At 33.1% G+C, this 52,890-nt stretch overlaps 3 protein-coding genes and 4 long non-coding RNA genes across 9 annotated transcripts; 3 read left to right on the plus strand and 4 right to left on the minus strand.

The window, feature by feature from the left end:
- Positions 1 to 738: 738 nt before the first annotated feature.
- nocte (no circadian temperature entrainment) lies at positions 739 to 31,377 on the minus strand. 3 transcript variants are annotated; one of them, XM_075299289.1, is made up of 7 exons: positions 30,790 to 31,377; positions 25,600 to 26,500; positions 23,552 to 23,726; positions 16,439 to 23,205; positions 16,263 to 16,367; positions 13,334 to 13,883; positions 739 to 2,329 (listed from the first exon to the last, which is right to left on the minus strand). In XM_075299289.1, the coding sequence occupies exons 2-7, from the start codon at positions 25,687 to 25,689 to the stop codon at positions 2,316 to 2,318; spliced, it is 7,701 nt and encodes a 2,566-aa protein (XP_075155404.1). In that variant the 5' UTR covers positions 25,690 to 26,500; positions 30,790 to 31,377; the 3' UTR covers positions 739 to 2,315. The 3 variants fall into 3 exon arrangements, with proteins under 3 accessions (XP_075155404.1, XP_075155405.1, XP_075155407.1); XM_075299290.1 differs by lacking the exon at positions 30,790 to 31,377 and adding an exon at positions 29,783 to 30,102; XM_075299292.1 differs by lacking the exon at positions 30,790 to 31,377 and adding an exon at positions 29,474 to 29,731.
- A 1,761-nt stretch (positions 31,378 to 33,138) lies between these two features.
- On the minus strand, positions 33,139 to 34,082 carry LOC142230157 (uncharacterized). The gene is made up of 3 exons (XR_012720591.1): positions 33,912 to 34,082; positions 33,483 to 33,846; positions 33,139 to 33,418 (listed from the first exon to the last, which is right to left on the minus strand). It is a non-coding gene; the product is annotated as an uncharacterized LOC142230157 (long non-coding RNA).
- Positions 34,083 to 34,328: 246 nt separating this feature from the next.
- LOC142231988 (uncharacterized) lies at positions 34,329 to 34,715 on the plus strand. The gene is made up of 2 exons (XR_012720985.1): positions 34,329 to 34,444; positions 34,502 to 34,715. It is a non-coding gene; the product is annotated as an uncharacterized LOC142231988 (long non-coding RNA).
- Positions 34,716 to 35,630: 915 nt separating this feature from the next.
- On the minus strand, positions 35,631 to 36,495 carry LOC142231821 (uncharacterized). The gene is made up of 2 exons (XR_012720930.1): positions 35,803 to 36,495; positions 35,631 to 35,736 (listed from the first exon to the last, which is right to left on the minus strand). It is a non-coding gene; the product is annotated as an uncharacterized LOC142231821 (long non-coding RNA).
- Positions 36,496 to 37,053: 558 nt separating this feature from the next.
- On the minus strand, positions 37,054 to 37,561 carry LOC142230461 (uncharacterized). The gene is made up of 2 exons (XR_012720697.1): positions 37,527 to 37,561; positions 37,054 to 37,461 (listed from the first exon to the last, which is right to left on the minus strand). It is a non-coding gene; the product is annotated as an uncharacterized LOC142230461 (long non-coding RNA).
- A 6,237-nt stretch (positions 37,562 to 43,798) lies between these two features.
- LOC142230237 (uncharacterized protein CG3556-like) lies at positions 43,799 to 46,208 on the plus strand. The gene is made up of 4 exons (XM_075300876.1): positions 43,799 to 44,157; positions 44,222 to 44,299; positions 45,789 to 45,871; positions 46,044 to 46,208. Exons 1-4 carry the CDS (start codon positions 43,919 to 43,921, stop codon positions 46,109 to 46,111), a joined length of 468 nt encoding a protein of 155 aa, XP_075156991.1. The 5' UTR covers positions 43,799 to 43,918; the 3' UTR covers positions 46,112 to 46,208.
- Positions 46,209 to 49,186: 2,978 nt separating this feature from the next.
- Positions 49,187 to 50,240, plus strand: LOC142229818 (transmembrane protein 177). The gene has a single exon (XM_075300399.1). The coding sequence runs from the start codon at positions 49,256 to 49,258 to the stop codon at positions 50,168 to 50,170; it is 915 nt and encodes a 304-aa protein (XP_075156514.1). The 5' UTR covers positions 49,187 to 49,255; the 3' UTR covers positions 50,171 to 50,240.
- The last annotated feature ends 2,650 nt before the right edge of the window (positions 50,241 to 52,890 follow it).

Raw genomic sequence — 52,890 nt, forward strand, 5'->3', positions numbered from 1 at the left:
GACTGAATTACATTTTATTGTTGGTTTTTATATTTGTTCAATAAAAATGCTTATATTAAAGTAAAACACTCGAAAATTATTTAATTAAAAATTTTCGGAAATGTTGGGCTTCAGCCGATTATGGCTTTTTTAGCCGAACATCGGCTACGGGCAAAAAACCCCGCTGTTTCAGTGTGTATTATGGGAGTCTTTTGCTGCTTATGATGTCCTAACTTTAATATCTCTTGCTGTTAATTAATGGAAAGGTATGAATATTATTCACTAGAGGCGTATGCTGGACACTGTCGTATATTTTAATGCTACCAAAGTCTAACAAAATACGAATTTTTGTTCGCTTGACCAAGACTTGCAGATATATAATAGCAGAAACCAATTGATGGTATATGCAGAAATTTTTATTTATTATACTGAAATTTCATTGGAATCCAAACACTTAAATAGACATTAAACAGACATTAAAAATGCAAGAGTATCCTAACGGAATACGAACCAACCTCTCCGCAGTGGACTACCACGGTTGTCTATATTGTGTCCACTTTTCGCAGGTGGTCAGTTATGGGAGGTTAATTTTAATTATTTGAGAGATGTTCGGTTTTCAGAGTGTCCATGTTTGGGGGGTTTCCTACCTTATCTTCCAATCCTATTGGTCTCCAACCAAGCAATATCAGTATTTTTTAAGAACCTTTAGAATTGAAATGTTCTTATGCATCCTAACAAGAATACACAAAGTTTCCTTCGTTTTGGTTTGTTTTTATACTTTTATTTGGAAAATGTTTGCAATAATTTCATCATATGGTTTTTTTTAACATCATGTTACAGAAAGAGTTGGTTGTATGCAATTTCATAATGTAATTTCGAATAGATATTTTATCTTGTGGTTGCTGCTGGTTGTTGTTGTTTGTTAATAATAATATGATTCTCTCACTTCCAGTTAGGTTTTCGACCTTCTACTTGTAATGGTTGTGTTCTTTCATATTGTTTATTTGTTGTTTTTTTTTTGTTTTTATTTTAATAAAAAATATTTTTGTTTTAAATGTGTTTTTGCATTTTATAATAATATAAACTATTTAAAAAATAATGATAATAATGACAAAAAATGTACGCTAAAATTAAAAATATATATATTTTTAAGATTATTCATTTATAATTTCTATAATGTTCCTTTTATTTATATGATGTGGTTTGTTAATAATTTTATAATTTTTAATTAATAGTAATGATAATAGAATAAGGTTTGCATTACTTCTCTGTTTATGTTTTGAAATTCATATAATATTCATAAAAAAAATAATTAATGCAATTGTTAAAACAAAAATATATATATATATAATAAAAGAAAGTTACTAATAAAAAATAAAATTATAAATATGTATGTATGCTGTATGTATATTTTCTTGGATTTTTGTTATGCAATGTGATTTCATTTAATATTCTCAACACCCTTAGGGGTGATTTTTGTATTTTTTTTTTTATAATTTTGTTTTTTGTTTATTCTTTTTAATAACTCTTCTCAGCTTTTTTTTATCGCAAAAAGTGTGAGCGGGGCGAGCGATCATTGTGTCGCTTAGTCATTTCATCTTATTTGATTTTTTGTTTGAATTTCTTTAAAGAGTTGTAATTTCTTGCAAAAGAATTAACACATAATCTTAGCTATGCTTTTGTTTTCATTGTTGTATAAACTCTTCTGGTTTTTTTCATTAGATTTATAATAAAGTAATGTGATTTAATAAATAATTTTAAATCATTTTTTATTATTTATTTTTTTTATTAAGTGTTTCTATCCTGTTCGCCGGTTACATACGTGTGTGTGTGTTTTTTTTCCTTGGTTTTTACTGGGGGGTTTTATAGGACTGGGAGAAAAGTCCTCGCTTATTTTAGATAATCCGTAGATTGGGCATAGTTGGTTATTTGTTGGGTTGTTTGCTTTTTTCTGCTTGCTTTCTTGCTTGATTGGTTGGTAGCATTTCCCATCTATCCATCCATCATCATAAGCCATCCATTAATCATGGTATGTGAAAGAATTTATTTTTCTCGTAGTTATTTAATTGCATCTCATGTTATAATAAATTAATTAATTTATATTTTTAAATATTTTGTTTAAATTGTGTTGTTTGCTTTATATTTTTTGTGTATTAACAGAAAATATTTTTGTTTTTCATTTGGTTAGGTGTGTATGTTCGTTCCATTTGTTTAGGGAGATTATTTTCTATTAGTTTGCAAATCGGGGATTTTCGCTAAAAACAAAGAAAAGCAGGAAACTTACTTTTGTTCTTCTTGTTTAATAATATATGTATTTGCTTTTGCTGTTATGGAATTTAATTGTGATTAGCTGCAAATAGAAAGATAATTTTAAAGGGTGATCAATCATATTTTTGTAAATAACGGTGAATATTTCAAGAGATGTGATGATTTTGTGCATTTGTTGTTGGGCAATGGTATTTCGAATTTGTGAATCTTCATCTAGTCTATGTCAAAATTATAAATGTATTATCCAAAATGTCTTGTGCCAAATAATAAATGAGGATAATTGTTGCCACATTTGAGAAATTAAGGTCTCACATGCATATTTGAAGTAATGTCCAAAGGAGGTGTTAAGTTTTTTCCACTAAAACTCTACTTTAAAAGTTCAAAAATATACACAAACTTGACTCTATATTTAACGAATCTTGTCATAAATTGGATGTTTTTAAAACATTGATTGAATATAATTTAATCATTTAAAATTGATTTAAAAAAAGTAACAGTGGAAAATAGCTGATTTTTCAGTTTGAAACCCGAACTTTAATCTGAACTGGTATTTTTGAATAATTTGGTGATACCATTGAAGAATACCTTGAGCCAAATTTGTAAAAAATTCTTGTTTTGAAAAGTAATCCGGTTTTAAAAACCGAGAAAATCTGACTTTCAAAATCCCTCTTTTTATACCCTGCGCCACACTGTGGAACAGGGTATTATAAGTTAGTGCATATGTTTGTAACACCCAGAAGGAGACGAGATAGACACATGGTGTCTTTGGCAATAATGCTCAGGGTGGGTCCCTGAGTCGATATAACCATGTCCGTCTGTCCTTCTGTCCGTCCGTCCGTTCGTCTGTCTGTGAACACATTTTTGTGATCAAAGTCTAGGTCGCAATTTGAGTCCAATCGCCTTCAAATTTGGCACATGTTCCTAATTTGGGTCAGAATAGAACCCTATTGATTTTGGAAGAAATCAGTTCAGATTTAGATATACCTCCCATATATATACTTCGCCCGATATGCACTAATATGGACCCAGCAGCCAGAGTTTTATACCGATTTGCTTGAAATTTTGTACAAACATAACACTTAGTCGTATAGTCAAGTGTGCAAAATTTGATTGAAATCGGTTCAGATTTAGATATAGCTCCCATATATATCTTTCGCCCGATATGGACTTATATGGCCCCAGAAGCCAGATTTTTGGCCGAATTTGGTTGAAATTTTGCATTAGGAGTACAATTAGTAGTATAGTCAAGTGTGCAAAATTTGATTGAAATCGGTTCAGATTTAGATATAGCTCCCATATATATCTTTCACCCGATATGGACTAATATGGTCCTAAAAGCCAGAATTTTTGGTCCAATTTGGTTGAAATTTTGTACAGGGAGTAGATTTAGCATTGTAGCTATGCGTGCCAAATTTGGTTGAAATCGATTCAGATTTAGATATAGCTCTCATATATATATCTTTCGCCCGATATGAACTTATATGGACCCAGAAGCCAAAGTTTTATCCCGATTAGCTTGAAATTTTGCACAAGGCGTACAATTGGTAGTATAGTCATGTGTGCCGAACCGAAATCGGTTCAGATATAGATATAGCTTTTATATATATTTTTCGCCCTATATGGACTTATATGGCCCCAGAAGCCAGAGTTTTGGCCCAATTTGGTTGAAATTATGCACTAGGAGTACAATTAGTCATGTGTGCCAAATTTGATTGAAATCGGTTCAGATTTAGATATAGCTCCCATATATATGTTTTTCTGATTTCGACAAAAATGGTCAAAATACCAACATTTTCCTTGTAAAATCGCCACTGCTTAGTCGAAAAGTTGTAAAAATGACTATGTATTAGAAGTTTAGGATGACTAAACTTCTAATACATATATATCGAGCGATAAATCATAAATAAACTTTTGCAAAGTTTCCTTAAAATTGCTTCAGATTTAAATGTTTCCCATATTTATACCCTTCACCACTACTGTGGTACAGGGTATAATAAGTTTGTGCATTTGTATGTAACGCCAAGAAGGAGTAATCATAGACCAACCTTTTAGTATACGGATCGGCTTAGAATTAAATTCTGAGTCGATTTAGCGATGTCCGTCTGTCTGTCCGTCTGTCTGTCTGTCCGTCCGTCTGTCTGTCTGTCAGTCTGTCTGTCAGTCTGTCTGTTAATGTATTTTTGTGTGCAAAGTACAGCTCGCAGTTTTAGTCCGATTGTCCTAAAATTTGGTATAGGGTCCTGTTTCGGCTCAAAGACGATCCCTATTGATTTTGGAAAAAATCGGTTCAGATTTAGATATAGCTGCCATATATATTTTTCACCGATCTGGTCAAAATTGGCGTGTGTATCAACCGATCTTCCACAAATTCCGTACATCCGAATATTTTATGAGTCTCGAAAAACTTGCAAAATATCAGCAAAATCGGTTCAGATTTAGATATAGCTCCCATATATAGCTTTCGCCCGATTTACACTTAATTGTCCACAGAGCCCAATTTTTTTGCTCCGATTTAGTTGAAATTTTGCATAGGGAGTAGAATTAGCGTTGTAACTATGCGTGCCAAATTTGCTTGAAATCGGTTCAGATTTGAATATATCTCCCATATAAAGCTTTCGCCCGATTTACACTCATATGACCACAGAGGCCAATTTTTAACTCCGATTTAGTTGAAATTTTGCACAGGGAGTAGAATTAGCATTGTAGCTATGCGTGCCAAATTTGGGTGAAATCGGTTCAGATTTAGATATAGCTCCCATATATATGTTTTTCTGATTTCGACAAAAATGGTCGAAATACCAACATTTTCCTTGTAAAATCGCCACTGCTTAGTCGAAAAGTTGTAGAAATGACTCTAATTTTCCTAAACTTCTAATACATATATATCGAGCGATAAATCATAAATAAACTTTTTCGAAGTTTCCTTAAATTTGCTTCAGATTTAAACGTTTCCCATATTTTTTTTTACTAACATTGTGTTCCTCCCTAGTGCATTAGCCGACTTAAATTTTGAGTCTATAGATTTTGTAGAAGTCTATCAAATTCTTCCAGATCGAGTGATATTTAAATGTATGTATTTGGGACAAATATAACGAAAATTTAGATCTACAAAGTGGTGCAGGGTATAATATAGTCGGCCCCGCCCGACTTTAGACTTTCCTTACTTGTTTAAAACTGTAGCTAGTAACAACAGAAGAAAAATTTGCTAAAACAGCAAAAAGTCTGTTGGAAAGCAACCAATGTTTAAGCAAATATTTTCTTTCGTATTAGGCATCACACTTATGCAAACTTATGATAACATAATACTGTGGTGCTAATACGAAAGTACTTCTTATTTGGACCCGACAAAATTGAGGAAAAACTCTACAGAGCAAATAGGCTACAGTCTTGTGCTAAGGCCGTCAAGCATGGAATGAACCACGCCATGGTCCGGGATGATTTTTGGTTAATGGGCTAGGTCCAATGGATCGAATTAATGTCCCATCAAAAAAATTTGGAATTTCTTCCAAAGGCACAACTTTAAAAGCATTTCCAGAAGTTGCACTCCCCATGATGTTCTTTATTTTAACTACCCAGGAAGATCTTTTGATTCATTTTTTATAAATTGGTTTTTTCATACTTTTAATGCGTAAGTTGAACTTTTTTGCTTCAAATAGGTTAAAAACATAGTAAGAATTCATAAAATGGTACAAATCATTTAAATTTTGCCGAAAAAAATGCTAAATCCAATCTGAAAAAATTGTGAATTTTTGAAAATTTTTGAGGTCAAGCGTTTCCGACAAGCGTTAGAATCCATTAAAAATTCTAAAAATTGTCTATTTGACAAAATATCACAGAATTTTTTATTTTGCATCCAAAACATTGAATTCGGATCACACCTAAAGAAGTGATGCTAATTCAGTGCAACGGCTGTTGAAATGGAGGACTTCCGTCCTATGACAAGCTCATGTTAAATTCATCGCTTCTGCGTCAATTTTGCACCACTTCCGGATCTAAAAAGAACACTTTCATTACTTTTTTGGCGACGCTTTTTTGCTGTGGTATAATGGAGTGTTGGGTGTACAAAACATTCTCGAAGATGTTACGTAACCACATGCCGAATGTGAAATGTCGTCACGTTGGATGTTTAGGATAACGACCAAAAACCAACGAAACACACACACTACAAAGCTTGTAAAACATGGTTTGCGCATAACAATATTAATGTTATGTACTGGCCTTCTCAAACACTGCATCTTATCGAAATTCTTTGGCCAATTGTGAATAAAAATATTTATGTAAATAATGTAAGAAATAGTGACTATTTGTTTATGCCTTTGCAGAGCGCATACTCGTACAATATTACATGGATGCAATTGAACATTTGATAAAGTGCATATCCCGACTATGCATAGCTGTTATTGAAAATTAAGGATTCGGAAAAAAAACTTAAAAAATATTAAGCCTTAGAATATAAGATGTTATGAGTTGCAATTGGTTTGTGTTCTTTGTTTGCTTTTTTAGCAAGTAGTGCCTGCTTTCCCTTTTCCAGCAGACCTTTTGCTGCAGGTTTTTCTGCAATGCCTACTAACAAATTTCTTTAAGGGTATAATTCAATAAGGTTATGGAAATTCGAAAAATTGAAACCACTATTCGAATTCGAGTGACTGCCTTTCTTTCGAATGGGTTTTCGTTCGATATACAGAAACAGGATATAAGAGAAAACCTGGAACGCCATTTTTTCCTCTCGTAGGATTATGCCTATTAGAAATACAAAATCGACTAACCTACTTTTTCTCAAAAAAGTTGAGGTCGACCTTTTACAGTCTTCAAAATCTTATAGAACCAAATTCGACAAAACAAACTTTATCAAATGTGGACAGAATATAGGCGACTGTGGGTGTCCACTTCTTTCGTGTTTTTTTTTTTCAGCCAAAAATTGTATTTTTATAGAAAATTTTGTCAGCATGTCATTTCTTAGAAAATTTTGTCAAAATTTTATTTCTATAGAAAATTTTGTCCATATTTTATTTCTATAGAAAATTTTATCTATAGCAAATTTTGTCAAAATTTTATTACATTTTCATTTTTTTTTATACCCTCCATCATAGGATGGGGGTATGTATATTAACTTTGTCATTCCGTTTGTAACACATCGAAATATTGCTCTAAGACCCCATAAAGTATATATATATATATATATATATATATATATATATATATATATATATATATATATATATATATATATATATATATATATATATATATATATATATATATATATATATATATATATATATATATATATATATATATATATATATATATATATATATATATATATATATATATATATATATATATATATATATATATATATATATATATATATATATATATATATATATATATATATATATTCTGGGTCGTGGTGAAATTCTGAGTCGATCTAAGCATGTCCGTCCGTCCGTCTGTTGAAACCACGCTAACTTCCGAACGAAACAAGCTATCGACTTGAAACTTGGCACAAGTAGTTGTTATCGATGTAGGATGGATGGTAGGATGGTATTGCAAATGGGCCATATCGGTCCAATCCGGTTGTAATTTGGAACATGGTGTTAGTATATGATCTTTAACAACCGTGCCAGAATTGGTCCATATTGGTCCATAATTATATATAGCCCCCATATAAAACGTTCTCCAGATTTGACCTCCGGAGCCTCTTGGAGGAGCAAAATTCATCCGATCCGGTTCAAATTAGGAACGTGGTGTTAGTATATGGTCGCTAACAACCATACCAAAATTGGTCCAATCACACAAAAATTGGTCCATATCGGTTCATAATCATGGTTGACACTAGAGCCAAAAATAATCTACCAAAATTTTATTTCTATAGAAAATTTTGTCAAAATTTTATTTCTATAGAAAATTTTGTCAAAATTTTATTTCTATAGAAAATTTTGTCAAAATAAAATAATCTACCAAAATTTAATTTCTATAGAAAATTTTGTCCAAATTTTATTTCTAGAGAAAATTTTGTTAAAATTTTATTCGGTTCATAATAAAATTTTCATCATTGTCAAAATTTTATTTCTATAGAAAATTTTGTCAAAATTTTATGTCTCCTTTGTCAAACTGAATTATATACGTATTGGATCGATCTTTTTTGATTTAATATATACCATATATACTATTGAAAATTTTGTCAAAATTTTATTTCTATAGAAAATTTTGTCAAAATTTTATTTCTATAGAAAATTTTGTCAACATTTTATTTCTATAGAAAATTTTTTCAAAATTTTATTTCTATAGAAAATTTTTTCAAATCTTTATTTTTATAGAAAATTTTGTCAAAATTTTATTTCTATAGAAAATGTTGTCAACATTTTATTTCTATAGAAAACTTAGTCAAATCGTTATTTCTATAGAAAATTTAGTCAAATCTTTATTTCTTTAGAAAATTTTGTCAAAATTTTATTTCTATAGAAAATTTTATCAAAATTTTATTTCTATAGAAAATTTTGTCAAAATTGTATTTCTATAGAAAATTTTGTCAAAATGTTATTTCGATAGACAATTTTGTCAACATTTTATTTCTTTAGAAAACTTTGTCAAAATTTTATTTCTTTAGAAAATTTTGTCAAAATTTTATTTCTTTAGAAAATTTTGTCAAAATTTTATTTCTATAGAAAATTTTTTGGATTATCCCACCTCAGTAATGCTGGTGTCATTTCTCAGTGTTTCAAAGATTCTCTAAGAGGTTTCACTGCAATGTGGGACGCCGTTCGGACTCGGCTATAAAAAGGAGGTCCCTTGTCATTGGGCTTAACATGGAATCGGGCAGCACTCAGTGATGAGAAGTACACCACTGTGGTATCACAATGGACTGAATAGTCTAAGTGAGCCTGATACATCGGGCTGCCACCTAACCTAACATTTTCAAAATTTTATTTCTATAGAAAATTTTGTAAAATTGTTATTTCTAAAGAAAATTTTACCAAAATTCTATTTCTTTAGAAAAATTTCGTCAAAATTTCGTTTCTTTAGAAAACTTTGTTAAAATTTTATTTCGTTATAAAATTTTGTCAAAATGTTATGCGTTTAGAAAATTTTGTCAAAATTGTATTTCTTTAGAAAATTTTGGGCAAACATTTATTTCGTTAGAAAATTTGTCAAAATGTTATTTCCAACTTCACACAATTTAAATCGGGCAAGGTTACAATTGCTTTGGGGCCATTGTGGTACAATACAATAGTTAGCATGCCCTCCTTGCATATAAAGGATCGTGGGCTCAACGCTAGTTTTGACCGAACACCAAAAATTGTTTCGGCGATGGTAGTCGCCGTCGCGATTACTCAGGACGTTAAAAAGCGATGACGAGAGTGACAACAGGAATAAGGTTGATTAAAACCTGAAACTTGAGATGACTACAATAAAAAATAATACAAATATAAAAAAAAACATATTTTCGCATTGATAGGAGCTACTTACCTTGTAAGTTCAAAATGTAGAAATTAATACTGATTGAATATTTTAACCAAGGTAATAATAATAATAATTAAGTATTCGGATTCTGTTATGCTCAATACTCGTCCGTTGCAGGCTCACAAAATAAGTAACATGGTCGTGCACTTTAATCAATTCAATCTGAACGAAAAAAAACTTTTTTCTACTTTTTAAAATTTGTAAAAATTGAACGTCTACTTTTTGACTGGGAAATTTGAATTTTCAAATTCTGAAAAAAATTTTCGTCTTTTAACGAACGCGGCTATTTGATGTGCTATGAGAATTAGTTTTATAGAAATGTCGTGAAAGAAACAAAATTCGGCGGTGCTATGTGTCTCTAATTCAACGTCTAGCGAACAATTCGTACATTTTTAGATCTTCAAATGTTACCCAACACATTTTCAAGTATAGTCATAGAAAAAAATACGACTAAAACAGTAGTTTGTTGTTAATTTTGTGTAATTATATATCAAGCGAACCATAATTCGTTAAAGTTTTAGCATATATGTATATAATATCACTTAAGGGGTTATAAAAAATCAAAAGTACACAGAAAAAAAAAAATATCACCAAAATATTGCCAATTACAAAGTTGATTGAAGTTGAAAAAAATTTTCAATTAATAAATTGATACAATTAAAAGCATTAAGTTAACTGAACTTTTTTAAGTTTTTAATTAAAAAATAATTGATACAATTAACTTTTTTGTTAAACTCGGAAAACTAATGTTTTTTTTTAAATTTTTAAATAAAAATTTATTTCAAACAATCGATTTTTTAATCAAACTAAAAACAAAAGTCAGATTAGAAAGTAATTGAAAATAGTTACGCTTTTAATTCAAAGAATTAATCAAGTTTTGCAATTAAATTTTTATTTGAATCAATTCAAAAATTAATTAACTTTTTCATCAAATATTTTGTTATGTCCAATTAAAACTGTGATACTATTATTATCGTGATTGAAGACCTTTCAATTAAAAAATCGACACACCTACTTTTTCTCAAAAAAAAAAATTGGAGTCGACTTTCCGTAATCGTTGAAATCGTGTAATCGACCTTTGATAATGGTAAAAATCTTATAGGCTTCTTATAGTGACCAAATTCGAGTCGTCGAATTTGAATTGAAGGCTAGTGCTATCACATTATGTTTTGTTTACGCCACGGGAGCCACCGTCATTAGCATATCCGCAAAATTTTAAGACGAAAATCATTTTTTCAAAAATTTTAAAAAGTTAAAAAACCAATTTTGAAAAACAAAAACGCATAGTCGATTTTTACAAATTTGTAAAAACAAAAATCGAAAAGTTAACTTTTGCAAAGTCTCCCACCTCAGTAATGCTGGCGACATTTCTGAGGGTTTCAAAGCTTCTCTAAGTGTTTTCACTGCAATGTGGAACACCGTTCGGACTCGGCTATAAAAAGGAGGTCCCTTGTCAATGAGCTTAACATGGAATCGGGCAGCACTCAGTGATAAGAGAGAAGTTCACCAATGTGGTATCACAATGGACTGAATAGTCTAAGTGAGCCTGATACATCGGGCTGCCACCTAACCTAACCTAACAGTTGACATTACAATAACCGCAAAAAGCAGACATCAATTTTCCAACAGTTTTAAAAAGTCGAAATATCGAATTTTTCAATTTTGAAAATAAACGATATTTTTTTAATTTTGAAATAGATCGAAAAGTCCACTTTTCATTATAATTAATCAATATTGGATGTTGCTAATACTCTGTGACGAACAATGTACACCAAATAAAATTTTTGATATATATTCTATATAGCATATAGTTAACAACTGATTTTCAAAAATAGGGTGATTGTAATTGTTATCCCACGAAGTCTCAAGACATAACTGTAAATTTCATAAATTACACTTTAACCAATTTTTTGTAATCCGTATAAAAAATAAGTTTCACCCAAAGAAATTTGTTAGTAGAAATAGCAGAAAAGTCTGCTAAAACAACAAAAAGTCTGTGAAGAAGAGAAAGCTGTTATCGTTTGCTAAAATAGCAAACATTGTCTAAACATTGTTTGCTAAAATAGCAAACATATGTGTTAGTTTGGCTGAAACAAATAAAAATGTAAAAATCGTAACACAATTAAAACAATATTTTATGAAGATCTATAGTATTTGCCCAAAAATATTCAGGCAAACATCAAACTAAATGTTTGCTGAAAGCATTTAGGAGCTTGTAAGTAGATCACAGTGCAAAAAATATACAAAAAACTACTTTCGGTTCTTAAATAGACTTTAGGGAAAAATTATAAACTAAAAATTTTATAATTTGTTGTTCTTTAGACCATGAAGTACAAAAATATAACAGCAGACTTTCGATCGAAATCCTTTCGATTTTCTCTTTTCGACTGTAATCGTTGTCAGTGTCAAAAATTGTCAGCAAATTCCATAAATTACAAATTGACCAATTTCGTGTTATAAAAAGATCCTTTGGTGTCGCATATCTAATTTTAAATAAAAATTAAATACCTTTCGATTGCAAAATTACCATGATCAGTTCCCGAGAGAAAAACGACGAGGACATAAAGGATTTCTCGCATTTGCAAATTAGAGGAATTTATTTATTTTTTTTTTATAAAGAAAAAAAAAATAAAGACTTCAATCCACCTTCAATTCGAACTTCTCTCATTAAAAGAGGCCTATAATTCCAAATAAAAGGTTTATAGGTCTTGGGGTGACAACATATCACAAAAAATATTTTTCTATTTGCGAATCAGAGGAGGATCGTAATGATTTTTTATGTGAACCCGCTTCTACAAATGCCGCATTCATACGTCGAAAGCAAAAAAAAAAAGGCAAAACCATCAAATAAAATAAAAATGGATATACAAACAATTACTACCAATATTAATTCGATAAAATTAGAACTACATGAATGCAAATGTAACAAAAATCGATTGTCAATGGATGGAATGTAAGCAACAAAAAAGTTTATATATATAAAAAAAAAAAACAATAAATGTAAAATAAATAAAAAGAAAATATTGTTTGTTTTGTGCTTTTCGCATATAAATATAAATTTATTCAAATTTTATCTTGTAGCATTTTTTGTATTGTTTTGTTTTAGTTAATAATTATATATAGCATATTTTATATTTCTTTAGCAAATAAGATTAACTTGTTTTCTTTTTATTCTTCCTAATTTTATAGAGTAGATTCTTTTTCAAAATATTTTAAATATAAATTAAAAAAGAGTAAATATGTGCAATTATTGCATTATGATTAAGTAAATTAAAGTTTTAGTTTAGTTATTTTTGTTGTGGTTGTTTTCTTTTTTTTAGTTCTTTTGTTTGTAAAACATTGAATAAATGAACAATTCAAATTAAACGTAAGCATGTAGGTGTGTTTATAGTGGGAGTGGGTGGATTGGATTGGGTTTGGTGGTGGAGTGTGTGTATGTGCGTGTTGGTGTGTGTCGTGTGTCCGAATGCTCTAGTTGTCAACGATGATAAAGATGAAAAAATGAATTTCAGTGTGCATTTTATGAGTATATTTATGTGTGTGTGTGCGCGCGTGTATAATAAGGATATTTTCTGTGGGGATGGGGTTTGTGGGAACAATCTAAGTAATTTTTAATTACCTCGATTTGGACCAGCATTGGGCGCATTGTTCGCATAATAGGGTTTATTCATTTGTTGAGGTTGGCCAGCCGTTTGTGGATTATTACTGCCACCACCTCCTTGATTATTGCCACCGGGACCACCAGGGCCACCTCCGTTGCCAGGACCGCCACCTACATTACCACCGCCTTGGGGACCACCAGGGCCACCTTGCGGACCACCACCACCATTGTTACCGCCTCCGCCTTGTCGTAGATTTTGAGGTTGTTGTCCTCTTTGGGTTTGTTGTTGTTGTTGCTGCTGTTGTACCTGTTGTTGCTGTACTTGCTGCTGTTGACTTTGTGGTCCTTGTGGATGTTGCGGATAATTTGTAGGTCTCTGTATTGGTGTGGGATAACGGCCTTGTTGAGAACCTTGCGCGCCTGGCGGAGGTCCACCTCCCGCACCACCGCCACGATTATTAGGGTTCATATTTTGATTGTTAGCTCCTGGTCCACCGCTTGCTAATCTCTGCTGAACAGCTTGAGATTGCTGTTGAACGGCGGCCTGTTGTTGCATTACTTGATCCCACTATAAATGAACAAATGAGAAAATAAAATAAAATCGTCAAAAATGTAACAGTGTTTAATATTTACAGTTAGCCTTAGGATTGGGATCAAAAAAGGTGATCTTTCAACCTTTCGGAAAGTCGAAAAATCCGCTTTTCGACTTCCGATGTTTCTTTTTTAAAATTTGGAAAAGTCAACTTCTTGAGTTTTCGACATTTTCAAAGCTGGGAAGTCCACTTTTTATTAATTTTTTGACTTCTTCAAAATTTGGAAAAGTCGAATATTCGATTTATGAGCTTTTCACTTTTGACTTTTCCAAATTTCGAAAATTCGAAATTTCAATATTTGAGGTTTTCACTTTCGATTTTTCTTCCTTTACAAAATTTGGGAAAGTCGACTTTTTGAGTTTTAGACATTTTCAAAGTATGGAAGTCGACTTTTTAATCTTTCGACTTCTTCAAAATTTGGAAAAATAGAACTTTCAATTTTCGACTTTTTCAAAAATTGGAAAAATGTACTTTCCGTCTTTTAAAAATTTTTTATTTTGGATTCGGAAAAATCGATATTTTTAAAAATTTGGAAAAGTCGACATATCGATTTTTCGACTTTTTCAAAATTTAGAAGAGTAAATTATTCTAATTTGGAAAGTTCGACTTTTTAAAATTTGGAAGTCACTATCATTAAAGTTGATTTTATACATTTTTTTAATTTTTGAAAATCCGCTTTTCGACTTTTTCGGCCCTTCCGACTTTTCTTCATTTTTTAAATATTGAAAAAGTCGACTTTTTTTAAATATTTTGAAATTTCGATTCGAGGTTTGACATCCAATTTTTCGAATCTTTCAAAATTTGGAAAAGTAGACTTTTTTTAAAATCAAAATTTGGAAAAATTGACTCTCCTCCGATAAGTCGAACTTTATATTTTCCGACTTTTTTAAAATTTTGGAAATGTCGACTTTTCAATTTTTTCAAAATTGACTATCCGGTGACTTTTTCAAAAATTGGAAAAATTTACTTTTCCTTTTTTTTAATTTTTTATTTTGGATTCGGAAAAATCGATATTTTTAAACATTTGGAAAAGTCGACATATCGATTTTCCGACTTTTTCAAAATTTAGAAGAGTGAACTATTCTAATTTGGAAAGTGCGACTTTTTAAAATTTCGAAAATTTGGAAGTCTGTATCATTAAAGTTGATTTTTTACATTTTTTTTAATTTTGGAAAATCCGCTTTTCGACTTTTTCGGCTCTTCCGATTTTTCTTCATTTTTTAAATATTGAAAAAGTCAATTTTTTTTAAGAATTTTGAAATTTCGATTCGAGGTTTTGACTTCGAATTTTTCGAATCTTTAGACTTTTTTAAAATCAAATCTTAGACGTTTTTAAAATCAAAATTTGCAAAAATTGACTCTCCGATGAGTCATACTTTAGATTTTCCGAATTTTTTAAAAATTTTGGAAATGTCGACCTTTCATTTTTTTCAAAATTGACTATCCGGTGAATAGAATTTTTGATTTTTCAACTAGGAAAGTTGAGTTTTCGATTTTCGACTATTTCAAAAATTGACTTTCTGACTTTTTAAAATTGTTGATTTTACATTTTTTTATCTTTCAATATTCAAAAAATTGACTTTTTTTTTAAAAATTTTGAAAAGTTGCCTTTTTTTTCAAAACAGAAAAATCGACTTAAAAATTGTTGAATATCCGATTTAGAAAGATTGACCTTCCAGTGAGTCGAATTTTCATTTTTTTTTTAATTCTTTAAATAAAATCGAATATTCGATTTTACAATTTTTCCAAAAGTTCGAAAAAATGACTTTCCGACGTTATAAAATTTATGCATTTTTCGGTCGACTTTTCATTTTTTTTTTTAATTTGGAAAAGTCGAGTTTGTCAAAATATGGAAAGATCGACTTTTAAAATTTTTGAGCTGAGATTTTTTTATTTTTCAAAATTTTCAAAATACGATTTTCAATTTTATGACCTTTTTTTTAGTTTTGGAAAAGTCTTTAAGTTTTGGAAAAGTTCAAAAATTGGAAATGAAAATTTGTCGATTTTTCGAAAGAGCCGACTTAAAAAACAAAGGAAAATTCTACCATCAGACTTTTTGAAATGCTGTTAAAATGGCCGATTTTGGATTTTTCAATATTTAGAAAAGTCGATTTTCGATTTTACGACCTTTTCTTTCCGAATTTTTTAAAATTTTATTAATTGTGAAAAAGTCCAAAATTTGGAAGTAAATTTGTAAATTTTTCGGAAGGGTCGACTTTTCAAAATATGCATAAACCTACTTTCTGACTTTGTAAAATGTGATTAAATATCAGATTTTGGATTTTTCGACTTTCTAAAAATTTGTCGGTTTTTCAAAAAGTTCGACTTTTTCAAAATTAAAAACCAATACTTACGCTTCCATAGGTTTTCATATGTGGCGGACTGGGTTGCGATTGAGCGTGCTTCACCAAATTTAGACTACCATCCGCTCCCAAAGGGCTCTTCAGTTGACGACCCATCTAAAATAAATACAACCACATATAAGATATAAAGTTTTTGTGTTGGCTTTAAATTTTAACAAAACTCTTACCGAGTCCTGCATATGTGCTTGCTGCTGGCTGGATTTTATATAAGCCGCCGCCTGCTGTGGAGTGGGTCCACCACGAAATTGATTTATGGCGGCCGCCGTTAATAATTGCGAATTCATGAACTGTGTGTTGAAATTGCTCATTGTGTGTTGGGATTGTGGTCCAGGGGGCCCTTGTGGAGGACCTGGTGGACCATTGGACCCGGGTGGACCACCTTGATGACCGGCATGTCCATATAGACTAGCTGCTGCCGCTGCAGCAGCCAAACCATAATTTTGCGCTCCAGCCCCAGCTCCTTGGGGTGGTGGGCCTCCATAGAATGCTGCCGGTCCGCTGGGTCCTCCGGCAGAATTGGAATAGTAACTATTCGATTGAAGCTGATGACCAGGTGGAGGTCCTGGGGGACCACCTTGATGTTGTGGTGGACCGGCCGCATACAAATTCATGTATTGTTGAGCCGCCGCAAAAGGTCCACCGCCACCGGCTGCCTTCGAGCCTATTGTGCCCAATTGTTGAGAAGTAGGTGGGGGTTTGACCGATCCCACCGTCGACATCAATGAATTGGAATTCGAAGAGATGATAGCCACGGCAGCTGCATTGGGATTGTTTAATTGCTGTGAATTCGGATTACCGAATGGCGATGGTCCACCGCCCATTCTAAATTGGGAAGTGATGTTGGAATACATTTCCGGTGTGGGAGCGGTGCCCATATTCGGAGGAGTTTGCATGGGGTATGCATTAAAGGGTCCGCCGGCAGCTGCAGCCGCACCATAGTGTCCTGGGAAACTATGAGCTGCAGCAGCAGAGAATTGTGACCGGTTTGAATGATCGATCGAATGGAATGGTGCATAAAGACCACCTTGGGAAGGTGGTGGTGGCATTTGCGATGAGTTAAAGACAACAGCTGCCGCTGGTGGGCTTGGTATTGTGGAAATACCAGTGAATTGCGGTGAGGCTTGATAGAACGGTTGTGGCGCATGCATCTGCTGTTGGGCTGCCGATTGTTGCTGCTGTTGTTGCTGCTGTTGCTGATGCTGTTGTTGCTGCTGTTGTTGCATATTTGGAGGAGGAGACATGCTACCCATTGAAGATGAATGATGCTGTTGCATTTGCTTCGCCGCTGCAGATGCTTGTTGCTGTTGTTGCTTCGCAACTTCTGAGCTATGCTTGAGGGCCTGTTGTTGCTGTTGTTGTTGTACCGCTGCCTGTTGCTGTTGTGGGCTTGGGTAGCCTACCACAGAATTGTCATCCGAAGATCCAACCACAATTCCAGCTCCTGTTTGGCCAAATTGTTCCAATTGTGCTGCATCGAAGGGCGACGCGTGTGCCCCAAATGCAGAGGGTACACCAGCTCCAGGTGATGACAATGCATGGTGTTGTTGCATATGCACAGCTGTTACAGCGTAGTGGGGCAAATGTTGTTGCTGCTGTTGTTGTTGTGAAGCGGCAACTGCAGCCACAAATGATGCCGCCGTCATGTGACCACTTGTATCGACTGGTTCCATTTGCTGTTGCTGTTGTTGTTGCTGATGATGCAATTGCTGTTGTTGAAGTTGTTGTACAGCTGTGGCAGCATCTGTTGTCATGGCCGGAACACTTTCCCAGACTTTCTTTACACTGGCAATTTTCATATTTAGATCGGCTGCCGAGATAATGTTTTGAGCCTGTTGAGATTGTTGTTGCTGCTGCTGTTGTTGTTGCTGTTGATGTTGAGGCGTTTGTTGCTGTTGTGGTGTAGATTGTTGTTGCTGCTGCTGTTGTTGCTGCTGTTGCTGTTGTAGCTGATTGGTGGTGGTATTATTCTGCTTTGCCGTCGCAACCACATCGTTATCTCCAGAGACCGGAGCCATACCCTTTGTCGCTGTTGTATACGATTCAGTCGCATCTCCAAATGAGAATCCAAGTTTCATTTCCTTGTCATATTCCGTTGACGCATGTCCACTTTGATTGGTTGTTGCATCTGACGATTGTTTCGAGTTACTTCCACCAAAGGTCATTTGCGATAGCGCATTGGTAAGAGTATCCACACCAGATACAGCGACATTAACACCCGACACCACCGAAGATGGGACCACAAGTGATTCCGAGGAACGTTTCATTTGAGCAGCCTGCACTTGTTGTTTATAGTGGGTATTCTCAAAGATGATGGTATTCACCGGAGCTCCATCGATCAATAGAGCCGAAGTATTGGATTTGTTGTCGGCGCCACTCAATGAACCCAATTTGTTTTTATCGCCTTCTAGTTTCTGTCCACCAGACACATTGGCGGCACTGGAGGAGCTAACAGTTTGTGTTTCTGGCTTTCCCGCTTTTTGAGCTGTGTCCTGTGCGGATTTTGCTTGCGAAGAATTGTTCGAACCGATTGATGATGCAATGCTAGCTGAAGATCCTGTTGGCTTAAGACCTGCCAATCCGGATGGAGTTTTGGTAATAGTTTGTTGTTGATGCTGTTGTTGTATTCCCGCCGGCTGGACTGATGGTTTGTTAACCGAAGGACCGGTGGAGCCTTGTTGTGCAACAGCTGTTGGCAGTGTTGTCATTGGTAGGTCTTGTTTTTTGGGTTGCGTTCCAGCGCTTACTGTTGCAGGACCTGCAGTTGCAGTATTTGTGCTTCTTGTTGATGCTGGGTTCGTATTGGCCGCACTTGCCACAGAGCTGGGAATGTCTTTCTCCTTGGAAGCTGATTTCTTTTCGCGTTCCATACTCGTATTGCTGGTTCTGACGTTATCGTCGTCGGTTTTCGTACTGGATACGCTCTCCTTGCGTGTATGTGGCTGTAGTTGCTTTGAGGGTGTGGTCGACGAAGAAGTTTTCTTCTCGGCTTCATTGGGCTTCTTCGGTTGTTGCTGTTGGGGTGGCGTCGTTTGTTTGCTTGCTTGATTGGAGGCAACCGAACTGGATGATTGTGTGGGACGTTCGCTCTCTTTATCTTTAATTTTCGAAAGCCCAGCACTCAGTGCCATTTGGTTCTGTTTGGTTTTGTCCAAATCGGAAACGTTGGCGTTGTCTGAGGATTCGGAAGTACGTTTCATATCTTTCATGTCGTCTTGGTAACTCTGACGACCATATTGCCTTTGTCCACCGGCGGACGATCGACCATCATTGCTGCGTCTATAGGAAGATGATGTTATGCTTCGATCTCCTAGGTTGCCGCCACCACCACGTCCTCTTCGAGAAGGTTCTCCTCGTGGTGCAAAACCACGATCGTCACGGTCCGATGTGCTACCACGACCACCTTGACCACGGTCACGATCACGGTCACCACGATCATTTCCCATTCGTCCACCTCCATCTTTACGTGGAACTTTGGGGCTGCGTTCGGATCGTCTACCACTGCTGTAACCACCATCGTCCATCATATCATCGTCCTCATGATCCATGTAGTGATCATCGGAACTTTGATAGCGACCTCCCCTGGAATTACTGCCTCTTTGATTCCATCCTCCATCACGGTTGCCACGATAGGAACTTCCACTAGCGCCAAAACTGCGACTATGGGAAACGCGCATGTCACGGTCACGATCCCGACCACCTCCTCCTCCGCCACCAGAACTGCTACCACCACTTCTGGGACTTGGACGTTTTTCCCTTTGGGGTTGTGGTGCTGCAGGAGTTGTTCCACGTTGTTCTTGATCTTGTTGTTTATGGGAATCGGATTCGTTGCCTGTAGCTGTCGTGGAAGGTGAGAGTGAATTTAGGCTCTCGTTTTGTTTTTGTGAGTCGGAGGCTGAAGGATCTGTACCAGTGAAATCCTCACCAGCCTCATCTTCTTGATTGCCCTCAGTCAATTTGTTTGCTTGCATGTCCGCCGACGTGCCCAATGAAGACGACGAAGTCATTTTATTGTGCTCGACAGATTCGGAACGTCTCAGAATTTGAGTGGGAGCAAACGAACTGGACGACTGCTGATCACTGCTCTCGCTAATCCTTTGTTGCTTTTGCGAATGTGCCGATTGTGGGGAATGGCCTTCTTCTTCCGAAACACTCTTTTGTGTGTGGGGTCTCTGTAATATTTTAATTGGAATAGACTCGTGGCTATGAGATGAAGAAAAACTTTCATCTCTCTGTCTCTTGAGTTCAATTTCAGTTTCTTCAGCCCATGACGATACTACACCGCTGCCGAAGTTCGCAGAATCTCCGCCGTAGCTAAGTTTGATCGATTCATCGTTTGAAGAAACACTCGTCTTGCGTTGAGAGGTATCGGATATACTGCGAGAAAGTTGATTTGGCCCGGCGGCGGTCAATCCACGGCCATAATCGTCCCGGTTCCCACCTCCTCCACCTCCACCACCACCACGTCCATGATATCTATCATCATCTCTGTCACTATCATTACGCGAACGGTAACCACCACTTCCCCTCATATAACTGTCACGATATTCACCGCGCGAACCACCACTGCGTTGAGGGCCCGATCCTTTTTGAATATATCGAGAATTTTCATAGTTCGAGGAAGATGATGAAGACTTTTCGATTCCTGTACCAGCTGTGCCCGATAATGAACGACTAATTGATACGGAGCCACTGCTGCTGTTACTGGTGCTAACATTTACCCCACCACCTGGTCCACTGGAACCTCCACCCATTTGTTGTTGACGTAAGAAACGGGGAGGCAAGTTCGACTGGAAATGGGCAGAGAAGACTGTCTTCGATCCAACGGGAGCATTTTGGCCAGTGGCCGATGTATTGGCATTTGCAGAAGACGTATTGGAACCAGCAGTATTGCCACTGGCACCTACGCTACTATTTCCACCATGAGAGTAATCTCTCGATGATCTCACATCACGGCTATCGTAGCCGGAACGACCACTTCGATCTCGTTCATTTGGATTTGATCGCTCATAAGTGCCACCGCCGGAACCACCACGACGTGTTTGTGTATTGTCATCCACGGATCCTGTTGTTGACGATGTGGATACACTTTGCGCACTAGTTTGTTGTTGTTGCTGTTGTTCGAAACCACCAATTTCACCCGCTGATTTTTTGCTATTGATTTTCATTTCGAGTTCCTGTTTTTTTCTTGCAGCTGCCAATTTTCGTTCCATATCTCGACGTTCTTCTTCTTCCTTGCGTAACTTAACTCTTTCGTATACACTGGCATCCAGTGTAATACCTCCGGCACCCCCAACAGAACGATGACCATTTTGATGACGGGTGTCCTCAATATGATCTCCACTCGATGATTTTTCTCTTTCAGAGCTATCGCGATCTTTTCTTTGCCAATTAGTAACGCCTGTTGTTGACGATGTTCCACTGGCGTTTGAATTCTTACGTTGATCATTTTTATTGAATACTGGTCTTTCGCGCTCTTGCGTCGGTGTTTCCTCGGGAGATTCATCGTCTGAGAACGTTAGTTTCTTCGTATAATCAATTTCGTCTTGTTTTGTCCAACTGTCATCGTTGGCAATAGCGTTTAACCGTTCCAAGTCCTCTTCTCTAATAATGGGTCTTTGCATTTGAGCTACTTCGGGTTCAACAATGTATTCCTTGTCTTTGCGATGGCCATTATTGCTGCCATTCGCAGGTGGTGGAGTATTTAGTAAAGGTGGCCGTTTGGGTAAAGAAGTAGCCTGGCGGAAGTTGCTGACTCCCGATGAATTCGAACGGTGATAATCTTGTGCATTTCCGCGAGGTTGAGGCCTTACATTTAAAGATGACGAAGAAGAGTCTTTAGCAAGACCATTCTGGTAATTTGGTGGAGTTTGTGAACGTCCACTGGAGTTTGACGTAACACCAACGCTGCCGCCACCACTACCAACTGATCCTCCACCGGGAGGTAGAGGCGCGCCGCGCTGCATAAATGACGGCATTAATGACAATATTGGTAGTGGGACTGCAGCGCTCGAATTACTACCTGGTCCAGTTGGGGGGCCCTGGCCCTGATGGTTCGATTGGCTTTCTGCTGCCGCTTCCTTGGCATTCTTCTCTTGCAGTTCCAACCAAGCTGCGGCATTCGTTTGGGGCCTTAAGCTTACTTCGTTCATTTCGCGTGAAAGATCCCCATTGCCACCATCCACTCCACGACGGCCGCCGTCTCCTTCGTTGCCACCTCTGTAATTGTGTGCATCGTTGCGTTGCTGATGATGATGGCGACCGCCTCCACCATCTCCCCGTTCGCCATGATGATAATCCCCACCACCACCACGTTGATGATGTTGACGATAGTTCTGATGATTCGAATTCGAGTGATGATGGTGCTGCTGCTGTTGGTGATGATGATGCTGTTGCTGCTGCTGATGGTGGTGCTGTGAATGATGATGGTGATCTTTCTCTCCCCGATGATCTCGTTCTCCGGCATTGCCACTTCTGCGATTCGCATTCACATTGCCACCGCTTCCGGCGCCGCCAACTGTGCCATCTAAAGTCGGAAATTCGTGTTGAAACTGTGGGCTCTGATAGAGTGGTGGTACTGTTGCTGTCGGTTTGCCACCTCGTTGGTTGTCGTTGCCTGTTGTTACAGCAGACCATGTTATAGGTTTTTGTTGATTGTGGTGGTGATGAGATTGATTTCCGCTTCCGCTTCCTCCGCCTCCGCCACTCTTACCAAGGGATGCCGAGTTGTTTACTAATTTGATGCCACCACCGCTGCTGCTATTAATATTATTGTTATTGCTAAGTGAACTGGTGTTGCTGCTATTGCTGTTATGGCTATTACTGCTGTTATTTGATGTTATATTATTGTTGTTGGTACTGTTACCGCCGCTGCTTTTTGTGGTTGTGGTATTCTTTAATGGATTGGTTGGACCAGACGTTGGTGTTTGTACGCCTCCTAGTTTTAAATGGGTATTGAAGAAGGTATAAATAACGTTGGATCGAATAAGGTTAGAATCTCTATAAATAAATATAAGTTCCTATCGATTCCTACCATACACTGATATAAAAGACAACCCTCGTATATTAATGTAATTTTTATTATTATTATTTTTTATTTAAATTATAATCCTGTCAATTTGCCAAATTTCAAAAATGGAAAATACTATGGGTTTAGATAGCCTTCCTTTTGCTGGAAATTAAGTTTATTGTGACCACACCAGTAGTATTACAATTTCAAATAAAATGTTGGTATTTTGTAATTGAATTATTTTTAAATTAATTTTATTTTTTGTTTTACTTACCTTCTTGGCCAGATATTGAGTTATTATTAGCAATAGTTGGCGAACTTGTTGTTTCAGCTTTTAGGGATGGTAGATTAGCTGGTGGTCGCCGAGCGGACGGCACTTTGCCCAAACTTTGCATTCCATGTTTACGTGGCACTTGATTTTTTTGTGCTGAAGGTTCTGCTGTTTCACCCTGTATATTTTATTAGATATATTGAAATGTGTCAATAGAGAAATAATATTACAGAAATATTAAAATAAATAATTACATACTACAAATAAAAAAGTAAGGTCTCCATAATCAAATTTAAGTTGCATTAAATTGATTTATTTTTTTTTTGTTAATTTTAAAAAAGCCAGTATTATTTCAAATAAAAATAACATCATTAAAGGTAAACATTTTTAAGTCATTCACGCAATTTATCAAATATATTTTTTAGAATTTTTTTAGAATAGAACTACAAAATTTATTAACCGTGAATTGAAAAAGATCCACTGCAATTTAATAAAATATTTTAATTAAAAGAAAATTTAATCGAAATGACTAACTTGAAAGTGTATGAAGAAAATTGAAATTTTTATTGGCAGTAGAAAAATGTATTTTTTAAAAATTTTTAATTGCTTTTAGCATTGAATTGCTCTGCGGGTTATTTAATATCTTCTACAGAAATAAACTTGTGGGAATATTTTGTATGGAAATTCAATTTTGAGAAAATTTTCTACAGAAATAAACTTGTGAGAATATTTTCTATAGAAATAAAATGTTGAGAAAATTTTCTATAGAAATAAATGTTTTGGTAGAGTCTGCAAAGATTTCTCTCCAACTAAGAGGTACCTCAATTTTCTGTAGAAATACAATTTTCTATAATAATATTCCATAGAAATAAAATTTGGAGAAAATTTTCTATAGAAATAAAATTTGAATAAAGTTTTCTATAGAAATAAAATTTTGAAAATTTTTTCTATAGAAAAAAAATTATAAAAAAAAATTCTATAGAAATAAAATTTTGAGAAAATTGTCTATGGAAATAAAATGTTGAAAAATTTTTCTACAGAAATTAAATTTTGAGAAAATTTTCTATAGAAATAAACTTTTGAGAAAATTGTCTAGAAGTATAAAATTTTGAAAAAATTCTTTATAATTCTTTTTTTTATTTTAATTGTATACTATCAAAGTGAGTTAAAATCGATAAAACATATAAAATTCGACACACTTACAATTCAAGGGTATTTATACATTTTAATTTGGTAGACTTCTACAAATTTTTGTAGATTATTTTTGGCACGAGTGGCAACCGTGCACACAAACAAATATTTTTTGTATTCAATCACGAAATTAATTGATCCAATTGAAATGTCTTCAATCACAGAAATGATAGTATTAATAAAAAAATTAATTGAAAGTCAATTAAAAATTTAATTGATCCAATTAAAAAATTAATTGATACTATTAATTTTTGCCATTGATTCTTGTTTCAATTAAAAATTTTGTTGAATCAATTAAAGTTTTTATTGATTTTTTTTTAAACTTACTTAAATTTTTTATTGGAAAAAATTTCGTGATTGCAAATAAATACGGTATTGTTATTATACATGATTTTTTTTGCTTTTTTGGAAATAACTTGTAAATAATTATTAATGACACAACTATATATAAATATAGTTGTGTGAATTTGTTTGCTCTGTTAAATACTTTACACAGATCTGTTGCTAGCAGAACTAATTTCGGAAGTGACTCAATACTTGAGACATCTTTAACAATCGATCTTATATTACAAAAGTAAACTTGCATTGAAAAAAATGTATTTTTTTAGTAATATCATTTTAAAAATCTGATCTAAATAATCTTTGTTATAAACGAAAATTTTTTTTTTAATAATTAACAAATTTAAAATTTTTGTCTTTCTATTTTAATGGTTTGTTGTTGATTTTATTTTATAGAATTTATATTTACTTCGTTGTATTATTGATAATTTTAAAAAATTTACCAAAAATTTGGTTTTATAAATGTCTACAATTAATTTTGTGTCGAAAAAAATACTATTAAAAATATGACGAAAACTTACACGACTATTTTTGTACATTCGATTTATATCGAGTGCTGAGAACTTGGGCTTGGCATTTCGCTCTCCCCTACTTCCCCCCAGTGTACTCATGCTGCCAATAGATCCTCATTAGCGTTAGCTTGCCCCTCGTGCACCAAGCACCTCACTCTTCCTCGGATCTGTATTTGGGGCTGATGCTCTTTTTATAGGCCTTTGTTGTTTGTTTTCGAGTAACCAAACTCGTTTCTATTTCTTCTCCCTTTTGTCACTTGCGATTCTTTTTTTTTTAATTTAGCAGCAGTGGCACAGGAAAGCCAATGTTCTCCTGTTTTCCGTATTTGTGAAATGGTACAATTTTCAAAAGCTTCCTTCTTCCCCTCTCTCGAACTTTTGTTGGTATTTGTTATCTATCCCTATCTCAAATTACAAATATCCACTATTGTTGTTTATGCTAAATTCAAAAGCAGCGCTTTCTTGCGCCCTTTGTTTTGTTCAAAAATTCAGAACAGTTTGTAAAAAAACAATAGAATTTTCTTTGTTTTAGGGATTTCTATGCTTACAAGTTTTTAATACGAGGAAGAAGAAAACAAAGAATCTATGGGTGTGCTTATTGTTTTCTTTCTTAAATGAATAAAATGTTTGGCAGGTTGTTGTTTTTTGTTGCAGTTTTGTTTTCCTTTCGTAAATACTTTTGAGAAGAGTTTCAAGTGTAAATCTTCGACCATTCGTGTTTTGCTTTCTTATTGTTCTCTGTTTGTATGTTGAACGACGATATTGTATCTGTTGGGTTTTGTATTTCTTCCTTTTGCACTTGCGATTTGGGATGATTTATTGTAAATAATAGTTTGATTTTTCTTAGGATTTTTTTTGTAGTTATTCCGTTAATGTAAGTTATTAACTAAACCTCAGTCTTCTGTTTATCCTGCAAAAAGAAGAATGTAAAAAAAATATTAATAACAACTTGTAGTTAGTTTATATCTGCAAATGTGGAATTTTTGTGATGAAATGCGTTCCTCGAAGTTCGAAATCCCATTTCCAAGGGATCGTCTTTATTAAAATGACATGGATAAGTTTGTATCGGGGTAATATTCTGAATTTATGATATAAATCTTGTAAGCAGACTTCAATAATGGAGTTATAGTTTAAACAAATATTCATTTTATAAACCTCATGCTCTACTTATTTGAATTTTATTCCATTAGCATTCTAAAAAGATTCACATTCGCTCGTCTTCTAGATATTTTGCAGTTCTGATCAGATTAATTTTTTTACTTATTCAGCCATCAATACGACAAAGGAAGCCTGTAGAGGCCAACTATACAAGCATTATACATAGTAAAAAGACTATGTGTAGAATATATGATACAAAAGCTTAAAAACTTTGTTGAAAAAAATGGGATATCAATATTTATCCAGCTTCCCTTTACTGTCAAAATCTTTTAATCGGTTGGTAATATTTATATGTATATCTATAAATCTATGTTTTGGAATCTAATATTAACGATACAAAATGCTAACAAATGCAAGCTAGATTAAAACTAAATGAAGAAATTATGATACTTTTACCGAAATCATCTATTTTGTATCCTTATCCTTTGGCTCAATAACAATGAACTTCCTTTTTATAACCGAATAACACAATTCTATGTCCTAAATTACGGTAGAAAAAATTTTGTTTTGCTTTGAAATACTCAGAAATGTCACCTACAATACTTGGAGGAGATCAAACACAACTAAAAATCCTTTTGTTATTTCGCTCGAATCTGGAATTGAATCTTGTATACAAGGCGGGCATCACAACTAGAAATCTTTTGGGTACTCGCTCGAAATTGAGATTGAAGACATGACTCTTTTTTTTTTAAACAGGGCGGGATGATTAGAATCATTGCACGATTTGGCTCCCTACTAGGTACGAATCTTTTGTACCCGCTATAAGGAAGTTTATTTATCGAATTTTGTGTTATGAAATCTATATACTATCGAAAGTGTAGAAAAGGCTATTTCGATCTATAACCCTTTGATTTTTATTAAGTAATTGGAATGTATTTTTTGTGACTTTATTCACTATATTTTCTTCAGTGCGTACCGGTTTTCATTTTACTTGCCAAATGAACTCCAAAATAATAAACAATTTTCCGGACATTGATTATTTTTAAATGTGGAAATTTGGTCAAACAATGGGTACTATTTCTTAGTTCTATTATTGTTAATGAAAATTACATATACAAATTTCATATAAATGCCATTCTCTTTTTCTTTAAGAAATGGTCTCTAAAGCCAATTTAATTCTATTTTAGTTTATGGAATTATTGTTTTAAGAATATTTCCTTGAATTTAGGTTGGGTTAAGTGGCAGCCCGGTGTATCAGGTTCACTTAGACTATTCAGTCCATTGTGATACCACATTGGTGAACTTCTGTGCTGCCCGATTCCATGTTAAGCACAATGACAAGGGACCTCCTTTTTATAGCAGAGTCGAACGTCGTTCCACATTGCAGTTAAACAACTTAGAGAAGCTTTGCAACTCTTAGAAATGTCACCAGCATTACTGAGGTGGCATAATCCACCGCTGAAAAACTTTTTGGTGTTCGGTCGAAGCAGGAATCGAACCCACGACCTTGTGTATGCAAGGCGGGCATGACTTTAGTAATTTTATCCACCGCTGGAAAACTTTTTGGTGTTCGGTCGAAGCAGGAATCGAACCCACGACCTTGTGTATGCAAAGCGGGCATGACTTTAGTAATTTTATCCACCGCTGAAAAACTGTTTGGTGTTTGGTTGAACCCACGACCCTATCTGTATATGCAAGGCGGACATGCTAACCATTGCAAAACACGGTGGCTCCTAATTTAATCTAAGTAGAGCAGAATATATAAAAATATACGTTTTACTTTGAGCAAGACCCTGCAATCACGGGAATGAAAAAAAAGTCCGGGAAAAAAAACTATAATACACAGCTATTGAAAATCAAAAATTTTCGCCAAGAGACACCGTACTTTCCAAACGTTGCTCTTCATTAAGATTTGAAACTGTTCACAAAAGTCAGTAATTTTAAATGTGGCCTAGTTAATTCTAGGAAAGGCACTGAGTCCATATTTTATCCACACGTATTGATGTCAAATTCTACAGTATTGTCAGAAAACTAGCAAAAAAATAACTATCTCATTTCATATAAGTGGACCATAAAAAGTTATATTTCCTATGGCCGTCTATCCTAAAACTAGCAAAAATAAGGATCTGATTTAATACAAAAAAATAATAAATAGAAAGTTGCGCTTTTCTGTTTTTTTTTTTGTATTTTATAAATTTAATTTGTAAAATATATTTTCAAATAATTAAATAAAAAGTTATGTCGAATATTTCCTATAAACGTCTATCCTAAAACTAGTAATTTTGAATGTGGGCTTGTGGATTCTATGAATGATAGGAATTGTCAACATTTAAGTGCTTTCTTATTAGCTGTTGATGTACTTTCCAATGTTATTTGACGATCTTGTTGGCTCATGATTACATTAAAATCCAATCGTATGTATCCTTATTATTTTTAATTAGAACCTATTTCTTGCCGCAAAGTGCATTGGCAGCTCTGGCTATTCGTTATTGCTAATGTTTTGCACACAGATAACAGTACACAAGATCAGATACAAATGCATGTGAAAGAAAGAGACAAACGCCAAAACATGTATACAAAATTTAATGCAAAATAAACTTAATGAATGAAAACAAAAACTTAAACAAAAGATTACAAGACGAGAAAGGATACGACGAACAAGAAGTAATGATGAATGAAATTAAAAATGAATTTTAAAAAAATATATGGAATTACGGAGATAGCCTCCAATTGTATGGTATAGAACAAATGGGGGAATGAATTAAAAATTATTTTCAACCATTACCCCTTGAAAGGGCTTTCCCTTTTTTGTCGTTAGCCGTTTGAAGAGGGAAGGGCGACACCCTTCTTTTTTTTTGCCCCCTGCCTGATGGGGGAATTGTTGGGAACAGGGCTCAAGCGATATTGCAGGGATGGATGCTGTTGTTGCTCCTATATCTTGGTATCTTTATTTGTTAGGGTTTTCTTATTCGCTCTACTCGTTGAAAAGTCAACGAACAAAATTTTATGGAACAAAAAAAATCTTTGTGTTTTCTTCAAATTTTTTTTTTACAGGAAATTAATTTGTCTTTTTGTTTAATTATGATTCACATACTATTATGGGTATTTCAACACCGCCTTTTATTTTCCCCCAGTAAAAACCCGGATTGTAATTTCCTTCGATGAGACGATTCAACTTTTTATTCTTGCGCAAAAATTACTTCTGCAACACACACAAAATTCTCTGCGTTGAATTTTTGAAAACAATTTTTACGATGAAATATTCGAATTTACACACGCACACAGTATGACCAGCTATAGAAACAGTTTCCTTTTAAAGGATTAAGTATATTTTATATTAAAATTATTTAATTTCAGCGTTATTTCTATAATAATTTAACCAACACGACTTTTTGCTGCACACTCGCCTTTTTCGGGTTTGTTAACACACACGCACACACACACAAACGCACATACAAAAATGGAAGACTCACTGAAAAACATTCGTTATTTGTCGGTAAAATTCGTTCGGCTGCTCGTTCTTGGGTATGTGTATGTGTTTGTAGCTACTCGTTGAAATACAAGCAATGTTTGAATCTTTATCTCTTTCACACTTGTACAGCGTCCATAATAACAAAGTGAATTACAAAATGAGTGGGAGTAATAAGACTATACAACTCATTTGAATTGACAATTGTATACGTGATGATAGGAATCTTGACAGTAAAACGATGAAAAACAATGCGGGAATGGCAGAGAAATCTGTAATAATGTGTTAAAGGCATAGTTAAAAATTTATTAACAAAACACCGGGGAATATGAATGAGCAAAAGTCATGGGCGATTATGTTAAGCTGTAGGAAATGGAAACGCTAAACACCTACTTAACTGGTATTGCTATATGGGTATGGCAACCCTGAGAAAAACAATGCAGCGTACAAAGCAAATTGCAAAAACACCGGCACCTTGCATTTAATTTATTGAAATGTTTTCCACATAGAATTTACTGCTCGCACAATGCATAACGTAAATCAGTTCGTATACTTTTATGTAATATATCCTAGCTTTAATATTTCGATACTAAAGCCTTATATGCAACTTCCCACATGTCTTGCCGACCTACCTTTTCACATACAATCCTTTAGGTTCCTCTGCTTTTTCAGGTTCGTTGCTCTTATAATGGATTTACTCAACCAGTCCGTAATTGTCGAAATAGCTGACATTTAAACCTCTTCCATGCAAAACAACATGGAAAAGGCGTTGAAAACTACGTCAACCTCACTTGAAATATTTTCCGAAGTTGGAAAATTTTTAAATTTACCAGAAATTCAATTTTTTTATTTTTTTCGCAACTCAACTTGTTCTGTACTACACAATGTTCACTCTCACACCATTCGTACTGCCTCTAGTTATCTTTTTCTATCACACGACAATCCCCTTAAAAACGATTGCAATTCTTTTTCCAATTCGTTTTCGTGCTGATTCTTCTTCTTCTTCTGGTTGATTTTGGTTGGCTTGGAATTGGAATGCAATTTCTATTTTTTTTTTTTGCCCGTATTCTACGTTTTAGTTTTCGGTTAATTTGTAGACACGTTGAGTGTTGATTCTGTTTTGTATTTATTAAACGTAAAAACGAAACGTTTGATATAACTATTTTTAACTATTATTTTTTTAACCCGTCGAACAGGACAGAAAACACTTTGACATTACTTTATAGTGTTGGGAAAGTAACGAGTATTTGATTACAAGTACTCGTTACTGACTAATTTTTTGAGTACTCGTTACAATTAGATGAGTACTCAATATCTTATTCCATACGGGCCGACTATATTATACCCTGCACCACTTTGTAGATCCACATTTTCGATACCATATCAAATCCGTAAAATGTGTTGGGTGCTATATATAAAGATTTTTGTCCCAAATACATACATCTAAATCTGACTCGATCTGGACACAATTTATTAGGCTCCTACAAAATCTATCTTAAGGTGGGTACTATGTTCGGTTTTCGAGTTAAAAATCACTTTATTTTCGCGATTACTTTTCCTGAAATAATCAAAATTACAAATTAAAACCAAAATATTCCTGTAAAGTCTTGCCGAAATCTAGGGGAACAAGAAACTGCGCATCAATTGAGTTAATTTGTCTGCTTCATATTGAACTGTTTTAATAAAGTAACCGCGAAAATTTCAACTCGAAAAGCGAACATAGTACTTACCTTTACATAAAAAATCATTAACTCGCACTCTAAACCATAGCTATCACGCTCTTTTTATTCTATAAAGGCCGGTATGCACCTCTAGCGAAAAATTTCATTCCTATAAGAAATGCATTGCTATTTATGCTAACGAAATTTTCGGTAGCGTTCAATTTCGTAAGCTGGTACGCACCTCTAATGAAAATAACAGGGTTGTTAAAAGCATATTTTGGCAGCAAACATTTAATTTATTACAATCATTGTGTGCGTAAAAGTTTTAAAAGTTCTGTAAATAATAAACAATTTATTTGAGGAATATTTGGAACATATATTAACAATTTTTAAAAGCGATTAGCTGGTTTAAAATTTGTGTACACAGCCCTGTTTGTTTGTTGTAGACTTAAATAAATTTTTGCTACCGAAAATTTCGCTAGAGGTGCATACCGGCCTTAAGCCTTATATAAAAATGGGTATTCATTAAGGTGGGTACTATGTTCGGTTTTCGAGTTGAAAACCACTTTATTTTCGCGATTACTTTTCCTCAAATAATCAAAACTGTAAAAGAAAACAAATTTATTCTTGTAAAATCTTGCGGAAATCTAGAGGAACAAGAATCTGCGCATAGTACTTACCTTTTATCATTACCCAATAAACACAAACGTTTGAAAAATGCTAAATTTCAACAATTTTTCAAACATTTTTTCAAAGGATTAGGGTAATATTCAAGTTGAGAAATTGTTGAGAAAATCGCGTTCTCAACAAAAAACAGACATTACCCTCAACAGTGAAATTCAACACATTAGCAATAATATCTCAAGTGTTATCCTCAAATTGAAATGCATCGCTACTCAATAATTTGTCAAACAATTTTCGATGCGAGTCAAATTCAAATTAACATCGTTGCAAATACTTTTCAACCTAAATTTGTATGAATGATATCCCCACTTCAAATTGAAAGTCAAAGCCAAAATTCTATGAATTTTGTATAATCCCAATAAACAATCCTAGTCAATCCTAGTTCTAACTGAAAGTCAATACTAAATTTCTAGAGATTTTGTAAATTTTATTATTTTTTCGTTAACAAATATAATAATCTTAAAAATAACATTAATAATGTATAAAAATAATAATATAATACCAATCAAAATGTAATTACCTTATTAAACGTATTAATAAATAAAACTATGAATACAATTTTAAATACCTTAAACATTTTTACATGTATAATTCCATTTCCTCCATAATGTTGGTGTCAAATAACTATTAATTAATATGCTGGCAATTTGAAATAATTACTATCGAGGAACTTCCTGGCTTGTGTGTTAGAATAGATTCCAGCAAGAGGAAATCACAAAATATCAAACTGATGACGGGATGTAAATTGATGTAATGCACATTTTCATCCAGAAGTTCTTGATATAGGAATTGTTGCACTTTGTTTTAATTGGTTGCACTTTGTAAGTTTTCTGAAAACTTTTCTTTGTTGTTTCCTTCATTGGGTTTTCATCGGCCAACATCTTCCAAGAATATACCATCCAATGATTTTAGTTTTCTGCAAAACAATCGAGTTTTGTGATTTCCATTATGTTTTCATTTCACTTTTTATTTTGACTTACGAATTTGTATTTCTTCCAACTGACCACGTACTTCGTGATTTCCTCAAGAACGTTGGTGTTATAAAATTGTTGTTATTAAAATACTGGCAATTTTCAGGAACTTGATGACCAGATAATTGGAATAAATTTCCAGCAATTTCAATTCACAAAACAGCAAATTAAACCGATGATGCGATGTAAATTAAACTATCGATGTGATGCGAATTATCATCCAGTAGTTGTTGATATGGAAAAGCATAAATACCAAGTTTTTTTGGTTGCACTTTGATTTATGGAAACTTTCTCTTCTCGATAAGCCACTACCATTGTTCATCGGCCAGCCTCTTAATGTGTCCAAGAATCAGCATCCAAATATTTTAGTCTTCTGCAAAGAGATTTGAGTTTAGTGACTTCCTTAAAGTTTTCATTTCGTGTTTTAGTTTTACTTACCAATTATTATAAGCAATTTCAATTGATTATTAAAAAATTTCCACATTTTTGTATTTCTTCCACGAACTTTGTTGTCCAAAGTAGTATTGAAAACCATGTGGTTTTTTTCGTTGCATTTCAGGGTAGTGTTTTGTCAAAGTTTTCTCCAATTATCTTCAACACATTTTCAAAGTTTTCATCAACATTCTGCCAAATTGGTTGTAATTCGCAAACAACTTGAAGATGTATTGAAGATGAGCTTTTTCAAGTCAAGTTGAATTTATGTTGAAAATTATATTTACCCTAAAACTGACCCTGCCAGCATTTCAAAGTTCCATTTCAACCTCATCGTTACCACAGACTCGTAAATGTCACTTCAACCATCATGAAAAGGTACATCAAAAAGTACATGCAAGTAATTTGCCATCCCTACTATTAAAAAAGCCATTTGTTTTTTGTGAAACGCCAAGCGCAACCAGCTTGTTATATTTTAATTAAATAAAAATGAAAATAAAGTTCTGAAAACATAGATTATACGCTTAAAATTGTGAAAGGTATATTGGTGAACAATTTGGTGATTTTCCAAATGGAATAAAGTGAATGTTTTTCAGATATTTTACAGACACGCTGCCTCCATGGAATAAAAACACTGGTTGATAGACGCAGCAACATGTAACTCGCTACTTGTAACTCAACATCATCATTAATGCCAAAAATTATGTTAAATGTAATGTGATAGTGGTATAAATGTTATATTTTTAAGAATTTGTAAATGTTTAATCAAATTAATAAATATCTAAACAAACGTGTTTTACTGGACCACAATGATTCTTTTACAACTATCTTAAAAAGCACTTTTTCTGATTGTTTGGAGGGTCCCTTATTGGCGTCGTTCTAAATTGATCTATAAAGGCACCTAATAATTGCACTCATGCGAAACATTTTTGTAGTAACTTGGCGTGGTACAACTTCTCAATAGTGACGGTGCTTTTCCGACGAGTTTTTGATGTCGTATATGATTGTTTTCGACGTAGTGGGGATTCTCAAAAGAGTCCCCAAATTCAAAAAATGTTGGCAGGGGAAGAGGTGTTGCATTTGAAAAACGCTCATCCTGTGTTTATTGGGATTTATTAATTTTCATCAAAATAAAATATATAATAATACACTACACAACATAATACACTACAATACCAATTGATAAATAATAATCTTATTAAACATATCAACAAATAAGAACAAAAAAAAAAAAAAAAACAAATAACAAAACTTTAAATATCTTAAACATTATTAGTAAACACTTTTGCATTGATAATTCGATTTCCTTCCTTTTGGTGTCATAAAACAGCATTAACATTTATTAACATGCGGGCAATTTGAAATTAGGAACGTACTGGACCGCGTGTTAGAATTGATTTCCAGCAGAAGGAATTCACAAAATATCCATTTTAAACTGATAATAGCATATGAATTAAACTGACGATGTGATGCACATTTACATCCAGAAGTTGTTGATTTCAACAATTTGTTGCTTTTAACAATTTTAATAGCTTGCACTTGTAATGTTTCTGGAAACTTTTTCTTGTCTGGAAACTTTTTCTTGTCGATAAGCCACTCATTTTTCATTGGTCAGCTTCTTAATGTTTGTAAGAATGTAGCACCCAAAGATTTTAGTTTTCTGCAAAGAGATTTAAATTTAGTGACTTCTCTAAAGTGTTGATTTAATTTTTCATATTGACGTACTAATTATTATAAACTATTTGAAGCAGTTCCAGTTAATTGTCCACAATTTTTTCATCGGCCAGCTTTTTAATGTTTTCAAGAACGTAGAATCCATAATTTCAGTTTTCTGCAAAGAGATATACATTTCGTGACTTCCTTAAAGTTTTATTTCATTTTTTATTTTTTTACTTACCTATTTTTATAAACTATTTGGTTATTTGTCTAAAATTTTCCATTTTTTTTATTTCTTGCAATTGACCACGAACTTCGTTGCACAAATAAGTATTGAAAACCACATGGTTTTTTCGTTGCATTTTAGGGTAGTGTTTTGTCAAAGTTTTCTCATATTATCTTCAACACCTTTTCAAAGATTTCGTCAACATTTTGGCAAATTGGAAGTAATTCGCAAACAATTTGAAGATGTATTGAAGATGAGCTATTTCAAGTCATGTTGAATTTATGTTGAAAATTATATTTACCCTCAAGGCCGGTATGCACCTCTAGCGAAATTTTCGGTAGCAAAAATTTATTTAAGTCTACAACAAAAAAAAACAGGGCTGTGTACACAAATTTTAAACCAGCTAATCGCTTTAAAAAATTGTTAATATATGTTCCAAATATTCCTCAAATAAATTGTTTATTATTTACAGACCTTTTAAAACTTTTACGCACACAATGATTGTAATAAATTAAATGTTTGCTACCAAAATATGCTTTTGACAACCCTGTTATTTTCATTAGAGGTGCGTACCAGCTTACGAAATTGAACGCTACCGAAAATTTCGTTAGCATAAATAGCAATGCATTTCTTATGGGAATGAAATTTTTCGCTAGAGGTGCATACCGGCCTTCAAACTGAAAAGTTGTTGCATTTGAAAAACGCTCATCCTGTGTTTATTGGGTAATAACACTATTATAGTTATCATGCGTTTTTAGTGATCAGGTGGCAACACATGTCGTTACATCCCAATAAACACAAACGTTTGAAAAATGCTAAATTTCAACAATTTTTCAAACATTTTTTCAAAGGATTAGGGTAATATTCAAGTTGAGAAATTGTTGAGAAAATCGCGTTCTCAACAAAAAACAGACATTACCCTCAACAGTGAAATTCAACACATTAGCAATAATATCTCAAGTGTTATCCTCAAATTGAAATGCATCGCTACTCAATAATTTGTCAAACAATTTTCGATGCGAGTCAAATTGAAATTAACATCGTTGCAAATACTTTTCAACCTAAATTTGTATGAATGATATCCCCACTTCAAATTGAAAGTCAAAGCCAAAATTCTATGAATTTTGTATAATTTATTAATTTTCATCAAAATAAAATATATAATAATACACTACACAACATAATACACTACAATACCAATTGATAAATAATAATCTTATTAAACATATCAACAAATAAGAACAAAAAAAAAAACAAATAACAAACTTTAAATATCTTAAACATTATTAGTAAACACTTTTGCATTGATAATTCGATTTCCTTCCTTTTGGTGTCATAAAACAGCATTAACATTTATTAACATGCGGGCAATTTGAAATTAGGAACGTACTGGACCGCGTGTTAGAATTGATTTCCAGCAGAAGGAATTCACAAAATATCCATTTTAAACTGATAATAGCATATGAATTAAACTGACGATGTGATGCACATTTACATCCAGAAGTTGTTGATTTCAACAATTTGTTGCTTTTAACAATTTTAATAGCTTGCACTTGTAATGTTTCTGGAAACTTTTTCTTGTCTGGAAACTTTTTCTTGTCGATAAGCCACTCATTTTTCATTGGTCAGCTTCTTAATGTTTGTAAGAATGTAGCATCCAAAGATTTTAGTTTTCTGCAAAGAGATTTAAATTTAGTGACTTCTCTAAAGTGTTGATTTAATTTTTCATATTGACGTACTAATTATTATAAACTATTTGAAGCAGTTCCAGTTAAAGGTGAGTATTAAGTTCGAGTTTAAGGTGGGTATTAAGTTCGACTTTTTTCACTAAAGTGAAAACTAAAACAGTAAAAAAAGGCCTAAAATTATACATATTTGTTGCAGATTTTATTATAACTTGATGGGGAATAGCCCAAAGCAAGTTTTCAAAAAGTTTGTATTCCTTAAAAAGTATTATTAGAGAAAAGTAATCGTGAAAAAATGGCGATTTTAGCGGCTAAACTCGAACTTAATACTCACCTTTAGCCGCTAAAAACATGATTTTTTCACGATTACTTTTCTTTAATATTCCATTTTAAGGAATACAAACTTTGTGAAAACTTACTTTGAGCTATTCCCCATCAAGTTATAATAAAATCTGCAACATATATGTATAATTTTATTCCTTTTTTTACTGATTTAGTTTTCACTTTAGTGAAAAAACTCGAACTTAATACCCACCTTAATTGTCCACAATTTTTTCATCGGCCAGCTTTTTAATGTTTTCAAGAACGTAGAATCCATAATTTCAGTTTTCTGCAAAGAGATATACTGTTACGAATTTGATAATTATAGATTTAAGTTTATTTAAATTAGTTTCCATTCATTTAAATTTCAAATTGTAACGATAAAATTTCGTTATAACTTGTTGGAATCATCTATTCATTTTCTAGCACTTTCCTGAATTTCTTTTATGTTCTTTTGTTTATTTTCATGTAAGTTCTCACTCTCTTTGATAACAACCCCTTTGCTTTGTTATTTTGCATTCTCATTTCATCTCATTGTATATTGTCATTGTTTTTGTTCTTGTAGTAATGCGAGCGTATATCTATGTGAGTGTGTATGTGTTTAGCAGCCACCAGATGAATGACTTAATGGTCGTAGATCCTTCTAGCATTGTCTAAGAATGTTCTGGCGTTGCCAGAATATTGTAGTGCTACCAGAATGTTCTCGTATTGCCACACCGTCATATATAAAAGCGCTCGCATGCTGCTAACGAGTCAGTCTTAATTAAAGCGTCAAACGAATAACTTCAGTGTGAACGAATTGTAAAGTGTGAAGTCATAGTAAATAAATTGTAGATTGTCGTTATTTAAAAGAACTGTGTTTTAATTGTCGGGTAATTAAAAACGCCTAAATATAAAAACGTAACAATACATTTCGTGACTTCCTTAAAGTTTTATTTCATTTTTTATTTTTTTACTTACCTATTTTTATAAACTATTTGGTTATTTGTCTAAAATTTTCCATTTTTTTATTTCTTGCAATTGACCACGAACTTCGTTGCACAAATAAGTATTGAAAACCACATGGTTTTTTCGTTGCATTTTAGGGTAGTGTTTTGTCAAAGTTTTCTCATATTATCTTCAACACCTTTTCAAAGATTTCGTCAACATTTTGGCAAATTGGAAGTAATTCGCAAACAATTTGAAGATGTATTGAAGATGAGCTATTTCAAGTCATGTTGAATTTATGTTGAAAATTATATTTACCCTCAAACTGAAAAGTTGTTGCATTTGAAAAACGCTCATCCTGTGTTTATTGGGATCTTGTCATTTTCATCGTAGTGATGAAGATCGAATTATAACCGGTTGATCTTAATAAAAATAAAGTCTCAACATTTTAATGATTTTGTGGCGAAACATAATTTTCCAGGCTAAATTAATTTATACAGAATGCATTACTCACAATATACAATCATTTTGTATATTGTTAATTAGTCAATATGTTAGTATCAATATTAGTATTAATCGAACTGGATTGTATTCGAATATAAAGTCTATTGTTATTAAAAACACATCACTAATCTAATGGAATTCATCTATTTAATTTCTCGAGCTAATTTTCGACGCATTTTTCATTAAAGTAACAAAAGGAAGTTTAAGATGACGTTAAATTTACATAATATTAGTAGGAATGCAATTTGTACGTCTATTTCTGCAGTTCTCTTATTTGGATTAGTATTTTAAAAAATGGTATAAAAATAGGGTTTTTATAAGAAAAGATCGCCCATTTTATACGCATTGGCATATAATAATATACAAAATAGCATAAAACAGCGATACATTAATAGGTATTGCCCAAAAAAGCATTTTGCAATTTTATCAAAGAGTTAAAGAAGGGTACATCCTACAATAAATTTTTACAATTTACCAAAGACTTGTTAAAGGTTTGGTAAGCTATTAATCGTTTATGAATGCTATTTTTCACGAAATGATTTATCAATCGTTCATAAACGTCAATTAACTTTTTATGAATACGGCTGTTAAAATTTAAGTAGACTAGACACAATGTTCGTAAAAATTATGGCAAACATTTAAATCTGATGCGCTTTACAGGCTATCAGTTATTCCGGACGACAGTACTCATGTCGAACATATCCCATATATTGTGCACTATAAGTTAAGTCCGAAGTCATAATCGATACTGCTGCATGTTTATGGGATCGATAACACATTTACCGATTATTTAGTCATCGCCGACAAGTCGTATCGATCCGACACACTGTAAAGGGCACCTTATAGGTCGGATAAACCCTGCGACACAACACGTTGCGGCGACAAATCCGATAGTATAAGGTCGTGTTCGGCTGTCGCGGGAACGTGTTGGCATAAAATCAAAACAACTTTGATTTTTTCTGGTTGGGTGGTACAAATCATTAAGTGTAAGGGGATGTTCGACAAACATTATCAAAGACAAATTCATTTTTACATTAAAAACAGGCATTTATGCAATGAAATTAATGATGGATCGCCAATTCTGGTTGAAAATTAAAGAAATATATAAATCTAAACCAGTATTGTGGGAAAAACGTGGAAAAATTCCACTTCCAATCAATGGGAAACCAGGCGACAAGTATTTTGAAATTCAAGTAATTTGTAATATATTAAATGTGGATTACTTCAGGAATCATTGTTTTGACACATATACCAGGATTTTTTTATTATCTTCTTCCAGTTTTTCAGTAAAAAATGGTTTCACCCATAAATCTTCGTACAACTTCATTGTTTGTTTATGCTTCTTCTTATTTTTTCATGTTGTCATCACATTTGTTCGTGCAGTGTAAGGGCAAAACTTGAACGAACACACAACAAATAGACGAACCTCTGTCGGAGTGTTTATCCGACCGTCTAAGGTCCGCTTAAGATTCTTTACAAACACCGACATTCCGTTCGGAATAACTGATAGTCTGTAAAGCGCATTAGAAATCAACTTTTTCGAAAAGCGTTTACATTTATACGCCGGTAAGCCATACATAGTGGGTGTTGAAGGAAAAACTTTGTGTAAGCAATTGCAACTATCTGATTCGTATATTATGTTTTCACGACGAAAACAGTTTAATTTTCGGTTACTTTTTAAATATTTGATTTTTGAATTTTAATCAATTGATGCTTAGGACTTTTTCATCAGTACTTATCTGAAAGGTGTTTGTTTTAATTGCTTCATTGGATAATTCCCCACCAAGTTATAATAAAATTTGCCAAAAAATTCAATTATTCTGCTTTCACATATTTGAATTAACTTCCTTTTCGATATGAGTAAAAGAAGGTTTTCATATAAAAGTTTGATTGTTGTTAGAATTTGAATGGAATTTTTGTGGGTGATCACGAATTAACGCCCTTTTCTCTCTAGGGCGTTTAGTTTAGGAGAAGTTTTTAGGATTTGGATGGAATTTTCAATTTTTTGGGTTGATCACGAATTAACATCCATTTCCATAAAAGGGTAGGTACTATGTTCGCTTTTCGCGTTGAAATTTTCGCGGTTTCTTTATTAAAACAGTTCAATATAAAATTGATAAATTATCTCAATTTGTGCGGAATTTCTTGTTCCTCGGCAAGACTTTACAAGAATATAATTGTTTTCATTTATAATTTTGACTATTTAAGGAAAAGTAATCGCGAAAATAAAGTGGTTTTCGACTCGAAAAACGAACATAGTACCCAACTTAATTTGTGATCAATCCTCATTTTCGCTTTAGCCTTTAAGAATAACAGATTTTTTTTTTAGCAGATTTATTTACCTTCTCCAAATCGTCGAGGAATCCGCAGATTATGATTCCGAAACTAACATCTGTATTAGAAAGATCATGCCAAGTGAGAATCGCCCGTACATACAACCGCCTACCCCTCTTTTTGAAACTATTTAATTGCAACTCGAAAACATATAAAAATAAAATCTAAGAATACCTTATTCTTAATGATTTGTAATTGATATCTCATGTTTTTTTAGTAGTTGTTATCTGGGATTAATAATAAATAAAATCAATTCATTTCATTAAATCGGTAAAAGTATTAGTACAAATATAATTAAATTCATTATCTTCAAGAGTAATTGCCATAAATTCTTTAATGTACACAATTGTTATTTATGCACAATAATTTTTTAAATAAATTTTTAAATTTTAGTTTTAGTTTTATTAATAATTTTATTGTTTTTTTTTCAATTTTTTATTAGTTTAATAATTTAGTGTCATGTAATCAAAATTATTGTTTGTATTTTTATTATCATTGTTATTATTTTTACTTTTAGAAATTTAGTAGTTTACATTAACGGTCTCATTACATTTTTTAAGGCCGGTATGCACCTCTAGCGAAATTTTCGGTAGCAAAAATTTATTTAAGTCTACAACAAAAAAACAGGGATGTGTACACAAATTTTAAACCAGCCAATCGCTTTTAAAAATTGTTAATATATGTTCCAAATATTCCTCAAATAATTTTTTTATTATTTACAGACCTTTTAAAACTTTTACGCACACAATGATTGTAATAAATTAAATGTTTGCTGCCAAAACATGCTTTTGACAACCCTGTTATTTTCATTAGAGGTGCGTACCAGCTTACGAAATTGAACGCTACCGAAAATTTCGTTAGCATAAATAGCAATGCATTTCTTATGGGAATGAAATTTTTCGCTAGAGGTGCATACCGGCCTTAGAGGTGCATACCGGCCTTTAAGGTAAAATTGATTTGTCAGTTGGATATAGAGATACGTTATAGATATTTTTTTTTATTTTATTTTTAATTATTATTATTAGTTTTTAAGAAATATTTGAAGATTAACCAAGGGCCTCATGAAATAAAAATAAAAAATAAATAAATAAAAATAAATAGTAGAGTGTTGGAGTGTACAAAATATCGTTTTTGGTTCTTAAAAATCTTTTGGGTAATATTTTAAAACCTGCAAATTTTACGAATTATTCACTAGAACAAAAATATAATTTGATGACTGTCAATTCGATTGACTTTTCTATGCACCCAAAGAAATTTGTTAGTAGGGACAGCAGAAAAGTCTGCTAAAACAACAGAAAGTCTGCTGAAAAAGGGACAGCAGTCACTGTTTGCTGAAATAGCAAACATTTCCTGCTATTTTTTAAGGTCGATTACAGTAAAACATGTTTTATTTTGCCTGAAACAAATAAAAATATCAACTGACATATATTGTTTAACGTAAAATTAAAACAATATTTTATGAATATCTATAGTATTTGACCAAAAATCTGAATATTTATCGAATTGAGGCATAACTGCAAACAAAATGTTTGCTGATCGTATTTAGGAGCTTGTAAGTATATTACAGTGCAAAAATATACCAAAAACTACTTTTGGTTCTTAAATATGCTTTGAGGAAAAATTTTTAACCTAAAAATTTTATAATTTGTTGTTCATTAGGTTCTGAAGTACAAAAATATAACAGCAGACATCGACTGCTGTTTTTAGCAGACTCTTTTCTATGAGTGTATGAACTATTTTGGAGAACATGCTAAGGACTAAACATATACCGGCATGGATGCGCTGAATCAAGAAATGATCCAAAGACCGGTAGATTGCACTTTTTGCCCGTCTCAAACCAAAAGTTCGTCATTTCGACAGAAGTGAACAGATTCTGAATTTTTGATTACGTCTAAAATATTTTTTATTTGAATCAAAAACAACATTTTTTTTAAACTGGCCATTTAAATCGGCAACTCTTGGTGCTACCACCCTGTAGAAAGGTCAAACTTATGTTTGAAAGAAGACTTGCAGTAATTCTGTGATATAACCATTTCAATGCTGAGCCTAATAACAAATTTCTTTATGTGCAGCAATATCTAAGATTATTTCTTAATGATGGCTACCATCTGCGATACTATAAGACATTTGGGAATTCCCTCGATAAAGTATGAGTAAATTGCACAAATTTATATGTTTATAAATCATGGTAAAGAAATGACTGATAGCAATTTTTTTTTTTGCTCACAGTTCCTGTCTTGCGATAAGATCAGAAAAACGTATACAATTACCAAATAGACAGAACACTTCGTTTTTTTCATCACAACATTAAGTTATATGTATTTGGAATTGAATGAGCAATCATTTCGACAAACGACGCCATGAGTAAATATACAATTGGATTATTCGGACGATGGTTCTACATGAGCCTTCTATTAACGCAGCTAGCAAATTTCGGACCGCATGCTGAAGCCTCATTGGATACGGATCAACATGTATCATACACATATAGCATTTGGGTAGGCTCTAATATAAGCGAAGAGTTTATGCTACCTTTGAGATCTCCTGAGAATACAACATTCTACCAAGCTATGATTCAAGCAGCCACTATGGATTCCAGGTAAAATTACATTGCGTAAAACTTTTTTGTTCGCTGTATTTTTTTTGTTTGTTTGCACTTAAAGATATCACTTTGAATCTAAAAATACTAATTGGGGACACTATATAAGTAAAATTGCCGGAGTGGAAGAAAATATTGAAAAGTGAGTAAAATGAATATATTTTTTGGGTAGATAGTTATTAATGTTAATTTAATTCGAAAAAGGGAAACTTTGCTCGCATAAATTTAACGCATCAATTAATTCTATTCTTATGTGCTATCAAAAAATTTTAAAAATTCGAGTTTCGACATTTGTAATGGTCGACACTTTGATTTTGCAACTTTTCCAAAATTGGGAAATCAGTTTTCGTTAAATGTTGACATAAATTTTCGATGGCAAACATTAAAAATCGATTAGTTGATGGTACACACAAAAAAAAAAATTCTGATTCAATCACCAAATTAATTGATCCAATTAATTTTTAATTGAAATGTCTTCAATCACGAAAATGATTGTATCAATCACAGTTTTAATTGGACATAGAAAAAATTCTTGATTAAAAAATTAATTGATTTTTCAACAAATTTTAATTAATTTTTTAATTGATTCAATTAAAAATTTAATTGATGTTGATTGTAAAACTCAATTAATTTATTAATTAAAGAACTAACTATTTTTAATTACTTTCTGAATTGGCTTAGGGTTTTTATTTGGATTAACAAATGATTGTTTGAAATACATTTTTAATTAAAAAAAATCAGCACTTTTTTTAACGGAATTAGTCTTCCGAATTTGATTAAAAAGTTAATTGTATCAATTAATTTTTTAATTAAAAATTTTAAAATTTTCAATCATTGAGTAAATTAACTTAATGTTTCTATCATGATTGATTAATCAAAACAAACCATTGATTAATCAAAAAGTCGAGTTAAGATCGATATTAAGTTCGTGTTTTGAAGGAAGTAGACTTATGGCCAGTTTCTCATCCCCCGATTAATTTTAAAGGCCGGTATGCACCTCTAGCGAAATTTTCGGTAGCAAAAATTTATTTAAGTCTACAACAAAAAAACAGGGCTGTGTACAACAAATTTTAAACCAGCAAATCGCTTTTAAAAATTGTTAATATATGTTCCAAATATTCCTCAAATAAATTGTTTATTATTTACAGACCTTTTAAAACTTGTACGCACACAATGATTGTAATAAATTAAATGTTTGCTGCCAAAATATGCTTTTGACAACCCTGTTATTTTCATTAGAGGTGCGTACCAGCTTACGAAATTGAACGCTACCGAAAATTTCGTTAGCATAAATAGCAATGCATTTCTTATGGGAATGAAATTTTTCGCTAGAGGTGCATACCGGCCTTAACCGGTGGATAGACCTCCGGTTAGTACAATTTTTGTATGGGATCAGCTGTTTTATCGACACGATAAAAAATAACAAGACATTGAGAAACTGGCCCTTATTGTATTGCTCTGGGTCGTGTTCTCCAAGTTATTTTATATTTATTTTTCAAATAAAAATCGTATCTATAGACTTATTTCGCACTTTTAGTTTTGGTTTCCACTTGTGAAACACGAACTTAGTAACTGCCTGGTGCTTCCTTGCATTATCCTCTAAATATTATTATTGTATTATTATTTTTAAGCAATATATACTGGTTGATATACAGCATGGAAGAACTTCCTGATCCAAACAATAAACCAGGAAAAGACCTAATGTCTCCCGTGGGTGAGTATGCTCAAAGAAAGTTGTTAGTAGAAATACGCAGAAACAGCAAAAGTAAATTTTGCTTTTTGTATTTTTGTTCTGTGTTCTTCTAACACATTTCATTAAGAATAGATATTAGCATAAAAATAATTGCTAAATATTAATAATAACATTTTGTTCTCATTTCTTGTAGGTGTCGACTTGTTGATAGTTAAAAATGGTGGACATTATTTATTTTGGTATAGAGATCTGGACCTATAACCATCGACATGTTTTTGTATTTGGCTTTCTAATGACCACAAATGTTATTTTTGTTATATGTACCATTAAATAAAAAATATATGTAGAATTTTAAGAATGTATTTTTCTTCAATTTATTTGCCTAGGTGCGAAAAGAACCTCACACTGAGCTTTAATACACGTGCAGCAACTATTTCGTTTTATAGGAGCAAAATTCAAACCAACTTTAAAATGCCTCAAGAATTTCAGGTAGCCCAAATAGTTGTTGGATATTATTATCGATTACACTCTGGCGAAATCACACTAATTCCCAACAATGAGGCGTGGTGCACACAGACCCCAGAGAATAAACGTTATATAGATTTCTTCACTGATGGCTCCAAATTGGAAGGACAAGTGGATTTCGGAGTATATTCTAAAGATCTGGAGCTTCGAATAGTGAAAAGATTACCCAATCACTGTAGTGTTTTTCAGGCTGAAATATTAGCAATAGGAGAGGTGGCGAACTGACTGAGAAGTAATGTTCCATTAATATATACTCAGACAGTCGACCTGCAATAAAATCCTTGGACTCTGTGTTCCTTAACTCGAAAACGGCCATCGACTGCCGCAAATCTCTCAACGAGATGGCTGAGCAGTACAATATTCACCTAAAGTGGGTGCCTGGCCATAGGAACATACCGGGGAATTGCGAAGCGGATGAGTTAGCAAGGCTAGGGACTACCTTATATATTCCAGGGAAACTAGAATCAGTTGATATACACCTGGCTACTGCAAGGTCTTACTGAGTGAGAAGGCTGTTATGATGGCAAATGTTCGATGGAAGAATTGCAAGGGTTGTAACGACTCCAAGCAAATATGGCCCCATTTAAACTTAAACCGCACACTAGATATGCTAGTGTTCTCACGACGTCAGATATCACTTCTGATATCTGCTATAACGGGTCGCTGCCTATTGGCGCGAAGTATAATGACTATTGTATGAGCTTTCATGATGCGGAGGAAAAGGAATCAATTAAACACCTCTGTGTGGGAGCCACCGTGGTGCAATGGTTAGCATGCCCGCCTTGCATACACAAGGTCGTGGGTTCGATTCCTGCTACGACCGCACACCAAAAAGTTTTTCAGCGGTGGATTATCCCACCTCAGTAATGCTGGTGACATTTCTGAGGGTTTCAAGGCTTCTCTAAGTGGTTTCACTGGAATGTGGAACGCCGTTCGGACTCGGCTATAAAAAGGAGGTCCCTTGTCATTGAGCTTAACATGGAATCGGGCAGCACTCAGTGATAAGAGAGAAGTTCACCACTGTGGTATCACAATGGACTGAATAGTCTAAGTGAGCCTGATACATCGGGCTGCCACATAACCTAACCTAACCTAAACACCTCTGTGTGAGTGTTCTGAATTTAGTGTAAGGCGTAAGCAAATTTTAGGGGCATATAGCTCTAGATTACTGGCGTACCTGAAAAACGTTAACTTAAGCAGTCTGCTATTGTTTTTGGAACAATGTGGTTGCTTCAACAGAAGAAAATAATCGAGAAAGTTCAGCGGTTAAAACTAGAAATGCCCAAATGTAATAGGTACTTTTAGTTAATGTGGTATCACAAGGGACTGAATAATCTAAGTGAGTCTGAAATTTAATCGGGCTGCCAGTTTAACCTAATACACTCATAGAAAAATGTCTGTTGTTAATAGCAAAAGCTGTCTGCTGTTTTTCAGCAAACATTTTTGCTATTATGAGCAAACAAATTTTTTTGGGTGTATTATCGATTTTGCCAAGAACGTTGTACATATCGTTTGCCTGCCCATTATACGGTAAAAATATGCAAAGAAATAGGAGAATACGGATCGCATGATTTGAACGTAACAGCAGAGATTGAGGTGGAAACTCTATAGCTAAATACACTAATGCTAATGCTGCCCAAGAGAAATTTGGAACCATCGGTTAAGTAGATGATGATATAATGCTTCTGCATGCCCAGAAGGACGAAGGAATGGCTTATAAAGGTCGGTACTATGTTCATTCTTGCGAAAAAATTTTATAGAAACCATTATTTCGCACATAGAAAGCGGTGTTTATTTAGGTTATAGGGAGCGCTATTTAACAGGAAGCCATATTGAATTAAGTTGGTGCTTGCTGCTTGCTATTACAAAATTAACATTTTATTTTGCCTTGGGCAATTAATCTGTTACTCCTTTGATCCTTCGTATATTTTCGGAACAAAAATATGATCCGTGTTTGCGTTATAAACCCACAAAAATAGTTTTAATAAATAAATTATTTCTTAATTCACATTGCAAATGGCGCCGTGCTATAAACATCAGGTTTTCAACTCGAAAAAAAAAAAACAAAGTACCACAAATGGAAAACATTTCGCTAGTTTTTCGCATTTTTTGGTTTTGTATGGAGTTTCAACGCGAAAACCGAACAAAGTACCGGCCTTAACTGAGCTTATACGCTTGAGTGTGAAACGGAAAATATCAGTTTCAGGAATAAAAACTTTGGTAGATAAACCCACTTTTGCTACTAATCACAAGTCTTCCATCAATATCAAAAGAATTCAGGATTTTCGAAAGTTCAAAATATCATTAATTCTAGCATTATAGCAAAAATCGCGCGCCAAAAAGATAGTGAAGTAGTGTGACGCAGAAGCAATGAATTTAACATGGGCTTGTTATATGACGGATGCCCATCATTTCAACAGCCGTTGCACTTAATTTGCATCACCTCTTAAGGTGTCATCCAAATTCAGTGTGGATGCGAATTGAAAAATTCTATGATAATTTGCCAAATAAATAATTTTTATACTTTGCATGCATCACCTCTTAAGGTGTGATCCGAATTCAGTGTTTTGGATGCGAATTGAAAATTTGTATGATATTTTGCCAAATAAATAACTTTTTTATGATTTTAAATGAATTCTAACGCTTGTCTGATTTTTTTTTTGCTGCAAAGCTATTTAATATATTTTTAGTCAAAACGGACATCCCTGTTTACGTATGTGAAGTTATTTAGGAACACAAATAATTTCTGCCAGATTTCTACGTCGAACGAATCTGAATGAAGCTGCTGAATTTATAACCAATAATCAGCTGATTTCCCACTTTTGTCGGTGTTACGTCTTTTATACATTTATATATTTATATTTATATATTCGACAGAAAATGCGATCAAAATTTATTGGAGCCGGTAGTAGCAAGAAAGCCTTTTTTGCTGCGGGCGCCACTACGATTGGTTTGTTCATCTTCAACTATGTTCCACATACGTTTGGAACAGAATATTACAAAAACTTCCTGCAGTGCTATAAACAAGGACAGCCCGTAGCTGTTTCAAAGAAGCTTCAAGAAAGATTCGAGAGAGCAAAAGGTATTTGTGAGCTGGAGGCGCATGAAGATCACTTTGCAAAGCCATTCAGCATATTTGGATTTGATGTATCATTGGTGGGCTCAACAAAGTCTCGTTTTGGAGCATTTGTCGGTATTCCTGCAAATTATGAATATGATAGTGTGAGTGACATAAAACGGAATGAGATACGTTTCCGCGATCAGGAGATTGATTGGAATTCGGAAAGTGGAAAATACCTGGAAGAGTCTCTAGTGCTTACAGAGGATGAACAAATATTTGGTTTTTGTAAAGCGTTGCTGCAGGCCAAAACACAATATGTACTTTTGAATTCAATTTATCCATCACTGTCATTCTTGACTGTATACTCGGTTGGTTCGTACTTGAATTCCAGTTTAGGTCTGTTGGCCAGACCATTCAGTCTTAGACTGGTCATGTACTCCATACTGGGCTTATTTGGTTTCGGGTCATGGTGTTTCCTGAAAGACTATAGTCAAGTCTCCATTGATGCTGATATCGATAAGGAATTGTCAACCAAAGGACCAAAATTTGTCCAAGCTGGAATTAGCTTCTACGACAAACAATTGAAGAAAAACATAGCTTTGAGGAATCTACTAAACGATGACACATTTACGGTTAAGGGAAATATAAACTATTTCCTTCGACAAGAATCATTGCCACTTACAATAAGGAAGTCATATTTTGAAAGCAAATTGGAGGAACAGGCTGCCAGTTAAATAAGTATCTCGTAAGCATTAAATTTTTAATTAAGACTACATTAATAAAGTTGTTGATTTTGTTCTCTAAGTGAATGTGTGTTTTCATCCTTAAGGTAAAACTAAATTCCTGTGCAGACGCTAAAATTAAATATCAAACAGCGGTATAATCAATTAACGTGGAAGCCTATTTATTATCCGGATTTAATGGCAGCAGAGTGTATCAAACCATTGACGGCGTTCGATGCAAACGTGTCGTTTATGATTTTTTGTTCCACAAATTAAACTAAGAATAAAAAGAAATTTATATCAGGGAATGACGTAGAACAATCGGTCAAAAGTTTCTCATTATTATTTACACAAAATTTAACATCATTTGTGAGTTTTTAACAAAAAATATTGCAAATTAAAAATGAACGAACGTGTATGTATCGAACACCGTAAATGCAACTTTTGGTATGACGTCGCCCATTTTCCAATCTTCCTTTTCTATTGTTTTTGGTTGTAGTTAACGAATTAATAAAATAGAATAAATGATGGTACCATTAGGTATAATTATTCACATAATCGAGCACTTACATAAAAAATCAAAAAGAATATGTAATGTAACGGTCATTCTGAAAAATTTTCCGTTAAGAAATTTTTATCACAAATATTTCATAATAATTGTGTTTAATGACATTTTCATATTATGTTTTAAATAAATGCTTTCTTATACCTCATTGACATTACACTTCCAAAATGCGCTTAAACTAAATTTCAAATGCCATTTGCCTTATAAAAAAGAGACTTAAAATCCACTTTTAGTAGATTTTGAACCTTATTCACGAATCCAACTCCCTTAAACAACCTACATTTATTTCAATTTTAAGTGTGAAATTAATTTGCATCTTATTTAGATTATTTATTAGATTTTTTGTTTATTTATACAATATTCTATTTCTATTCAAGTAGTTCTCCTATTACAGCATCACTCGCCATATTTTGATCCATTGTAATCGGCGATAGAAATCAATATTTTTGAGATTTGGTTGCCTGAGACAATAAGTGGCTATTTTGCAAGCTTTGGTGTATCTACGAATAAGTCATTACATATTAGGTGATTATATGCTTTAAATGCACTACTTATTTTATGGCCGAATGTATGCCTGGGGAGAAGTACTTTCCTTCTAGGATATGCGTATGTAAAAGTAATCCGAAGCGATGCCAATTAATAAGTGGTTATTCATTTTTAAATAGGCTTACCTACAAGATTACCGGGTAATGAGAGTTTTTGCTGGGAAGGTATTATAAGTTAGTGCATATGTTTGCAACACCAGAAGGAGACGAGATAGACACATGGTGTCTTTGGCAATATGCTCAGGGTGGGCTCTTGAGTCGATATAGCCATGTCCGTCTGTCCGTGAACACATTTTTGTAATCAAAGTCTAGGTCGCAGTTTTAGTCCAATCGACTTCAAATTTGGCACAAGTATGTGTTTTGGCTCAGAATAGATCCCTATTGATTTGGAAGAAATCGGTTCAGATTTAGATATAGCTCCCATATATATATATATATATATATATATATATATATATATATATATATATATATATATATATATATATATATATATATATATATATATATATATATATATATATATATATATATATATATATATATATATATATATATATATATATATATATATATATATATATATATATATATATATATATATATATATATATATATATATATATATATATATATATATATATATATATATATATATATATATATATATATATATATATATATATATATATATATATATATATATATATATATATATATATATATATATATATATATATATATATATATATATATATCGCCCGATATGGACTTATATGGCCCCAGAAGCAAGAGTTTTACCCTAATTTGGTTGAAATTTTGCACAGGGAGTACAATTAGCATTGTTGCTATGATATGGAGATATAGCTCCAATATATAGCTTTCGGCCGATTTACACTCATATGACCACAGAGGCCAAGTTTTTGCTCCGATTTATTTGAAATTTTGCACAGGGAGTAGAATTAGCATTGTAGCTATGCGTGCCAAATTTTGTTGAAATCGGTTCAGAGTTAGATATATCTCCCATATATAGCTTTCGGCCGATTTACACTCATATGACCACAGAGGCCAATTTTTTGCTTCGATTTAGTTGAAATTTTGCACAGGGAGTAGAATTAGCATTGTAGCTATGCGTGCCAAATTTTGTTGAAATCGGTTCAGATTTAGATATATCTCCCATATATAGCTTTCGCCCGATTTCCACTCATATGACCACAGAGGTCAATTTTTAACTCCGATTTAGTTGAAATTTTGCACAGGGAGTAGAATTAGCATTGTTGCTATGCGCGCCAAATTTGGTTGAAATCGGTTCAGATTTATATATAGCTCCCATATATAGCTTTCGCCCGATTTAAACTCATATGACCACAGAGGCCAATTTTTTGTTCCGATTTAGTTGAAATTTTGCACAGGGAGTAGAATTAGCATTGTTGCTATGCGTGCCAAATTTGGTTGAAATCGGTTCAGATTTAGATATAACTCCCATATATATGTTTTTCTGATTTCGACAAAAATGGTCAAAATACCAACATTTTCCTTGTAAAATCGCCACTGCTTTGTCGAAAAGTTGTAAAAATGACTCTAATTTTCCTAAACTTCCAATACATATATATCGAGCGATA

Source organism: Haematobia irritans, chromosome 3 (assembly GCF_050003625.1).
Source record: "Haematobia irritans isolate KBUSLIRL chromosome 3, ASM5000362v1, whole genome shotgun sequence".
Classification (NCBI taxonomy): Eukaryota; Metazoa; Arthropoda; class Insecta; order Diptera; family Muscidae; genus Haematobia; species Haematobia irritans.

Coding starts and splice junctions, on each gene's coding strand:
- nocte (XM_075299289.1), bottom strand. CDS start 25,689: ATGAGTACACTGGGGGGAAGTAGGGGAGAGCGAAATGCCAAGCCCAAG. Junction 23,727..25,599: donor GAATGTACAAAAATAGTCGT/GTAAGTTTTCGT, acceptor TAAAATATACAG/GGTGAAACAGCAGAACCTTC. Junction 23,206..23,551: donor CTCAATATCTGGCCAAGAAG/GTAAGTAAAACA, acceptor ATTTAAAACTAG/GAGGCGTACAAACACCAACG.
- LOC142230237 (XM_075300876.1), top strand. CDS start 43,919: ATGAGTAAATATACAATTGGATTATTCGGACGATGGTTCTACATGAGC. Junction 44,158..44,221: donor GCAGCCACTATGGATTCCAG/GTAAAATTACAT, acceptor TTGCACTTAAAG/ATATCACTTTGAATCTAAAA. Junction 45,872..46,043: donor AGACCTAATGTCTCCCGTGG/GTGAGTATGCTC, acceptor CATTTCTTGTAG/GTGTCGACTTGTTGATAGTT.
- LOC142229818 (XM_075300399.1), top strand. CDS start 49,256: ATGCGATCAAAATTTATTGGAGCCGGTAGTAGCAAGAAAGCCTTTTTT.